The sequence below is a fragment of the Diaphorina citri genome, unplaced genomic scaffold, assembly GCF_000475195.1.
Source record: "Diaphorina citri unplaced genomic scaffold, Diaci psyllid genome assembly version 1.1 scaffold607, whole genome shotgun sequence".
NCBI classification, from domain to species: Eukaryota; Metazoa; Arthropoda; class Insecta; order Hemiptera; family Psyllidae; genus Diaphorina; species Diaphorina citri.
Window position 1 is genome coordinate 110,823 of NW_007378041.1, and position 55,468 is coordinate 166,290.

At 39.8% G+C, this 55,468-nt stretch overlaps 4 protein-coding genes and 2 long non-coding RNA genes across 6 annotated transcripts; 2 read left to right on the top strand and 4 right to left on the bottom strand.

Moving 5' to 3' along the window:
* Nucleotides 1–4,750: 4,750 nt before the first annotated feature.
* Nucleotides 4,751–12,657, top strand: LOC113467977. The gene is made up of 8 exons (XM_026824546.1): nucleotides 4,751–4,999; nucleotides 5,967–6,156; nucleotides 6,531–6,725; nucleotides 9,791–9,910; nucleotides 10,573–10,686; nucleotides 11,239–11,307; nucleotides 11,756–11,845; nucleotides 12,526–12,657. The coding sequence occupies exons 1-8, from the start codon at nucleotides 4,839–4,841 to the stop codon at nucleotides 12,577–12,579; spliced, it is 993 nt and encodes a 330-aa protein (XP_026680347.1). The 5' UTR covers nucleotides 4,751–4,838; the 3' UTR covers nucleotides 12,580–12,657.
* A 182-nt stretch (nucleotides 12,658–12,839) lies between these two features.
* On the bottom strand, nucleotides 12,840–13,295 carry LOC113467978. Its single transcript, XR_003391869.1, has 2 exons — nucleotides 13,212–13,295; nucleotides 12,840–13,025 (listed from the first exon to the last, which is right to left on the bottom strand). It is a non-coding gene; the product is annotated as an uncharacterized LOC113467978 (long non-coding RNA).
* Nucleotides 13,296–16,413: 3,118 nt separating this feature from the next.
* On the bottom strand, nucleotides 16,414–28,378 carry LOC103510513 (eukaryotic translation initiation factor 3 subunit A). Its single transcript, XM_008475188.3, has 13 exons — nucleotides 27,976–28,378; nucleotides 27,053–27,246; nucleotides 26,638–26,789; nucleotides 25,597–25,747; nucleotides 24,691–24,891; nucleotides 24,179–24,328; nucleotides 23,448–23,588; nucleotides 22,168–22,308; nucleotides 19,973–20,208; nucleotides 19,023–19,834; nucleotides 18,782–18,856; nucleotides 17,781–18,015; nucleotides 16,414–16,673 (listed from the first exon to the last, which is right to left on the bottom strand). Exons 1-13 carry the CDS (start codon nucleotides 28,022–28,024, stop codon nucleotides 16,418–16,420), a joined length of 2,793 nt encoding a protein of 930 aa, XP_008473410.1. The 5' UTR covers nucleotides 28,025–28,378; the 3' UTR covers nucleotides 16,414–16,417.
* Nucleotides 28,379–30,379: 2,001 nt separating this feature from the next.
* LOC113465336 (eukaryotic translation initiation factor 3 subunit A-like) lies at nucleotides 30,380–38,021 on the bottom strand. The gene is made up of 5 exons (XM_026824543.1): nucleotides 37,868–38,021; nucleotides 37,349–37,520; nucleotides 31,378–31,566; nucleotides 30,645–30,808; nucleotides 30,380–30,389 (listed from the first exon to the last, which is right to left on the bottom strand). Exons 1-5 carry the CDS (start codon nucleotides 37,975–37,977, stop codon nucleotides 30,380–30,382), a joined length of 645 nt encoding a protein of 214 aa, XP_026680344.1. The 5' UTR covers nucleotides 37,978–38,021.
* LOC113467979 lies at nucleotides 36,282–36,650 on the bottom strand. Its single transcript, XR_003391870.1, has 2 exons — nucleotides 36,395–36,650; nucleotides 36,282–36,343 (listed from the first exon to the last, which is right to left on the bottom strand). It is a non-coding gene; the product is annotated as an uncharacterized LOC113467979 (long non-coding RNA).
* Nucleotides 38,022–38,692: 671 nt separating the features above from the next.
* LOC103510515 (probable oligoribonuclease) lies at nucleotides 38,693–42,467 on the top strand. Its single transcript, XM_026824544.1, has 3 exons — nucleotides 38,693–38,704; nucleotides 39,389–39,544; nucleotides 42,330–42,467. The coding sequence occupies exons 1-3, from the start codon at nucleotides 38,693–38,695 to the stop codon at nucleotides 42,465–42,467; spliced, it is 306 nt and encodes a 101-aa protein (XP_026680345.1).
* Nucleotides 42,468–55,468: the final 13,001 nt, after the last annotated feature.

Here is a 55,468-nt window from a genome sequence, read left to right on the forward strand (position 1 = left end):
TTCTACTCTATTCTATTTACAGGAGGAGGTTCGGCTAAGATTGATTTTGATTCGGATACCTCGTTCTACAAGGTGGTGGTCGTGGATAACAACAGTGAAATCACCCTTTGTCTATTCTATTGTATTCTATTGGTATAGTATATTCTATTCTCTTCTACTCTATTCTATTTACAGGAGGAGGTTCGGCTAAGATTGATTTCGATTCGGATACCTCGTTCTACAAGGTGGTGGTAGTGGATAACAACAGTGAAATCACCCTTTGTCTATTCTATTCTATTGTATATTCTATTCTATTGTATATTCTATTCTATTCTCTTCTACTCTATTCTATTTACAGGAGGAGGTTCGGCTAAGATTGATTTTGATTCGGATACCTCGTTCTACAAGGTGGTGGTAGTGGATAACAACAGTGAAATCACCCTTTGTCTATTCTATTGTATTCTATTGGTATATTCTATTCTATTGTACATTCTATTCTATTCTATTCTATTTACAGGAGGAGGTTTGGCTAAGATTGATTTCGATTCGGATACCTCGTTCTACAAGGTGGTGGTAGTGGATAACAACAGTGAAATCACCCTTTGTCTATTCTATTCTATTCTATCGTATATTCTATTCTATTGTATATTCTATTCTATTCTACTCTATTCTATTTACAGGAGGAGGTTCGGCTAAGATTGATTTTGATTCGGATACCTCGTTCTACAAGGTGGTGGTCGTGGATAACAACAGTGAAATCACCCTGGACACTCTCATCACCGAGGATACCACCTTCCAGGTAATCTACTTACCACGGGGTCCTGGGTTCGATTTCCGGCAGTGTGAACAAAATTAAGTGTCAAAAAGGTCACTGAAAGATACGTACATATGTAATAATATGTTTTTTTTTTTATCGTCCCGAAATCGAAGAGAGAAGGAAGACAGGATAGGAGAAAGCCAGCCGTTCCGAGAACGAACATTATCCCATCAGGATAAAATCCGCCCCGGACGGGAATCGAACCCGCGGCCTAGCGCTTACAAGGCAGACGCGCTACCAACTAAGCTAACTAGGCTGGCTATGTTTTGTTTGAAAACTGTTTCAAGTCTTTTTTTTTTTCTTTCTTTCTTTCTTTCTTGAAGGTCAGAAATTCAATTTAAAATTTCTGGGGGGAGGGGAAGGTTTTTTGTCCGTTTTTTTTTTAGTGACAGGAATTTTAGCCCTCTTGTGTGAGAAAATGTAAAGCAGAATTTCTCTCATTGAAAAAAAGCGATTTTGTGCTGCATTTTCTTGGAATATTGCCGTTTTCTCATAGTTATCATAAGCTCATAATGGTTTTCTTCTATTTCAGACCAAGGGTAAAGCAATTGTATGGCGAGGTACGGATCATAGTTTGGAGCATTCGACACAGCAGGAAATTATGCTAAAGTTTTCCACGGATGAACATGTAGAGACCTTCCTTCAATTTCTACATGAGGTACATACATTTCATTTCATTTATTTTCATTTTAAATACCTACGAGAAAATGTAAAGCAGAATTTCTCTTATTGAAAAAAAAAGCGATTTTGTGCTGTATTTTCTTGAAAAATTGCCGTTTTCTCACTGTTATCATAAGCTCATAATGGTTTTCTTCTATTTCAGACCAAGGGTAAAGCAATTGTATGGCGAGGTACGGATCATAGTTTGGAGCACTCGACACAGCAGGAAATTATGCTAAAGTTCTCCACGGATGAACATGTAGAGACCTTCCTTCAATTTCTACATGAGGTACATACATTTCATTTCATTTATTTTCATTTTAAATACCTACATATTTACCCTAACCCTAAAAAAAAAATAATAATAATAATAAAAAAAAATACATGAGGTAAGAACCGCGACCTAGCGCTTACAAGGCAAGCACAATATCCTTCAACCTAACTCTAGGGTGGTGAAATCACCTTTGTGCATTGGTCAATAGGTAATGTGCTAATGGGTCGTTTATCAACTTGATAAATTTACTTGAAATTCAGTCTGTTTTTTTTTTTTTTTTTTTTTTTTTTTTTTTTTTTTTTTTTGGGAGTGCTTTAATTTTAATAAAATTTTAAGGTCACGTCGCGCGACAAATGTTGCAAGTGAAAATAGGTCACGTCGCGCGACAAATGTCGTGCGATTTTGTCGTGCGACAGAGGTCGCGTTGATGAAAACGCACCTTTAGGTGTTTAACATGGTTGCCAAATTTCATAAAAATCGGACAACTCGCTTGAAGGTTATTGCGAAACAAACAAACTCACAGACCCACATTCCTCGGTGTAGAAGCCAAAGCGCTTTCCTGTAAACAGGAGATTGAGAGTTCAATTCCAGCCGAGCCATGGAATTTCATGCTCAGTTATTTGAGAATTCGACCACATAATAATAGAGCTCTAATGCCATCCCGTCAGCCCGTCTGAACTTTGCGCGGCGGAAAAATCTCAAGACCTATGTAAGTCTCTCAGACGAGACCGTCTGTCAGACCACGGTCCGTCAGACGGTCTGAGGTCCGTCAGACGGTCTGAGGTCCGTCAGACGGTCTGAGGTCCGTCAGACTGTCTGAGGTCCGTCAGACCGTCTGAGCGTGAGTGGCTGGCCTAATGGTTAGGTGGTAATGCCTTCTCCATCAGGGTTTCCCTTTCGATTCAGCCTGTACTGACGTGTCCCACAGAAGTGAAAGGTCTCAAGCAGATTAGATGGAAGAGATAACAGATTCCTCATAATCAAGAAGCTCTAGAAACTTTATAGGTAGATACTCAGAGTATACGAGTCAATAGGAACTTTGTAACTTTAGCCAGAGAATTGACACATCCACCAATACGAGAGTCAATAGGAACATAGGAACTTTGTAACTTTAGCCAATGTAGGTAATTGAAATGAGAGTGTTCCCACTACTCACGACACGATTTTTTTTTCCGAAGACAAGGTCGAAAACGGGAAGCTGTCTCGGTGGCGTAGTGGTTAAAGCGCTCGCCTGGTAAACAAGAGGACGCGGGTTCAATCCCAGCTAAGGCATGGAATTTTGATATGTATAGCATCACACTATGTTTGTACAATTGTACATGCTGATCAATCTGGTGTACCTCAACCCAGGCAAGAAACACGCCAAAAGTAAGTTACCTCGGTGGCGAGCGTAAGAGCTCGCCTGGTAAATAAGAGGTCGCGGGTTCTACCCCAGTGTCCCCAGTCGAGGCATGGAATTTCATTATCCATTTATGAGACTTTGACCTCTTAAAAAATCATTAGACCCGTCTCACATTGGAAAAGTAGACATCTGCAAAACCAAACTTATGTAAATGATAAACTCTTTTTTTTTTAAGAGGTTTGACAGAGGGAACTGTAACTGCTATGGTCTTATCGTCCCGAAATCGAAGAGAGAAGGAAGACAAGATAGGAGAAAGCCAGCCGTTCCGAGGACGAACATTATCCCATCAGGATAAAATCCGCCCCGGGCGGGAATCGAACCCGCGGCCTAGCGCTTACAAGGCAGACGCACTACCAACTAAGCTAACTAGGCTGGCAAATATATTTCTTTAGTCCAAGTCTCAGCGGCATTAAGATAAACTCTATCATTTTCATAGGTCTGGCTTTGCAGGTGACTATGCGCTACTAGAAGTTCCCCCCTCGACAAAATTCGGGATAGTAATAGTGCTTCTTTATTTACTGCTCGCATTGGACTGAAAAGTATTATTAACAAGTTTCCATTTATATTTGATTGACAAAAAACTCATAACATACATTTTTCATATAAATGGTATACCCATCCGTATAAATAATAGTCCAGTAATTTTAGACAAAAAAAGGGAGTAACTTCGGAAAAATTAGTAACAAAGGTTTCTCTTCGCCGAAAGCTTTGTATGTGACCCTGGATCATGGCTCAGAAGTCTCCTAAAGTCCCCTGTACGCTTGACCGTTTTTCCGCCAAAAAGGTTAATGTGAGGAGATGGGTTGCATGTCATTGAATAGAAGGTAAAACCCGCGTCACTTGAAACTTCAACAGGTTAAACCCATAGCAAATAATTAATTATTTATTTCGACAGGACCATCCGATAAAATTCCTCTATAAGTAAAAAAAAAAAAAAAAATCATTTAAAATGAGGTTTTTGTTTTTATTTTATTTTTTTCCTTTTTTTAACTTGGAAAATTGGAAAACCTCTTCCTTTTGCTACATTTCTGTCGCTATCTTTAAATTCCCTCCCTGTTCTCATTCATCCCCGTGATCTCGAGTAGAGTACATATTTGACTTTTTTTGTGATTGTAAAGAAACAAATTGTGAAACATCCTGTTGTTGTTTGTAATTTTCTGGTTTGTAACATATTTTCTTTTTTTATTATTACTGTCATTATATCATTGAAAATAAAAATCATTGGAGGTTTTTTTGTCTCATTAAAACAAACATCTGTTTCTTTTTAGTCCGTCCTTCCTTTATAATTACAATAGTAATAAAAAGGTATAAGGGACGGACTATTGTTTTCGCTTCGGTGTGTCTGTCGGTCGGTCGGTCTGTCCCCATAGAAGGACTTATCCAAACCTGGTCGACCTATAAATCAAAAGGTCTTTTTACCAGGAACACGAAAATGGTGGTGCAAATTTTGTCCAGAAAACCATAAAGCCAGAAAACCAAAAAAACTGGTTTTTATTCATTCATTCTAGCAGTAGGCTTCTACTACTCGTGTTTTGTCTGGCTAGGGGACGTTAAACAGAGAGAAGACTAGCGTCTGGCTGTGGGACTATAAACAGGGAGGAGAACAGCAGAAAATCCTGCACAAGCTCGTCCAGATCGACTCCCACCTTCTCTCCCTCCTTCACATCCCCCCCTCCAACATCTCCCTAACACGCTACGTCCACACCATGACCGCTACCAACCTCATCGTGTATATCTGCCTAGCCGCTTCCACACGCATACTGTTCCCGTACGCGACGCTACAGGTGATCGGGTTCTTCGTACCGCTGATCAATGTGGACGTGATTTTGATCCTGCTTGTAAGCAAAATAAGCACGCTCAAATCCAGGTTAGTTCTATAGTTTTTTAAGCTATAGGTCTGTTGAATTCCATTTGAATTGTATATTGGAATTGAGAAACAATGCTTTATTTTTATTTTTTCAGTAGGAACCTAGCAAGGTTATAGATTTAGCAAGGTTAGCGGCTAAATAAAGAAGGTTAGTGAAACCCACCCCTAGACTGTAAATCAAAACTGGCGAGTCTAGTTAGCTCGGTGAAAGTCAATGTCATATTCTGAAGAAAAGACCAAAAACCAGCATAGTTAGACTTAGCAAGGTTAGCGGCTAAATAAAGAAGGTTAGTGAAACCCACCCCAAGACTGTAAATCAAAACTGGCGAGTCTAGTTAGCTCGGTGAAAGTCAATGTCATATTCTGAAGAAAAGACCAAAAACCAGCATAGTTAGCTTAGTTGGTAGTGCGTCTGCCTTGTAAGCGCTAGGCCGCGGGTTCGATTCCCGCCCGGGGCGGATTTTATCCTGATGGGATAATGTTCGTTCTCGGAAACGGCTGGCTTTCTCCTATCCTGTCTTCCTTCTCTCCTCGATTTCGGGACGATAAGACCATAGCAGTTACAGTTCCCTCTGTCAAACTCTTAAAAAAAAGACCAAAAATTCAACTCGGCCCAAAGTTGTGACTTTACCGAAAAATGAATAGGTAACTATATAGTTCATTCCTAAAGGAAACTTAGCTAACAATAATAATTCTATTCCAGGTTTGAAACGCTCAACACCGTTATCAACCGTGTTGCAACGGCCAACGATCGGAATGGAAACAAAACCGTTAACTCCGTTGAGCGCCACCGCTTTCACCGCTTAGGCAGCGCTGGAGCTAAACTAATAAACGTAATGCGATTAGGAAGAGTCATACCGGAAAAGTTCAACGAGATATCAAACGCTGATGGGGTAATCAGAACTGATACAATTGAACATGTTCATTCCTAAAGGAAACTTAGCTAACAATAATAATTCTATTCCAGGTTTGAAACGCTTAACACCGTTATCAACCGTGTTGCAACGGCCAACGATCGGAATGAAAACAAAACCGTTAACTCCGTTGAGCGCCACCGCTTTCACCGCTTAGGCAGCGCTGGAGCTAAACTAATAAACGTAATGCGATTAGGAAGAGTCATACCGGAAAAGTTCAACGAGATATCAAACGCTGATGGGGTAATCAGAACTGATACAATTGAACATAAAGACCAAGTCACTCCGATCATGAAGAAGTAGTCTCCGTGGCCGAGTGGGTATCACACTAGGCTTGCACTCCGGAGGCCCCGGGTTCGATTCCCGGCGGGGCCGAAGTTTTTTCGGCTGTGCTTGGAGTTCGGGGTGCACTCAGCCTCGTGAGGACAAGCGAGTAGCTACTTTAACTGAGTAGCGACCAGTGGCGACATTATCAGTCAAGAGAAACGAGCGCTGATAAATATGATGATTGAGTAAATGAAAGACTTGTACCTAATACTCTGTGATACCCACAAAGTTGTGAAAAAGCTCTCTGCTTTACCACAAAGATTCATGATTTGATTTGATTTTTCAATAAGAAATCAATAAATGATAATGGGATTGTCAGACCTGATACAACCGTACAGAACGAAGGGTCTCAAGGCAGTGTAGATAAAGCAAATAAGGACGTCAAGGATGTAATGGGAAATGATAACAAGGATGCTCGGCCAAATGATAGGATTATATTGGAAACCCTGGAGAATGTAGTCAAAATACATTTTGACATTTGTGAGGTAAGTAATTGTGAGGTAAGTACACCCTAGTTCACAAAGGGTACAAGTGACATTTTTTGCGAAATGGAGTTATGTGTTCAAATGGGTTAATGAAAGGTTTATAAACACGGAGCACAAACGATACTTCGTAAAAATGATAAATGGAGGATGATACCTAGGTATCATTTTTTAGTCCGTCCTTCCTTTATTATTACAATAGTAATAAAAAGGTATAAGGGACGGACTATTGTATTCGCCTCGGTGTCGGTCGGTGTGTCTGTCTGTCCCCATAGAAGGACTTATCCAAACCTGGTCGACCTATATATCAAATTAAAGGTCTTTTTACCAGAAACACGAAAATGAATTTTGGAAAAAATAGATTGTTTCTTGTCCCTCCTCAAAAAAGAGTGCCGGGAATCGAACCCATAACCTCCAGATCAATGTGTTCGCTAACGTGTTTGCTACTTCATTAGGTAAATTAAAGGCTATTAAAAGTAACTGGGGGGAGGGGTGTCAATAAGTCAGTAAACACTCGAAACTCGTCATTTTTGATATGAATTATTAATTTTGATGGAAAGGAAATCCGATTGATGAAAAGGAATATTTCAAAGAAGTAACAGAAATATGTCAATAGAACAAAAAAAGAGTGCTTCTGACAGTTTCATTCGTGTGAATTCAGTGTTTTTTTTTTAAAGATGTTTGATAGAGGGACCTGTAACTGCTAGGGTCTTATTGTCCCGAAATCGAAGAGAGAAGGAAGACAGGATAGCAGAAAGCCAGCCGTTCCGAGAACGAACCTTATCCGTTCAAGGTAAAGTCCAATCCGCGACCCAGCTGCAAGGCAGACGCTCCGAACTCTAAGCTTGTTAGCTTGGTTGGTAACGCGTCTGCTTTGTAAGCGCTAGGCCCCGGGTTCGATTCCCAGCCGGGGCGGATTTCATCCTGAACGGATAAGGTTCATTCTTGGAACGGCTGGCTTTCTCCTATCCTGTCTTCCTTCTCTCTTCGATTTCGGGACGATAAGACCTTAGCAGTTACAGTTCCCTCTATCAAACATCTTCAAAATTAAATTACTTATCCACGGAGTTAGTTTTCTGATCGCCAATATGAATCGTTTTGACTCGCCCCCTACCGAAGCCATTTCGGAAGGGACGATTCGGTCCGACATTCTGAACATATTCAAACCATGCCTGATTTACATGAAAGTGTTCGGATTGGTTCCCTATACTTTAAACATGGAGATGACGCCCTTCAGTGTAAGTATCACCTTTCTACTTTCTAACGGTAGAAGCACATTATCATGTCACGTGCACATTATCATAAACATGGAGATGACGCCCTTCAGTGTAAGTACCATAAAGTCAAAAATCCAAAAAAACTGGTTTTTGGGGGATTTTTTTCACATTTTCTCACACAAATGAGCTCTGATTACCTTTCTACTTTCTAACGGTAGAAGCACATTATCATGTCACGTGCACATTATCATAAACATGGAGATGACGCCCTTCAGTGTAAGTATTTACCTTTCTTCTTTCTAACGGTAGAAGCACATTATCATGTCACGTGCACATTATCATAAACATGGAGATGACGCCCTTCAGTGTAAGTATTTCCTTTCTACTTTCTAACGGTAGAAGCACATTATCATGTCACGTGCACATTATCATAAACATGGAGATGACGCCCTTCAGTGTAAGTATTACCTTTCTACTTTCTAACGGTAGAAGCACATTATCATAAACATGGAGATGACGCCCTTCAGTGTAAGTATTTACCTTTCTACTTTCTAACGGTAGAAGCACATTATCATGTCACGTGAACTCATGGGGAGTCTGAAAGATGTGGTTCAAAGTTCTCCCTTAATGTAGTTTCTCGTCCTACCTTTTTCATCTTCTCATCCAAATTTTCCTCAGCTTTTTCATCTTCTTGCCTATTTTTTCAAGTTCCCCTCCTTATTTTTTCCATCTTTTTGCCTTTTTTTTTCCTAGGAGGGGACCTTATTTTTCCAGCTTCTCGTCCTACTTTTTTCATCTCCTTTTCATTTTTTTTTCATCTGCTCATTCAAATTTGCATCAGCTTCTCCATTATATTTCTTTATTTTTTAGTTTTTTTTTTTTCATAATCTCATTCCAGTTTTTCATCTTCTCTTCAATTGTTTCAGCTTCTCATCAACTTGCTATTCTCATCCGCCACATTCCTGTACATATTTCGTCACTATGTTCTGGACACGAGGTTCCTCAGTGTTAAATCTTACGATCTGATCCCGGTTATCATTCTCTATTTCTACAGTATGACGCTATGCATGTACATGCTGATCAATCTGGTGCAGAACCTTAGAAAACATGCTAAAAGTGAGTCTTCCCACTACACACGATACGATTTTTTTTCCGAACGACACAAAATGTTCTTGTAGGCAATGTAGGTAATTTTCTCCGTATCATTTTTACGAAGTACCTCTCGTTTGTACTCCGTGTTTATAAACCTTTCATTGACCCCTTTTAACACATAACTCCATTTGTCACTTGTACCCTTTGTGAACAAGGGTGTACAATTGAATCTCTAATAGTAGCGCTGTCAACCTTTCTGGACTTGGCGGGCGGAGCCCCTTAATCGGGAGTATTGGGACTTAATCATTTTTGATACAGACAAATATTTTGCCAGCTTGGAGACAGGTCGCGGGTTCGACTCCCGCCCGGGGCGGATTTTACCCTGAACAGATAAGGTTCGTTCTCGGAACGGCTGACTTTGTCTCATCCTGTCTTCCTTCTCTCTTCGATTTCGGGACGATAAGACCTTAGCAGTTACAACTCCCTTCATCAAACAAAACTCTTGAAAAGCCAGCCTAGTTAGCTTAGTTGGTAGCGCGTCTGCCTTGTAAGCGCTAGGCCGCGGGTTCGATTCCCGCCCGGGGCGGATTTTATGAGGTTAACGTGAAAAGGCATCTGCTTTATCGTACGAAAAATCCATCGGCCAGACACTCACTATCAGGTAGACCTGACAGGCGGACCTGATCAGGTGTACCTGATAGTAGTGATAGTGAGTGGCTGGCCATACACAACCAAAAAATCGACTGTTCTCCATTCTAGCTGTGCACAGATGTGAACAATCGCTACTCCTACCAAATCTTGGCTACCCTCTGCATCCACTTTCTCTCCCTATGTTCTGCTATCTATTCCTGTATTGCCCTGGGCATTACAGCGTCCAAGGTAGGTACAGCCCGATAGTTATTTGTGGTAAAGCAAGTTTTTTTTTTTACAAAATTTGTCGATATCACAGCATTACTAAAAGTGTTTCCTTTGCAACCAATTTCTGTAGGTATTTCAATAATCTTTTACATGGGTAATTCTGCCACTGGTCGCTACTCGATTAAAGTAGCTCCTAGCCAGCCTAGGTAGCTTAGTTGGTAGTGCGTCTGCCTTGTAAGCGCTAGGCCGCGGGTTCGATTCCCGCCCGGCGCGGATTTTATCCTGATGGGATAATGTTCGTTCTCGGAACGGCTGGCTTTCTCCTATCCTGTCTTCTTTCTCTCTTCGATTTCGGAACGATAAGACCATAACAGTTACAGTTCCCTTTGTCAAACCTCTTAAAAAAAAAAAAAAAGTAGCTCCTCATTTGTCCTCACGAGGCACCCCGAACTCCGAGCCGAAAAAACTTCGACCCCTCCGGAAATCGAACGCGGAACTCCTGGCAAAATATTACGTACTAGACTGTACTAGCAGGTTACCCGTATTTTGCCACAGAAATTGAACAGTGGAATATATGCTCCTCCCCCCCCTTCCGCAAAATTTCGCCCGGGGCCTTGGGTCAAGAGACTAACTAGGCTGGCACTGGCCAGTTTTGTTTTATAGTCTTGGCATTTGATTTCTAGGTAGGTCTTGGATTAGTGGAGCTACAGAAGATCATCTACTACACCAGCTGGTTGGTGGCTACTTTCTTCTGGATCTCACTCATTACGAAAACCTCACATGACACCATGGCTCAGGTAAGGGAAGGACGGGGTTCGAATCCCGCCATGGTTAAATTTTTCAAACATTTAAATCTTTTTTATCTGCCTAGATAGAGTGATTGCAGCGGTAGTTGACCTAAACGAGTTAGACACTTTGAAGTAATCCGCTTTCTCATGTTTTACTTAAAGTGCGTGACTTCAGTCCCATCAAGATCTGAGGGATAAAATTTTGACAACATGATTCGACAAAAACAAATAAATCATAGTTTAGTTTTTCTTTTTGAAGATTTTTTTTCTACTACTGGGGAAAAGATAGTCCCTTTTCTCTTCAAACAGTAAAAATAAGCACCTGCCTCGGTGGTGTAGTGGTCAAGGCGCCCGCCTGGTAAACAGGAGGGCGTGGGTTCAATCCCAGCCGAGGTATGGAATTTTATCCTCAGTATAATTTGAGAATTTGACCACAATAATGGTAGTAACCTACTGCTGGAGTAAAGGGACTTTTCAGTCCTATGCGAGCAGTATAAATAAGCACTATTATTATTATTAATAAAGCAGTATGAATAAGAACTATTATTGTTATTCTTTCAGTCCAAAGAGGCGAAACGGCTTATCCACAATTACGTCATCCAGGATACCTTTCCCGATATAGAGCAAGAGGTAATACTAGAATCGAACCTACGAACTAGGGCTTACAAGGTAGGTGTCCTACCTTCCACGCTAACTAGGCTGAGAACGAACCAAATCTGTTTGGGATAAATTTCGCCACGGAGTGGGAATCGATCCAGCGACCTAATGTTTACAAGACAGGCGGACTACCCTCACTAGGCTGGCTGAGAATAGACCAAATCTACTTGAGTTAAAATTCGCGCCGGGCGGGAATCGAACCCAGGACCTAGGGTCCTAGGGCTTCCAGTGTCTCACCAAAGTATGGAAAAGCATTTACAATTCCATATTTCGATCTAATTCGTCCAAATTCAAAATTCTGCTTTTCAATTGGCTATTACACACTTGTAAGATACTTTTCCATACTTTGGTGATATGAGGCACAGGCCACAGGGCAGACTCGCTACCCTCCAAGCTAGCCAGACCACTTTACTAATTTCAGTTGGATCTATTGGTTCGTCATCTAGAGAAACATACAGTTCAGTTTACAGCGCACGGGTTTTTCCTGGTGGACTACAAGATTTTCTGTATGGTGAGTCGTATGGTGGATTTCACCAACTATGCATATATTTTTATGTGATTCATCTTTCTTCCACAAAGAAAAGAAGTCGTAGCTTGTGTACAAGCCTTTACATTAATTTCGGGTTTCACCTCTGACTTAATGAGAGATTTCACTAATGGGAGAATTTTTAATGATCCAAAAAGGAGTTTTTAATGGTCCAAACAGGAGTTTTCAAAAACTCCTCCTTTTTGGATCATTAAAAATTCTTCCATTAGTGAAATCTATCATTAAGTCAGAGGTGAAACCCGAAATTAATGTAAAGGCTTGTACACAAGCTACGATTTCTTTTCTTTGTGGGAAAAAAGTTGAATCACATAAAATATGCATAGTAAAGGGGCCGCCGGCCGCGACGCCTTCACACACTGAGAAAAAGTAGAGTGCCGGCAGCCCAATCGGGTGACTGGGTTCCGGCACTCTAATATTGAACTCTATATCAGGAAGCTGGGCACTATAATATAGCATTCCAACAGCCTAAATCAGGGGAAGTAAACCAATAATAGAGTTCTTCCATCCTAAACTTGTGGCACCCTGTCAACATTTTTTTTCTCAGTGCAATTGAAAAAGGGAGCCGCTTAGAAAAAAAAAAAAGTTTGGGAACCGCTACCCTAAAATGTATTCTTTATAAACACCCTGTATACATTGTGTTTCAGATGATCGGAACCGCAGCAACATACTGGATGGTGTTGGTTCAATTGGAAGTTTAATAAATTTAATATATAAAAAACTTCGACTCTTCTGGGAATCGAACCCGGGACCTCCGGAGTGCAAGCCTAAGGTAATACCCACTTGGAAGCTACCTTTGGAACTTAAATAAATTCCATTAAAAAAAAAAAAAAAAAAAAAAAAAAAAATACTGATCAACATATTCAAACTTTATTTCAGTGCATGTCAGGAAGACCTGGTAGTAAGTTGGAAGTGATTTTCATAATTTTATTTACCCCTAAATTAAGAGAGTGAAAAAGTTCTTGCTGGACTTTGTCAGAAACTTTGTGCAATGGTTGAGAAGACTGAAGAATCATGTCCCACTCAGAGGAAATATGTGTAGTTTTCTCAAATTCTAGCATTGACTTGGTGGGACAAGGTGTTTTCAATTTCGATTCCAACTCGTCCCATGGGCCTGACATTCTGCAGTTAAAACACATGTAATGTCCTGGAAATAAAAGGAGAAATCACTGTGATAAATTTAGGTACCCACTTTGATTGAGAGTGATGACCCTGGACATTGTAAGACTAGAAATCAGACTTAGAGGATCCATGGCCCAAAGCACCTTTTTTGTTAGGTATTAAGTTTTCTAACAACCCATCTACAAGCATCTGTGCACTGATGTAACCTCACCTGTTTTTTTATTGACAAAAATATTATTCTGACTAGAAGCTTGGCACTGTGTTGCTATGCAAGTATACCCATCATGAAACATCAAGGTTGGAGTAAGGTAGGAGGTTTCGCAAGGTTGCTTTAGGAGGTTTCGTAGAAGCTTAGCCCATCCTTTAGGGCTGCCCCTACACCTAAGTCTCGCAGTGGACTTTTTGTGTATATTAGGAGTGTTGATGGAGGGAACTTTAACTACTGAGGTCTCATCGTCCCAAGTCGAAGAGAGAGGGAGGGTAGGATAAGAGAGCCAGCCGTTCCGAGAACGAACCTTCTCTGTTGACTATAAAGTCCACTCCGTGCGGTAATCGAACCCGCAACCTAGCGCTTACAAGGCAGACGCCCTACCCAAGCTAACTAGACTGGCCGAACGGATTTTCACTTTTTGATCAATTATGTACAAGATTCCAAAATGTAAAAGAAAGTAAAAATCGAACATTTACTGTGAGTTTCACCAACTTACTTTGTATTCCCTAATAACCTGACAGCTTAACACTCTTAACAGCCCTGTTAAATGTTAAGCCTATACAAAGCCTGTTAGCTTAACAAACAAGAAAGCAATTCATATGGCTAATCACTGGAGATTCCAAATCTAAAGTTGGTGACATTTGCGGACACAGAAAGTATGTAAGTAAGCTTAACAGGCCTTCAAAGGGCTGAAAAAATGGTGAAATCCAACCTTACTCTTCTCTAGCATTGACATTGGGTCACTTTTTAGGTCAATTTTGCAAGGAATATTTTGAACAAAATAGGTACAGTAATTCTCTACCATTGCACATGTGACATGTTTGGCAACAATGCCCATTTTTTTTTCCCTGTCACATTGATCTGGACACACTATAGGCTGGCACTGGCCAGTTTTGTTTTATAGTCTTGGCCTTTGGTTTCTAGGTAGGTCTTGGATTAGTGGAGCTACAGAAGATCATCTACTATACCAGTTGGTTGGTGGCTACTTTCTTCTGGATCTCACTCATTACGAAAACCTCACATGACACCATGGCTCAGGTAAGGGAAGGACGGGGTTTGAATCCCGCCATGGTTAAATTTTTCAAACATTTAAATCTTTTTTATCTGCCTAGATACATAGGGTGATTGCAGCGGTAGTTGACCTGATCGAGTAAGACACTTTGAAGTAATCCGATTTCTCAGGTTTTATTTACTTAAAGTAGTGGTCAAGACACTCGCTTGGTAATCAGGAGTGCGTGGCTTCAGTCCTATCCAGAGCTGAGGGATAAAATTTTGACAACATGATTCGACAAAAACAAATAAATCATAGTTTAGTTTTTTCTTTTTGAAGACGATTTTTTTCTACAGGCGAAAAGAATAGTCCCTTTTCTCTTCAAACAGTAAAAATAAGCACACAAAAATAAGCACCTGCCTCGGTGGTGTAGTGGTCAAGGCGCTCGCCTGGTAAACAGGAGGGCGTGGGTTCAATCCCAGCCGAGGTATGGAATCCTCAATATAATTTGAGAATTTGACCACAATAATAGTAGTAGCCTACTGCTGGAGTAAAGGGACTTTTCAGTCCTATTTAGTGGTCAAGGCGCTCGCCTGGTAAACAGGAGGGCGTGGGTTCAATCCCAGCCGAGGTATGGAATTTTATCCTCAATCCTAATTTGAGAATTTGACCACAATAATAGTAGTAGCCTACTGCTGGAGTAAAGGGACTTTTCAGTCCTATGCGAGAATATCCTCAATATAATTTGAGAATTTGACCACAATAATGGTAGTAGCCTACTGCTGGAATAAAGGGACTTTTGACTTTTCAGTCCTATGCGAGCAGTATAAATAAGCACTATAGTTAAGAAGGTAACTTATTTTGTAAAATACCTACACATCGATTATATTGTAACCAATATTGTTAAAATCTTATCTTAGAAGTTTATATTAAGCTTAGGATAAGAAATTCTTTGTAAAAAAAAAAATGATACCAAATAAAACATACCTATACCTATACCTATACCTATTATTAATAATAAAGCAGTATGAATAAGAACTATTATTGTTATTCTTTCAGTCCAAAGAGGCGAAACGGCTTATCCACAATTACGTCATCCAGGATACCTTTCCCGATATAGAGCAAGAGGTAACATTAGAATCGAACCTACGACCTAGGGGTTACAAGGTAGGTGTCCTACCTTCCAAACTAACCAGGCTGAGAACGAACCAAATCTGTTTGGGATAAATTTCGCCACGGAGTGGGAATCAAGCCAGCGACCTAATGTTTACAAGACAGGCGGACTACCCTCACTAGGCTGTCTGAGAATAGACCAAATCTACTTGAGTTGAAATTCGCGCCGGGTGGGAATCGAACCCAGGACCTAGGGTCTTAGGGCTTCCAGTGTCTCACCAAAGTATGGAAAAGCATTTGCAATTCCATATTTCGATCTAATTCGTCCAAATTCAAAATTCTGCTTTTCCATTGGCTATTACACTTGTAAAATACTTTTCCATACTTTGGTGATATGAGGCACAGGCCAGACTAACCAGACCACTTTACTAATTTCAGTTGGATCTATTGGTTCGTCATCTAGAGAAACATACAGTTCAATTTACAGCGCACGGGTTTTTCCTGGTGGACTACAAGATTTTCTGTATGGTGAGTTTTATGGTGGATTTCACCAATGACTTAATGATAGATTTCACTAATGGGAGAATTTTCAATAATCCAAAAAAGAGTTTTTAATGGTTCAAACAGGAGTTTTCAAAAACTCCTCCTTTTTGGATCAGGTAGTAACCTACTGCTGGAGTAAAGGGACTTTTCAGTCCTATGCGAGCAGTATAAATAAGCACTATTATTATTATTAATAAAGCAGTATGAATAAGAACTATTATTGTTATTCTTTCAGTCCAAAGAGGCGAAACGGCTTATCCACAATTACGTCATCCAGGATAAGTACAAGTCCTCATGATGGTTGACTGCGGTTCAGGACGAGCGAGCCAATTTAACATGGCTAGAGCTAGAGACCGTCACCCCGGTGTATAGCAGATACAAAAAGACATCTTTTCTTTCTTTTCTTTATTCTGCTATCGCCATTCGGCGAAAGCTAAAGCCGCTACAACAACAACAACAACAACAACAACAACAAATAATATATATACCCTTCTTCCTCCTCCTCCTCCTCTCCTTCCCCACGTCCCATTTCGTGTCCCAAATCAAATCCTTCCCCTTCTCACCTTCGTTTCGTCTCCTCGTCCCGTCTCTTCCTCTCCTCCTCTTCCTCCCGTTTACGCTCTTCCGCCTCCTTCGCCTCCAGCCACGCCTGACGCCGCTCCCGTTTACGCTCCACTTTACGCTTGGCCAGTCGCTTCTTACGCTCCTCGGCCAGCCGCTTTTCGAACGCCTCCAACTTGTCCTCGTACGTGGACAGACGCTCCTTGAGGAGCTTGTTCATGAAGTACTCCTTGTCCTCTTTCATACGCTTGAGACTGTAAGGATAACGATTAAGGAGGATTTAGAGAGAAATAATAGAAAGATAGACTAGTTTGTCCTCGCCTGTGGACAGATACTCCTTAGTTTGTCCTCGTACGTGGACAGACGCTCCTTAAGGAGTTTGTTCATGAAGTACTCCTTGTCGTCCTTCATACGCTCGAGTCTGTGGGATAAGGTAGGTTAGACAGATGTTAAGGAAGATATCACGTGAGTTTCATCCGAGGTATAATAAACATCCGAGGTTTCATCCGCAGGTATAATAAGTATAATAAGTCCACAATAAAAAAAGTCCAGTTTCGCAGGTATAATATATGGTGCAAATTTCGTGAGATTACATTGAAAATTGACGGAGTTATGATAGGGGTAAAAACGCGTCGAAATGTTTCGTGTAATATACACACTGGCTAATAATAGAAATACAGACTAGTTTGTCTTCGCATGTGGACAAATACCCCTTAGTTTGTCCTCGTACGTGGTATAGACGCTCCTTAAGGAGTTTGTTCATGAAGTACTCCTTGTCGTCCTTCACACGCTCGAGTCTGTGGGATAAGGTAGGTTAGACAGATGTTAAGGAAGATATCACGTGAGTTTCATCCGATTTTTTCTCGAATGTTTTCGCAGGTATAATAAGGAAGTATAGGTTAACATATGGTCCAAATTTCGTGAGATTACATTGAAAATTGACGGAGTTATGATAGGGGTAAAAACGCGTCGAAATGTTTCGTGTAATATACACACTGGCGTGCTCAGGCTGGAACTTGGCCTGGCGCACTGCCGTGCGCCTAGATGAGTGTTCCCACTTACACACGACACGATTTTTTTATAGCCTTAACATAGTGTGGCAAATGAGTAATGAATGACCAGAAAAAGTCCAGTTTACTCTTAGAACCGTTTCTACACTTACCGTTCTCGATGCGCTACAGCCAGGTTGCGGTCCTCGATCGTTTGCTCTATGCGCTTCGCTTCGCGCTCCTCCCACAGTTTCCGATCGCGCACCTTTCCCACTTACACGCGATACGTTTTTTTTATAGCCTTAACATAGTGTGGCAGATGAGTAATGAACTTTTTCGCCTGTCTATGAACCGTTTCTATACTTAACTTACCGTTCCCGATGCGCTACAGCCAGGTTGCGGTCCTCGATCGTTTGCTCTATGCGCTTCGCTTCGCGCTCCTCCCACAGTTTCCGATCGCGCACCTTCTTCTCCTCGTACGCCTTCTCTATCAGCGGGATCTCTTCTAGGCGCTTAGCGCGCTCAAAGTAGTCCATCTTCTTCTCCTGGGATTTCAGCTTCTGCTGCTGTTCGCGCCGTTCCTTTTGCAGTTCTTCCAACTCGCGAGCTGTAGTGAGGAATCGAATATTTAATTTGATAAAACTTTTCTTGAATTTTTAAAAATATAGGTAAAGACTCCAAAAAAGTTACTACAAAAATCCTGGTGATTCCAATGACATTTGTTACTTTATAATAAGACCAAAATAACACTTGGTAAAACTTTCAATAACTTAAGAAATAAAAAAACTCTTGACTTTTAGTTTTACAAATTTGTAGTTTTACAAAGTCAAGAGTTTTTTATTTATTAGGACGTTACATTTCTCACGCCTAACACAGAGATAAATGGGAATTATTGTGTCTCTTCTCGCCCATCTGATGAGAGGCATACTACGGGATGGGCATGCTACGACACAGACCACAAGCGTCTAATGTAGCAGTTGTTTCATTGCTACGAAATAAAAACGGCGGTGGAACACTCATCTTTTAAGTTAAAAAAAAGATTAGAATTTTCATTCTGAAGATTTTAGACGACATTGGTGACTCATCCCGAATCTGCTGTATGGGATTGCGGCTCCCGAAGGCAAGATTAGTGACCACTCCTGGTATATTTAACAATAGAAATTACCTGTAATCTGGTCGGCATCCATATTCTTAATATCCGCCTCATCCAGTTTGCCCAGAATCTTCCGGTAAGTAAAAAAAAAAAAGATTAGAATTTTCATTCTGAAGATTTTAGACGACATTGGTGACTCATCCCGAATCTGCTTTATGGGATTGCCGGCTCCCGAAGGCAAGATTAGTGACCACTGCTGGTATTTAACAATAGAAATTACCTGTAATCTGGTCGGCATCCATATTCTTAATATCCGCCTCATCCAGTTTGCCCAGAATCTTCCGTCCATGATTATTTCAATTCCAAAATCCATTTTTTTTCTATCTTTCAAAGGATATCCTATCTTATCAGAGGAAAAGATCATAGAAAGTGATCATTCAGCTACCCCCGGTCCTAATTAGTTAAAATAATCGGGGTTCTACTGTGGGTATGTTTCGCCATCTAGTTTCTACGGAACGAACCTCCCGCACCTCCATCTTTTCTCGGCTCCTCCCCTCGTCTCCAATTATCAGCACCTCCAGCACCACCACCACCACCGCCAGCTCTCCAATTATCCGCCTTTCCATCTCTGTCACCACCACGGGTATCTCTATCACCTCCACGGGTATCGCGATCACCTCCACGACCGAAATCCCTCTCCCTGTCTCCTCCACGGGCAAAGTCTCTACCACTTCCGCCATCCCTGGATCCAAAATCTCTATCCCGTCTTCCAAAGTCCCGCTCTCCACGTCCAAAATCTCTGTCTCTTCCACCGTCCCGGCCATAGTCCCGTCCGCTATCCCGTCCTCCGTACCGCTCCGGTCCGTCCCGGCTTGGCGGAGCGCCACTTCGCACGGGCGGCACATATTTTCCGCCACTCTCCCCGGAAGGCGGTGCACCGCTTCTCGCGACCGGCGGAACATACTTACCGGAACCTTCAGCGCGGGCCACGGGCGGTTGGTACTTGTCTGATTTTTCTTCAGTTTCAGCGGCAGCGAGCGCGGCCCGCGGGACATACTTCCCAGCTGGCTTCTCGGTAGGAGGTTCCTCGAACCGCACCGAAGGCCCGGCCCCGCCAGCAGCGGCAGCGGCACGGGGAACATACTTCCCAGGGGCCGGGGCGGGTCTGTCGCCCGCGGACTCGACAGGGCCGCTAGCCGGGGCAGGAGGTTCTCGCGCACGGGGAGGCTCGTAGCGCGTGGTGGCTGGGGCTGGCGGGGTTTGGGAGACCTTGGGCCGGTAGATGTCCGGCTTGGCTTCGGTCAGCCTCCGTTGGCTCTCCTCACGCTCCAATCTGAAAAGAAATGACAGGGGGTACAAAATATACAAAAAATACATTTCCCTTCCTTCAAAGAATAAAAGAAATTAGGTAGGTAAGTACATAGGTACGATCGAATAAACTACGGTCTAAAAAATTCCCGGAGGGACGGGCCCAGCTGGTTTGCCCTGGATTTCACTCACCTGTCGTCTTGCCTCTTCTTCTTCCCGCTGAGTGTTCATCTTCTCCAGATGTTCCTTTCTATCTTCGATGATCTTGTGTCGGGCCAGGATTCGCATATGTTCGGATGCCTTCGTGTTGTGATAGATTCGGATGAGGTTGGCGTGCAGAGCGCTACGCTCCTTGGTGTCGTGATGCGGGTTGATGATTTGCAGGGATTTGGTGAGAACCTGACGGGGAGGGAGAGACACGAGCTTTATTAATATGTAGACCTTATAGAATAGAATATACCCCGTTTATCCTGCCAGAATGAGACTGAAAAGTCCCTTTACTCCCGCAGTCTAAACAAGGTCTTATATATTTCATAGGTATAGTTTAAACGGAAGTCTGCGATATTTGTTGAACCTGACAAGAAAAACATAGACATTAGACACAGATAGTTGACAACTCAAGCGAGTTAGGCGCTTTAAAGTAATCCTTAAGATGTCTACCGCCAACCTAGTTAGATTGGTTGCTAGCGCATCTGCCTTGTAAGCGCTAGGCCGCGGGTTCGATTCCGACCCTGGGTGGATTTTATCTTAAACAGATAAGGTTCGCTCTCGGAACGGCTGGCTTTCTCCTATCCTGTCTTCCTTCTCCGTTCGCTTTCGGGACGATAAGACTTCGACTGTTACAGTTAATCAAACCAAACCAATTGGAAAAAATCATGTAGGTATGTATGTTGCAAATGTCAGGATCTTTGACCATTAGACCATTTTCCCTCTCGTATTCCAATATTTTCCTATATAAATATATATATATATATTTTTTAAATGGCTTTATTTAATGTGGCAGAAGTCTCCAAAAGGAGCTCTTCCACTCAACCACAGTTCTGTCGAGGATCTCAATGCTTGTTATTGCTGGCTTCCAAGGCAGAAAAAAAAAACAACAAACAAAAGCAAACAACCAAACAAGCCATATAACTAGATCTTTATTTATTTATTTATATTATTTTGTTTCGATCTTACCTTCTCCTTAAGGTTTCTCTCCTTCATGAGAGCCAGTTCACTTTCAATGCGTTTTCTTTCTCTCTCCCGTCGCTCGAACTCCAGCCTCTCCTGTTCGGCTACCATCTGAGCTCGCAGCGCTTCCTCCTGAAACACGGAAAATATGGGGGAACACCAAACATTGACACTTTATGTCACAATTGAGTAGCTACTTTAATCGAGTAGCGACCAGTGGCGGCGTTACCAGTGTAAAAAGATTGTTGAAATATGGAAATTGATTGCAAAGGAGGCGGCTCTTAGTAATGTTGTGATATCCACAAAAGTTGTGAAAAAGCTCTGCTGTACCACAAAGAATTTGAGAGAGAGAGGGAGTAACAAGCTGAGGTGTGTTTTCCATTCGGAAACTAAGACGAACTTCCCTCTTCTGTAGCACATTATTTTTACAGTAGGAAAGTGGAGGGAAAACAAGGAAATAGCACTATAGGAAAACACTAACTAACCCACAAGACAAGGGATGAGACTGTAAGGATAACGATTAAGGAGGATTTAGAGAGAAATAATAGAAAGATAGACTAGTTTGTCCTCGCATGGGGACAGATACTCCTTAGTTTGTCCTCGTATGTGGACAGACGCTCCTTAAAGAGTTTGTTAGTGAAGTACTCTCCTTGTCGTCCTTCATACGCTTCAGACCGTAAGGATAACGATTAAGGAGGATTTAGAGAGAACATAAGTAAAAGAAAAGAATATATATGTACTAGCTTGTCCTCGTACGTGGACAGACGCTCCTTAAGGAGTTTGTTAATGAAGTACTCCTTGTCCTCTTTCATACGCTTGAGACTGTAAGGATAAACACATGTTAAGGAGGATGTAGAGAGAAATAATAGAAAGATAGACTAGTTTGTCCTCGCATGTGGACAGACGCTCCTTAAGGAGCTTGTTCATGAAGTACTCCTTGTCCTCTTTCAAACGCTTGAGACTGTAAGGATAAACACATGTTAAGGAGGATTTAGAGAGAAATAATAGAAAGATAGACTAGTTTGTCCTCGCATGTGGAAACATGAGCTTTATTAATATGTAGACCTTATAGAATAGAATATACCCTGTTTATCCTGCCAGAATGAGACTGAAAAGTCCCTTTACTCCCGCAGTCTTTTTTTTCGAATCAGGCCTGGGATTTGAACCCACAATCTGCAGTATACTTACCGAGGACATATTGATGAGTTGGTTTCTAATCTGTTCACTCGGCATGGGCTGAAGGAGAGGACCTTCCTGTTTATCCTCACGTTGAGACTCCGACAGATCGGTCCCGAAATGAATACAGCCGGCTCCGTGGTCAATACGAATCTGTGGACAAGGGTATCGAAAGGGTTAAAACTAAATACAGAAAAATTGCTTGAACAGGACTGAAAAGTCTTCAAACAATTTTAAAATTGCTTGAACAGGACTGAAAAGTCTTGAAACAATTTTATAGTTGCTTGAACAGGACTGAGAAGTCTTGAAACAATTTTAAAATTGCTTGAATAGGACTGAGAAGTCTTGAAACAATTTCATAGTTGCTTGAACAAGACTGAGAAGTCTTGAAACAATTTTAAAATTTCTTGAACAGGACTGAAAAGTCTTGAAACAATTTCATAGTTGCTTGAACAGGACTGAGAAGTCCTGAAACAATTTTAAAATTGCTTGAACAGGACTGAAAAGTCTTGAAACAATTTTAAAATTGCTTGAACAGGACTGAGAAGTCTTGAAACAATTTCATAGTTGCTTGAACAAGACTGAGAAGTCTTGAAACAATTTTAAAGTTGCTTGAACAAGACTGAGGGGTGTCACCTTATGTGCTTAATTAGGCGAGATTTTAAAATCAAAGAGCAGAAACTCGATGTTTGCTTGTTTGTTTTTTCTTTTTAGTTTGTCTGATTTATTTGGTGCAAGATAACTCTAGAATGGTTTATCCAATTTTGATGCCAATCTAACACAAAGGAAATCTTCTCATTCAATTTTGGGCTTGAAAATCTGAGTGAGGTCAACTCTTTGCTGATCTCATCATAGAAAATGACCATTTTCGGCATGAAATCGGACCTTGATTATTTTCAAGTAAGTAGGTAAGTAAGCGGTCATCTGATGTGAGGAGTCTTCTGGAATATGTTTTTAGCTTTAAAATAAAACGGACAAACAATGAATTACCAGGGTCGATGCAAAATAGAACCACTTCTTCTTAGTGTGCCATGTCCATTACTGGACGTTGGCGATCAAATTGGCTAAATCATTATTATCCACCACTTTAGCAAACAGCGTTGAATTAGATTCCTGGAACCATTCTCTAAGAATAGAACCACAGTTCGAAAAAAAGGACAATCCGAAGGGCTGTAATGATTTTGAGCGGGAGTTATGTAACAAGTAGGTAGGTACCTATTGTTATTATTTTTAAGGATTATTTTTTTCGAATCAGGCATGGGATTCGAACCCACAATCTGCAGTATACTTACCGAGGACATATTGATGAGTTGGTTTCTAATCTGTTCACTCGGCATAGGTTGGAGGAGAGGACCTTCCTGTTTATCCTCACGTTGAGATTCCGACAGATCAGTCCCGAAATGAATACAGCCTGCTCCGTGGTCAATACGAATCTGTGGACAAGGGTGTGGAAAGGGTTAAAACTAAATACACAAAATTGCTTGAACAGGACTGAAATGAAAAGTCTTGAAACAATTTTATAATTGCTTGAACAAGACTGAAAAGTCTTGAAACAATTTTAAAATGGCACATAAAATTGAATTGAATTGAACAAGACTGAAAAGTCTTGAAACAATTTTAAAGTTGCTTGAACAAGACTGAAGAAAAGTCTTGAAACAATTTTAAAGTTGCTTGAACAGGACTGAAAAGTCTTGAAACAATTTTATAATATTGCTTGAACAAGACTGAGAAGTCTTGAAACAATTTTAAAGTTGCTTGAACAAGACTGAAAAGTCTTGAAACAATTTTAAAGTTGCTTGAACAAGACTGAGAAGTCTTGAAACAATTTTATAGTTGCTTGAACAAGACTGAAAAGTCTTGAAACAATTTTAAAGTTGCTTGAACAAGACTGAGAAGTCTTGAAACAAAGACTGAGAAGTCTTGAAACAATTTTATAGTTGCTTGAACAAGACTGAGAAGTCTTGAAACAATTTTAAAATTGCTTGAACAAGACTGAGAAGTCTCGAAACAATTTTAAAATTGCTTGAACAAGACTGAGAAGTCTTGAAACAATTTCATAGTTGCTTGAACAAGACTGAGAAGTCTCGAAACAATTGGCCATGGTCTTCGGCACCGATGACTTCTTGGAGAGGGTCATCAGGTTGTGGATGTCCTCGGTCGCTTTGTACGCTTCCTGGAAGGGAAAGAAATGGGATGTGAAAATATCAGCAAAAAATCTGGTGTGAACATCACACGACTTTCTTTATCCTATTGGATAATGCCAAAAAACACCAAAAGTATTAAAAAAATCCCCGTTTCATCTCAATCCCAAGTTGTTAAACCCCAGCATAAAAGTCAAGCATCTACGATTCCAATGAGATAGGCCTAGATGTAGAAAACACACAACAATCACGTCACGTCACATGAGCTCATGGGGAGTTAGAAAGATGTAGTTCAAAGTTTTCCCATATAATAGTAGGTAACCTCGTTCAGGACAGCCACACTACTATCACGTCACGTGAGTTTGATGGGAGTATTTCTATCCTAATAGTTTACCTGCCACAGTTCCATCTGTATGGCGGAGTCAAGCTGCACCAGGCGAGTTTCCAGATTGTACTGCTGCGTCTCCGGCTTACTCAGGGAGACGTTGACAGTCTGCGGGGGCAGCTTACCAATGTCCTCGAGATGCTTACGAAGCTTGTCACACAGCTTACGGAACTCAGTCTTCCGGTTGTACTTGAGACAGAAGTTAAATGCCTGTGTGACAGAAACATCAAGAAGAGAAAAATTAGCAGGAAACTATAATGAACTGGAGAAAAGGTGTGTTTGCCAGCCTGTTAGCTTGGTTGGTAGTGTGTCTGCTTTGTAAGTGCTAAGCTGTGGGTTTGATTCCCGCCTGGGGCAGATTTTATCCTGAACGAATAATGTTCATTCTATGGCTGGCTTTCTCCTATCCTGTCTTCCTTCTCTCTTCCATCATTTTCGGGATGATAAGACCTTAGCAGTTACAGTTCCCTCTATGCTTTTTTTATATGATATTATAGTTCTTTTTTTCAATATAATAGGATAGAATGCCTCATTCTGTGCAAATTCAAATAAAATTCCTTCCTAAAAATCCCATACTTAACAATGTCATGGTACAACCTGAAAGTATGTACAACCTGCTTAGATCTAGAATAAAATGCCTCATTCTACACATATTCTAATTATCTAATACAATTGAAATTCCTTTATAAAATAAAAATCCCATACTCACCATCTTAGCGATGTCGTGGTACAAGGTTTCCACGTGAGCATTGGTTCTCAGCAGTTCCAAACACTGGCAGTATGACTCCCACAGGAATTTAACCCATGGTGTCAGGATGGTGCGGTCTGAACGATCCTGGGCATCCTCACCACTCACAGCACTGGAGGGGAAATTGAAATTCCTTTATAAAATAATAAAAAAAATCCTATACTCACCATCTTAGCAATGTCGTGGTACAAGGTTTCCACGTGAGCATTGGTTCTCAGCAGTTCCAAACACTGGCAGTACGACTCCCACAGAAATTTAACCCATGGTGTCAGGATGGTGCGGTCTGAACGATCCTGGGCATCCTCACCACTCACAGCACTGGAGGGGAAAAAGGTAGACATGAAAAATTTAGAATAACATGTAGAGAAAAGAGGAAGAATGAATTAAAATACTTGGCATTAGAAAATACCTAGTTGCTTTACATGGTCCCTAGCCGGCCAAACTTAGAATTAAACATTGTGACCTTGTCTTACCTGACAACTTACTACTACTTTCTGTTGCCACCTATATACAAATATCTAAGTATAGTGAGAGAAACATTCCAGCCACCTAAATTTTTGACCTGCACTAAGGTCCAGCAACAACATCATGGAAGAATATTGGGATGCATGAATGGAGAATGACCTATTGGCAAAGTTCCCAACATTAGAAATAACAACATTGATACTCACCTCAACAGAATGGACTCGGGAGTTGTCAAATTGTCCAAATCATCAATGTCAATCACAGCTTGTTGAGACTGTTCCCGAGCGGACTCAGTTCTCTCTTCAGCCGATCTCAAATAACCTCGGATCACATTCTCCAGGGACCCGACATTGACAGACTGGAAACAAGAAGAGGACATTAAACTTTACTGAGAAGCCTGTTGGTCCAAATACTAATTGGAAAATGTAGTAAGGATTTTGATTTTTTTTCTCTTGGAAGAAATACTTGGCATTAGAAAATACCTAGTTGCTTTACATGGTCTCTAGCCGGCCAAACTTAGAATTAAACATTGTGACCTTGTCTTACCTGACAACTTACTACTACTTTCTGTTGCCACCTATATACAAATATCTAAGTATAGTGAGAGAAACATTCCAGCCACCTAAATTTTTGACCTGCACTAAGGTCCAGCAACAACATCATGGAAGAATATTGGGATGCATGAATGGAGAATGACCTATTGGCAAAGTTCCAACATTTGAAATAACGACATTAATGCTCACCTCAACAGAATGGACTCGGGAGTCGTCAAATTGTCCAAATCATCAATGTCAATCACAGCTTGTTGAGACTGTTCTCGAGCGGACTCAGTTCTCTCTTCAGCCGATCTCAAATAACCTCGGATCACATTCTCCAGGGACCCGACATTGACTGACTGGAAACAAGAAGAGAACATTAAACTTTACTGCGAAGCCTGTTGGTCCAAAAACTTATTGGAAAATGTAGTAAGGATTTTGATTTTTTTTTTCTCTTGCTCCTGCTCCTACCTAATCTCTACTTTTTCTCCTCCCACTCCTAATCTTTACTTAGAAGATCTTGTTGCAGTGAGTGTTTGGCCCTTGTTGCTCCATTTCTCACAACTCCATCTAACTGAAACTTTTTTTTTTTTTTAAGGAAATATTAAAAAAAGTTACTCACTTGAAACATGTTTCGATACTGAAAGAGTCCTTCCTTGGCAATGTGCGACTTCTTGAGTTCCACACAGAGCTCCAAGTATTTGAACATGATTGGTTCCAGAACACTTTCGCTCCAATTGTAGGCCCATTTCTTATTCTTGAAGACCTCGTACAAGGTGTCCAAAGCCCGGGCAGGTTTTCCCACTTCAATGAACTCTGTAAAGGAAGATCGTAAAGTTATACAACTAAGTAATACTCAAATGACTCTAGAAAAATATATGTATTAATACCCATTTGGGCATGGGGTTTGCTTTTTTTAACTAACAGGTTGAGAGAAAAAAAATCACCAGGCAATCAATAACCAACAAGACAGGGAAACTTTGCACAAAAAATGAGAGTGCACTTGGGAATGGGGCCTGATTAACCATCTATTTATTATGCTTTGAACCATTTTCCTACCCTGAGCTCCACAACAACTTGCCTTATTCCTTCTTTGTCATTTCCCTTATGCCCTAACGAGCATTGGGTCCCCTTCCAACCAATGGCAGAAATCATTCCTCTGCTGGGACAAAATTCTGGCCTCAGAATAAGTCTTCCCTCGTGATGTGACTAAGTCGGTCATTGTTCTTGCCTTATTGCATTGACATTAAATAATGTACCCAGCTATTGAAGTACATTTTAATGAGAACATCATGCAATATTGCACTATATTTGAACTTCACTTAAACCTAAGCTTCTCTTGTACTTCTTTTCCCTACCTTTTCTTTCTCAGTAAAGTACACCTTCTAGTGTTGCAACCTATTCCATTCGCTGCAAGAAATCCCACTACCAACATAACTTTGAAAACTTGCACATCCTACGATTTTCGACCTGTTTTAAGTTCCATCATTCAAAAATCTTATCAGGCCCATGTAATACAACAGAAAGTAGAGCTATGCCACTCACCATTTGCCCTCTTAAGGGCGTTCTCCGGCCGCTGTCCATATCTCGCCATGATTGTAAAAGTTTCTTATTTATTCACTATATCAAATACTATGGTCACTGTCAAAAGATACACTCGAAATACAATGGTTCATTCCCTAAAAGAATAAAACTTGGGGGAAAAAAATATTGTACAAAACGTGGCTCGGTCCTTCGAAAGAGAAAAGGTGAGGTAAAATGGTGGAAGCTGGAAGCCTAGATTGTTACGAGATAAATTTGCCGCTATTCGAGTTAAATAAAGGGGTTATAATGAAAATGAAGGTGTAAATAGATATCCACGAATATTTAGGATAAATTTGACGAAAAATCAAAGCCTTTCCACAGGGAAAATTTGCGAAAATTGCCGAAAAATGGCCTCGAAAAAATATTTTTTGCAAAAAAATCAGAATTTATTTCAAAAATTGCCGCGTTTCCCCGACATTTTGTCAACAACAATCAACGAGCACAAAAGAACCTGAAAAATCAAAGCCTTTCCACAGGGAAAACTTGCGAAAATTGCCGAAAAATGGCCTCGAAAAAATATTTTTTTGCAAAAAAATCAGAATTTATTTCAAAAATTGCCGCGTTTCCCCGACATTTTGTCAACAACAATCAACGAGCACAAAAGAACCGTTTACACGTTCTCGTTTGGTGCAAGTAAATTAACCCTGTGATGCACCGCATTGATACATGTATCATGTGTCAGGATTTTTTTTTTTTAGGTTTGAAATTGAAAAAGTTAATTAGGAAAAATGGTTCCGTACCGCCGTTTGAAATGAGAAGGAGAAAGAGAGAGATCGTTTGGTGCGAGTAAATTAACCCTGTGATGCACCGCGTTGATACATGTATCATGTGTCAGGATTTTTTTTTTTTTAGGTTTGAAATTGAAAAAGTTAATTAGGAAAAATGGTTCCGTACCGCCGTTTGAAATGAGAAGGAGAAAGAGAGAGAGAGAGAGAAAAAAAAAAAACATTCCGAGAACGATTTAGAGGTATGATGGGGAGAACGTAAACTATATACATATTAACGGAGATCTAATCGCCCCAGACGGAAATCGAACCTAATAATTATGAACTAACGTTTACAAAGGGTAGGTGTGCTGCGCTTCAAGCTAACTAGTATATAAAATCGGCTAATATTTATCTCAAAAATCAAACTCCTAATAGTCATAGATGACTATTAGGAGTTTGATTTTTGAGATAAATATTGTATGTAGATTGTAGAGGATTGAAATTGAAAATAATGGTCTTGTGAATTTTTATAAGTAATATACGTAACTAGGTACGAACTGCGATCTACATGCAAAATCATCGAGTTAAAACTTGCAACTTACTTCGTTCATTCACTAATCGCACGAAAGAGAAGACTTGTAAACGGTTCTTTTTAGTTGAGGTTTTTCGCCGCTAGAGAGCGAGCAAAGAAATCTGTTTACCCGCGAATTTTTCAAATGCTTTGTTTTTGCCGACAGCTGAGTGTGACGTCATCGTCATTTTCACTTGTGTGGCTGGCTTGGCTGGCTGGTGGCTGGTGTGGTCCGTCGCATCGGATGCGAACTCCGTCCTCCGTCCGTCGTCCACGGTCCGTGTCCATCTGCCGTCTCCGTTTTTCGTTTTTCTTTTTCCCGGTTTTTCGCTTTCGCTTTTCTCGCAAACAGTTTACAGTAAAAACCCGTTTCGTTTTTTTCCCCTCGTGGCGTGGCTTTCGTCTTCGTTTTTCACGACAAAAAGTTATGTAGGAAAAACCATTTTGCTTGAAACTTTTGGAATAAATCACATCTAAACGGAGGAAAATCATAAAAAGCAGCACCGCCATTCTAGCATTTCCAGCTAGCCAGTAAAATAGAAGTTCAGGAACTCAACTTCTTCCTAACCTAACTAAATCTGCAAGTTCTTTTCGGTGTACAACTTGAATAATTTTAACACAATCCTGCTCCTTTTGTAGAAAATTAGATGGGATTTCTACTCAAGTAATGTAAGTCACATGGTAATTTCAGTAATACTAATGATTGGGTGTGGAATTTAGTAGCTTTAAGCCTGATTCACACTATAGTGCCAGTCAAGGTCCAGTCACGGTCCGGTAACGGTCCGATCAAAAGATTGAGTATTCACACTACTTTGGCTGAAATCATAGAGACCTCTGATACTGGAATCACATGACATAGGTCTCTTGGAGGAGTCGAGTGAGAGGCCTCTCATTATAGGTTTGGATTTTTAAGTTGTGCCGTTAGACTGTGCTTAAAAATCCAGAAAGGGGAGAAAGAGAGTGCATGTGAGAGACTAATAAATAAATAACTTGACTTTTAGTTTTACAAATATTTATTAAGACGTTACATTTCTCACGCCTAACACAGAGATTTTCAATGTTGTAAAGTCACCTATTTGTCTACGACCTACGACACCCTGAATATAAAAAGAATTTTAATTGTGTTAAGCATATCTGCTTGTTACCAATGTCGTTACCCGCTTCATACACTACGCTAATTTTTTTTACTTTCCTTGGAATCGAACCACCAGCCTCCAAATTCAAAGCCCAGTTGAAAAATTTCTCATCCGGAGTTGAAGATACGGGCACGGTTGGTCCAGTGGTAAAGCGCTTGCTTGCCATGCAGAAGGTCCCGGGTTCGAATCCCACCATCGACAAAAATTTGTACTCGCGAAACAATTTTTAAGTTGCTTGAACAAGACTGAGAAGTCTTGTGTAATTTTACCTGCATATCATTATGACGGACACATTCCACCAGTAGTCGTTCCATGTGGAATGGAGTAGCAAAATCACTGGTCAGCTCCATCAGGCGAGTGAACTGGATGGTTTGGTAAACCTGCGAAACACAAGAATAGAAAATAACCTTGATTATCCTGAAAAACAAGGGTCTATGCAAAAATTTGAGGGGGAAACAGGACCAAAGGGCGGGGGAGAAAGAAAATAAGAGGTAAAAAAAAGGAAAAAAAAATGTGGTGTGAACATCACACGAATTTGCATTACCTACATTACAGAGGGGACCCGGGGATCGGACTTGGAATAATTTCCACCTGAAATATTTTACAATTGTAAGTAACCTCCGTGGCCGAGTGGGTATCACACTCGGCTTTCATGCCGCAGGTTCCGGGGTCGATTTCCGGCGGGGCCGAAGTTTTTTCTGCACGCCGGAGGTTCCTGGTTTGATTTCCGGCTACTTTGATTGAGTAGCCACTAGCCACCAGTGGCGGCATTACCAGTATAAAAAGACTGATGATAAATGAGAACCAATAGTAAAGAAGGCACTTAATAATGTTGTGATAGAAACTAAAACTGTGAAGCTCTCTGCTTTACCAAAAAGAATTCATCATTTGACTCTGTAAATCCAGGTATTATTAACTCTCGTGAAATATGAACCCATTTCGTGCTCACCTGACACAATTGCAGCATGAGTTTGACGAGCGTGACGTCACGCAGGGGCGCGGCATACTGCTCGTCCTCCAGGTTGGGTAGCAGGGAGGCCACACGCGAAGTCAGCTCCAAAGGGTTAAACTCAACCTCGAGCCACGAGTAGAGATTCTGATAGGGAGGGGCCGCCAGGGAGATGATGTTCAGACGGACCTGCGAGACAGTAAGGGGTTAATTGAACGAACGAAGTGAATTCTAAGTTTAACCTGGCCAACCTAGCTAGTTTACTTACTTACTTTCCATTTTCGGAACCACCTTTAAATCTTGAACATAGTTAGCTTGGAGGGTAGCGCGCCTGCCTTGTAAGCGCTAGGTCACGGGCGAGATTCCCGTCCCAGGCTTCTAAAGTCTAAACAGATATGGTTCGTTCTCGGAACGGCTGGCTTTTCTCTATTCTGTTCTCCTTCTCTCTTCAATTTCGGTACGATAAGACCTCAGTTTCCTCTATCCTTTATCAATCCTCTCATCAAAAATTTAGAATTTAGTTTGTAAGGCCAGCCACTAACTATCAGGCGGACCTGATCAGGTATACCTGTATACCGTCAGGTCTACCTGATAGTGAGTAAATATATTTGTTCCACAGTAACTCTTGAAGTTCTTGAACGGGTAACCCGAATTCTTGAAGGTACAAAAATAAACTTGCACCAGCTTTATGAAAACGCTCAATTGCCAAAATCACCTATCAAGCATCATGAGGAAGAAAAATAAATTAAATTGCTCACTCTGTGGAGTGGTAAACAATAAATGCCAGCCAGACCACAGATTTCTTCAAATAATGTTCAAGATTTAAATTAACGGGACACTCATTTTGGTTTCAAAAACTTTGTTTTTAGTACATATTTCCTTTCGTTCACATCAGACAACAATGGAAGCATGGTTATTCCAGTGGTAATGATCTTGCTTCCCTGGCAGAAGGTTCTGTTTTCCCACCATTGGCATCTGCCACTGTAAAAAGTAAAAAAAAGAGGAAATTAAATGACAATATTAAAAACTTAAATTGTTGACTAAAAATGCTGACTCCACTTGAGTGGGAAAAGGTAAAGAAGAAAAAGAAGAAGAATGAAAACTTAAAACTGTACCCCAGAGTCCCTAACCTAAACTATAAAAATATCCAATTAAATGTAAAAAAAAGGTGATTTAAATAAATGGTCTGTCTCTTTTCTCTTTCAGTTCACAAACATTTATCATCTTCACCTCTCTTGTCCAAACCGGTCACATCATGGTCCAAATGCAGAGTCACCCACAATTTGACCACTCCTGAAACAACTTTCTCAAATCTAGTCACTCACCAAAGTTTTTCCACCCACAAAAACATTCGCCAATTTCCCAATCAGAAGATACGTCACACAGGTAATGGTAATAAAATTACCTACTTTTTATTTTACAAAATTAAAACATGAAAATAAATAACAATTATTGAGAAATTAAATAAATATAGAAAATATACAATAAATAAACAGAATTTTTGCTGATCAATTGTTTGTTTTTTATAAGGTAAGAATTACAATGAACCTTTTTTTTTTAGGTTCTGATCAGAAAACATTCGCCAATTTCCCAATCAGAAGATACATACAGGTAATGGTAATAAAATTACCTGCTTTTTATTTTACAAAATTAAAATATAAAAATAAATAACAATTATTGAGAAACTAAATAAACAGAGAAAATATACAATAAATAAACAGAATTTTTGCTAATCAATTGTTTGTTTTTTTATAAGGTAAGAATTACAATGAACCTTTTTTTTAGGTTCTGATCAAATCAAAAACCGGCTCCACAGCCTTACAAGGGCCGGGAAGTTGCAAGGTGCCCCAATGAGTACTCAAGTCCCCCCTGCATCACGTGTGGACGCACCTTCGCATATGGTATGGGTGGACTGTGAAATGACGGGATTGGAGCCCCCAGGTGATGTAATTCTAGAGGTGGCTTGTTTGATTACGGACGCTGACTTGAAGGTTGTGGACCAGACGGAGATTGTTGTGCATCGCAGTGAGGTGAGTAATGTGTTTCTGATCAAATCAAAAACCGGCTCCACAGCCTTACCAGGGCTGGGAAGTTGCAAGGTGCCCCAATGAGTACTCAAGTCCTCCCTGCATCGCGTGTGGACGCACCTTCGCATATGGTATGGGTGGACTGTGAAATGACGGGATTGGAGCCCCCAGGCGATGTAATTCTGGAGGTGGCTTGTTTGATTACGGACGCTGACTTGAAGGTTGTGGACCAGACGGAGATTGTTGTGCATCGCAGTGAGGTGAGTAATGTGTTAGACTGGAGGAGGCCATGAGGCAGTTGGGCCACTTTTTTTCGTTCTACTGCTTTCGCATTCTTCTACCCTAGGCTGACAGTCTAGTTAGCTTGGTTGGTAGCGCGTCTGCCTCGTATTAAGCGCTAGGCCGCGGGTTCGCTTGCAGTTCCCTCTATCAAATGTCACCGGAGCTACCCAGTAACTTGCAAAACAATAGATCGACACAATATTGATGTCAGCAGTCCTGGGAGCTCTTGGATGTGACAGACCCATTATTTGTGGCAGTCGAAGTGTGTGTGAGTTGTAGAGTGTTTATGTGTGCTGAAATCCTCTGGTGAGTCCTCCCTTATTTTAACTCCTATCAATATTATAACTCTAAGGAAGCAATGACGATCATTTTCAACTCTTGTCCATCATTTAAATATAAACAATAAATAAATATACTTGGGCTGCTGGAATGGTTATACCTGTCCTTCCTCTTTTCAATTTTGGGACAATCAGACCTAAATTGTTACAGTTCCCTTATTAACCCAGTAAAAATAATAATGAAAACTTTATAGTTATAATCTACCAACCTGATATTTGATTTCATACAAATTCCCATCTGTTCCTCCCATGAATATGCGTCCCATGCTAGATCCTTTGATAACCGACATGGTCACTCCATCGGTAGGAATTGAGTAGAGGACTTTCTTCACGAGCTGAATCTCTTCTTGGCCTTCACCAGTGGACTCTGGAAGATCAAGAAACGATATTTTAGGAAGAAAGGAACAAGAAATGATATGTCAAAGCCCAGAAGAAATATCTTGGATCCTTCAAACATGAGAAAAGGAAAGTAAAAAGTAGGGTTTATTTTTCCATCTTTCTAGTGTTGCAGTTTGAACTATAAAACACTTGTGTAGTCTCGTGGAGAAATACAAGTAGTCTCGTGGAGAAATACAAGAGGTTTCATTGAAAAAAACTTTTTTCTTTAGGTTTCTCAAAATTTTGGGTTCTGTTCTAGTGGTCTTGATTTATGGTAGGACAATAAGATAAACCATATACCATTTGATGAGTTAAATCTTAGAATTCATTCACACAAACATTCAATCCAATAACCTTACCTGGCTCGTGTTCAGGCACCATCATACCCAGGATGACAACTTCCATGATTGTTGACAACACCAGTAAATATTTGACATTACTCTTGACCTCTAAGGAGCTCCTTAAGGACAGGTTAGAGTCAAGATATCTAATGAGAATATGTCCTTTTTGTGGCAAATTTCATCAAAATTGGTCAAAACCGTTGGAGAGCATAGTTTACTGAGTGATAATGGGCTTGCTGGCCATTCAGTAGGTACCGGGTTTGGTCCCTACCAGTGACAAAAATTTCACTCGTTTGATAGGAAATATTTCAAGTGATTACTTTCTGGTGTTCTCGTGGTAACCTAGAATGTAAATGCTAAATGTGAAGTATTGAGTCTCTTATCGCCCATTTGATGAGGGACATATTACGAGATGGGCATTGGGCATTCTAGAGGACAGACCACACGAGTCTAAAAATTTGAAAATTTTATATACCATTCGGCAACGAACTGCCCTCCTCCTTATCCTAACTTCACCCAGTCGGCACCCAATCCGAGATGAATCGAGTTTGCTGTTTGCATTGGTCAGCTACGAACCACCAGCCTCCTGAGTTGAAGTCACTGTAGATTTCATTTGTGTTCCAGGCAATTCCGTATACATGGATCGATTGTTCATCATGAGGGAACTGCCCCTGTTCAATAATCATCTTCACTGATTTCATTTGTGTTCCAGGCAATTCCGTATACATGGATCGATTGTTCATCATGAGGGAACTGCCCCTGTTCAATAATCATCTTCACTATCGAATTATCGACGTGTCTTCGTTGAAAGAACTCTGCAAGATGTACAATCCAGAGCTCTATAAGAAGGTAAGCCTTGTTTTGTGAAGAAGGGGCGGACACCTGTCCAGATACTAACACCGATTTTCTTATTTGGTAGTCAGCTCCCATGGCGTAGTGGTCACTGCGCTCGCCTTGCACGCGGGAGACCCGGGTTCGATTCCGGGCGGGGTCAAGAAATTTGTATTTCACTGCGCTCGCCTTACACGCGGGAGACCCGGGTTCGATTCCGGGCGGGGTCAAGAAATTTGTATCATGCAAATGATTGATTCCGTGACTGGCTGTTGCGGGGCAGAGGAAATTAAATGACAATATTAAAAATTTAAATTGTTGACTAAAAATGCTGACTCCACTTGAGTGGGAAAAGGTAAAGAAGAAAAAGAAGAAGAAGAATAAAAACTTAAAACTGTACCCCAGAGTCCCTAACCTAAACTATAAAAATATCCAATTAAATGTAAAAAAAAAGGTGATTTAAATAAATGGTCTGTCTCTTTTCTCTTTCAGTTCACAAACATTTATCATCTTCACCTCTCTTGTCCAAACCGTTTTGGCTGAAATCATAGAGACCTCTGATACTGGAATCACATGACATAGGTCTCCTGGAGGAGTCGAGTGAGAGGTCTCTCATTATAGGTTTGGATTTTTAAGTTGTGCCGTTAGACTGTGCTTAAAAATCCAGAAAGGGGAGAAAGAGAGTGCATGTGAGAGACTTTTTTTTTCCAAGTTTTGCCTACTTATTTTATACACTTTTTTCAGCATTTTTTCTAGTTCTGCTTAGTACCTAATTCCTTCTCTTAGTAGGTTCAGCATTTTTTCTAGTTCTGCTTAGTACCTAATTCCTTCTCTTAGTAGGTATTTCCCCTATTGGTTTAGTAACTCTTTTTGTTCTTTATAGTTGTGGCATCTCAACATCTGTCTTGCAAATCTCTGGTTTTTATAATTTTATTGGTGATTTTTTTCATTTATAATAAGTTTAGTATATTTAATCAAAGCTTGAAACATAACACTCCTTGTCTAAAGCTCACTCTGAATTTGACCATTAATATTTCATAAATAAAAGATAAATTTAAAATTTAACGTATTCAAGAAACAATTAAAACTAAAAGATAATGATATCTTGTAAGGCCCTGCAATTCAATTTTCTGGCCAAGAAAGTGAACTGTCTGTTTTTACTCAATCAAATGTTACACATGAATCAAGCCATGGTCAACACTAGACTTCAGAGCAGTGGTCAAACTTTGGCACGTAAGTTTGTGCAGTATGGAACTAAACTTACAGTCATATTTATTAAACCAAGTTTGTTTTTTTTTTTTTTTTTTTTTTTTTTTTTTTTAATATACAAGATGGAAGTGGAAGAAGGGAGAGAAGGTGAAGTAAAAGCTGAAGAGGTAGAAAAGAAGAGCCAGAGTAGGTATTGAGGGTTACTAAAACTAGGAAAGAAACAAGATGCTTGAAAGTACAACAAAAAATCCCCCAAAAAACAGTTTTTTTTTTTTTGTTTTTTGGCTTTATGGTTTTCTGGACAAAATTTGCACCACCATTTTCGTGTTCCTGGTAAAAAGACCTTTAATTTGATATATAGGTCGACCAGGTTTGGATAAGTCCTTCTATGGGGACAGACAGACAGACAGACAGACCGAGCGAACGAGCGAGTGACAGACACCGAAGCGAATACAATAGTCCGTCCCTTATACCTTTTTATTACTATTGTAATAATAAAGGAAGGACGGACTAAAAAGGAGAAAAAATACTGTTCATATTGAAAGCTAGCTGCTCTTCTACTTACGATATCCTTCAGCAAGGACTGGCGGGTGGGAGGCTGCTGGAGTCCCAGCAGGATGGACAGCTTCTGTGCTTTCTCCAGAGGGGACTTATCCGTCTCGATGAAGCGGTCAAACTCCGGATGAGCAGAGGGGAGTGGCACGGACAGGGTTGCCAGCAGCACAAGACTCGCCATTCTGTGGAGGGGAAGAGAAAATATATTTTTATCAAAGTCTTAATTATTTATTAAATCCCATTTTTTACTTCAAGTAACATCCAAGAGTAATCTGTTTTATATAAGGCCACCATACACGTTCAAGCATGAATGTCTGACTAGGGTTAAACAACAAGAACATTTACCTCTGCCAAGAATAATCTGTTTTATATAAGGCCACCATACACGTTCAAGCATGAATGTCTGACTAGGGTTAAACAACAAGAACATTTACCTCTGTAACTCGCAAGAGTAATCTGTTTTATATAAGGCCACCATACACGTTCAAGCATGAATGTCTGACTAGGGTTAAACAACAAGAACATTTACCTCTGTAACTCTTCCTGTGTAATATTCTTCTTCATCTCCTTGTTCAGCGTGAAGAGTTTGAACAGAGCCGCAGCATGGAACAAATAGTAGCCAGCTTTCCAGGACACCATTGCAAGCTTCTGGTAGTAGTTAGATACTCACCTCTGTAACGCTTCCTGCGTACCTAATATTCTTCTTCATCTCCTTGTTCAGCGTGAACAGTTTGAACAGAGCCGCAGCATAGAACAAATAGTAGCCAGCTTTCCAGAACACCATTGCAAGCTTCTGGTAGTAGTTAGGTACTCACCAACTGCTTTCGCATTCTTCTACCCTAGGCTGACAGTCTAGTTAGCTTGGTTGGTAGCACGTCTGCCTCGTAAGCGCTAGGCCGCGGGTTCGCTTGCAGTTCCCTCTATCAAATGTCACCAGAGCTACCCAGTAACTTGCAAAACAATAGATCGACACAATATTGATGTCAGCAGTCCTGGGAGCTCTTGGATGTGACAGACCCATTATTTGTGGCAGTCGAAGTGTGTAAGTTGTAGAGTGTTTATGTATGCTGAAATCCTCTGGTGGGTCCTCCCTTATTACTACTCCTATCAATATTATACTCCAAGGAAGCAACAACGATCATTTAACTTTTGTCCATTATTTGAATAAACAAGTAAAAACATAACACAATTATTTTATTATCACTCGTCAATTCGCCACTTCTCCATTTCGTCCAGGTCGAGGGTTCAAATCCCTTCTAGGAGCCGTATTTATATTTATAGAAACGTATCTGTAGAAAGGTTTCAACTGGCCTTCGATCTTGGAAGTATCATTCCCCGGACTCGGGCTGCCGGAATGGTTATACCCGTATGATCAGCCTCTTCAGGACTTTTGAGGAGCTGGTTGTAATACCAGTGAAAAACGTGTCATAAAGCCTGATATGATCTTGGCCTTTGAAAACTTCACTTCCCAAATGTCTTTCTTCAAATAAAAGCTCCTTTAAAGCGGTGCTATTAAAATGTTCTCTTTTTCAGATAATTTTTCAGTTCAAAATTCATATGTCTTTCTATCCATTAAGCTCATAAAACTTGGTGACAAAGGTTCTTCACCTTGGTAGTTTTCAATTTAGACAAACACTCTTTATTTGGTAACAGAACATTTACAGTAGGATACAATGAAAAGGAGGTATAACAACATTGGACAACATAAGGGGCTAACATTTAGGCTGTGTCCACACATACTTGACCGCGATGGTGGATCGACCTTTTATTAATAACTTTTACCCAAATGCAACTGCTCCATTGAATTCTCTTTTACTTCCCCGTTTTTAATTTTCAATTTAGACAAACACTCTTTATTTGGTAACAGAACATATACAGTAGGATACAATGAAAAGGAGGTATAACAACATTGGACAACATAAGGGGCTAACATTTAGGCTGTGTCCATACATTCTTGACCGCGATGGTGGATCGACCTTTTATTAATAACTTTTACCCAAATGCAACTGCTCCATTGAATTCTCTTTTACTTCCCCGTTTTCAATCGCAGGAAGTTCTGCAGAATATGAACGAGTGGTGCGTGGAACATCACAATGCTTCCGGACTCACGGATAGAGTGCGCGCTAGTTCGGTGAGCATTGAGGAAGCAGATAGACGCCTGCACCAGTTTGTGGCCAAATATGTCAAGCCCAAGACTGCCCCTATGGTAGGTGAGTATCAGATCTCTAAGGAGCTCCTTAAGGACAGGTTAGAGTCAAAATATCTAATGAGAATATGTCCTTTTTGTGGCAAATTTCATCAAAAATTGGTCAAAACCGTTGGAGAGCATAGTTTACTGAGTGATAACGGGCTTGCTGGCCATTCAGTAGGTACCGGGTTTGGTCCCTACCAGTGACAAAAATTTCACTCGTTTTGTGATAGAAAATATTTCAAGTGATCACTTTCTGGTGTTCTCGTGGTAACCTAGAATGTAAATGCTAAATGTGAAGTATTGAGTCTCTTATTGCCCATCTGATGAGGAACATATTACGAGATGGGCATTCTAGAGGACAGACCACACGAGTCTAAAAATTTGAAAATTTTATATACCAGTCGGCAACGACCTTTTTTTTTTCAAAATGATAATTAACTTTATTTTCCAATAAGACAGAACAAACATATAACAAACAATAATAGGTAGTAGAGACAAAAAAAAAAAAAAAAAAAAAAAAAAAAAAAAAAAACAAAAAAAAATGTAAAAAGGAAGCACTTTCTTTTTTTTCCACTTTTTAGAAGCAATTTCCTTTTTTCCACTTTCTTATTTTAACTTTAATAAAATAAAATGTCCTGTCTATTTTTGTTAGGATGTACCCCCATTCATAGAATACATACAAAAATATGTATTCTGTGCTAAATGGGGGCAAACTACCCTCCTCCCTATCTTAACTTCACCCAGTCGGCACCCAATCCGAGATGAATCGAGTTTGGTGTTTGCATTGGTCAGCTACGAACCACCAGCCTCCTGAGTTGAAGTCACTGTAGATTTCATTTGTCGGCCGGTCAGAAGAAATTTGAATCTAAACGCGGTAATAGACACTCTTCCATCTTTAGTCTATGCTACTGAACAGCTGATTCAAGATCACAAATGTGAGAGATTAGAGAGGTATTTGTAAGTTCTTTGGCTTGATTCGATTATATCTTATATATTTGGTTGTATATTTGGTAAGTAATCAATTACTTTTACCAGTTCTTGAAAATACCAAGTACTACCCATCTCTACCATTGACCCATGCTGAGACCAGTGACCCCTGACCCCAACACCAGGGCCTAGAAGTCCTACAACCTCCTGTTTTTTTTACACTTGAAACTTTACTCTTTGAGGTTAGAATGCTATCAAAAATTATACAAAACCATTGACTATCAAAAAAAATCTCCACCAAATTTGTTCATTTTCAGCCAGGTTCAGAGCTATGATCAATACTCGATTGGGGCCACTTGTGTTCATTAGCTTGGTTTTGTTTATTTTCTCTTGTGAAATATTTATAGCAAGTATTTTTCAAGGCTAGCTCTCTTGTTACATTACTGGGGGTTGATTTACACTTGAAACTTTACTCTTTGAGGTCAGAATGCTATCAAAAATTACACAAAACCATTGACTATCAAAAAAAATCTCCACCAAATTTGTTCATTTTCAGCCAGGTTCAGAGCTGTGATCAATACTCGATTGGGGCCACTTATGTTCATTAGCTGGGTTTTGTGTTTTGTTTATTTTCTCTTGTGAAATATTTATAGCAAGTAGTTTTTTTTCAAGGCTAGCTCTCTTGTTACATTACTGGGGGTTGATTGCATGGTAATCTTGAAATTATTTGGAAAAAAAAAATCAGATGAGAAAAAAAAAAAAAAAAAAAAAAAAAAAAAATGTTTTGGCTATGACATATAAATGCGCATAGCGACCGGTGCCAGCATGGAAGGTAAACATTGGATTTTAGGATTATGAGATATTGGGAAAATCCTACAATGCTGCAGTGAGCACCAATGTTGTGACATAATAACACAAAGAAACTGCATTTACATTTTTTTTATATATATTTTTTTATTTGGTAGGCATATTTATTTGTAAAATTTCAAAAATTCCATTTTTATTTATTTTGCCAATCTAGGTCGGAGGGTAAGCGCTAACTCACGGGTTCGATTCCCGCCGGAGGACAACTTTATCCTAAACGGATAAGGTTCTTTCCTGGAATGGCCGACTTTCTCCTGTCCTTCTTAATGTCTGTTCGATTTCGGAATGAAATGACCTCTTGGCAGTTACATTTCTCTCTATCAAAACTCTTTAAGAAAAAAAATCATCTCACTCACCCTCAGGCTAAAAAAATCATCTCACTCACCCTCAGGCTAAAAAAAAATCATCTCACTCACCCTCAGGCTAAGCTTTCGATCTTGCTTTCTTCTCCTGTTCCAGAGAAGACCTTGGCACTCTTGGCTGTTACAGTTCCTTTTATCAAACCATGGGGAAAATCGACAATTTTATTTTTCTATGTTCTCATTCTTTTAAATTTCCAAGTCTATTTTTTTTTTTTAATTCATTATTTATTTTTTTTACACTTTCTGTTCCCTTTATCAAACCATGAGAGAAAAATCGACAATTTTATTTTTCCATGTTTTAAATCTTTTGGTCAAAATTTTCCAAGTCTGATTGTTTTTTTTTTACTACCTAATCCTTATTTATACCTACATTCTGATGGAGGACTCTGTAACTTTGTGAATTTCTATTTATATTTTTGAAATGAAGGGAAGTAGGTACCTAACTGATATCAACCTTGTGAATTGTATCAGTATACTTCCCTCTGTTCTTATACCTATAAAATACACGAGACCTTGTTTAGACCGCTGGGGTAAAGGGACTTTTTAGTCTTATTCGAGCAGGATAAACAAGTATATTCACTTCTATTCAGTATTCTATTCTATTCGTTACAAACATAATCATTATTTATTTACTAATTTGTTCGCAGTTACCGCCAAAACGACTGAAACATCGCGGTCTCGAAGACATACAGGACACCCTGGAAGAGTTCAAATTCTACAAGCGGCATTTCCTACACACGGCCGCTAGTCTAGTTGAATTCCCCAGCGCCGTTCCATACTGTTAATCCCTGCTGCTGCTAGTCAAGTAGAATTCCTGACGTGGGGGTGATTGATTGACTCATTTCAGGTATATTATTGTTTTTTTAATCAAATCCTTTATACATAATAATAGATTCTTGAGTGGAATTTAACCACCAGGCGATGTTGATGCCGGAGGCGTTCTCTACCACCTAACCCTTAGAGCTCCAATATTTTGTGGTCAAATTCTCACATAAACGAGGATAAAATTTCATGCCTCGGCTGGGATCGAACCCACACCCTCCCGTTTACCAGGCGAGCGTCTTGACCACTACGCCACCGAGGCAAGTTTATAGCTCGAGTCCCTCTCTCCTTTCAATTAGTCAGGGTCGTAGGTCGTAGACTAAAAGCCCTCTCTGAAGTTTAAATGTAGGGGAAAACAGCCCTGAAATTCAGGTTTTATACGAATCTACGAAGTTGGGGTTAAAATTTGCCAGCACAGCTAGGTAAACAGGAGGGCGCAAGTTCAATCACAACCGAGATATGGAATTTCATCAGAATTTTTTGACTTGGTACAGTCCACTTCAACTGGGAAGTCCGATGACCTTTGGGTGCGCACTCGTCAAAAAATAGCTCGTTGATTAACAAGTAAGCATGTGAATAGTTGATGTGATCCCATGGGATTTTTCACGCCGAATCGAATGGTGAAACTTTTAGAACTGTCCGACTTACAGTTGAGAAGTTGCGGTTCCCCTCCATGCGCTTCCATCGGACTAGCCGAATCGAATGGTGAAACTTTTAGAACTGTCCGACTTACAGTTGAGAAGTTGCGGTTCCCCTCCATGCGCTTCCATCGGATTTCCCAGTTGACGTGGACTGTAGTTGGCTGGTTGTGGGTTGGCGATGGAGTGAACGGAAAATTACCCAAAGGAGTTTTTTTTCCATTGATTTTATTTTTAGATAAAACCACTTTCATAGAACCTCATGAGACAATAGCCGTCATAAAACGATAATCCCATGTCTATTCCAAGGTAGCGACTGATATTTTGTCACTTTCCCATGGTTAAAAATCCGCGTTATTTTTAGAGGCGACATTTCTTTGATGGCACTTGAAAGGTATTATTAGAGGGGACATTTGCCTCTTGAATTAAGGATTCTCATGTAAAAGATAATGACTCCCCGATAATTTAATCATAGAGATTAGAAAAAATTAACCGTACCGTTTTTTTTTTTTTTTTTTAAATCCGTTGAGTAGTTTCTGAAATATACGAGTGCAAAGTCCCCTTTTTTCAAGGGAGCCTCCGGTGATTTTTTTTTTAGTGCGCAGTTTGGCAACACTGTTCTTGCGGATTTTGTAGCTATGGTGACGTGATAGCTACAAAAAGAATACCCAAGCCAAGCCGACATCAGAGTTCAAGGTTCAAGTTTATTCCATTTTGTTTTCCAGAAGTGTTTGTTTCGTTGTTTTTTGGAATTTAATTTTGAAGTCATCTTTTGTTCCCAAATATTACAAGTGATTTAAGTTAGTAGCATAAAGTACATTTTATTATTTAAAACTTTGAAAACGCTGTTAAATTGAAATGGAGCCGGGTTTAGTGGAATGCCTTGATGCTTTTCTTAGAATCAGTAACTTGATTAACTTGAATCACAGGTGGTAGCTCATTGAGCGTATAATCATGATCCATCAGATCCATGTTTAAAGGAAAAATAACACTTTTATCACAAATTTGAAAGCTCCCGCCAGTGTGTTAGTAGTACCTTGTAGCTACGGTGACGTCAGATCGGAAAAAAATATTTCATTTTTTTCAGGGCTCAAAAAATCGAAAACTACTTGTCAAAATTAAAAAATAATTTCGCTATATTTTTTTATATTTTATTATCTTTGTGTTAAATAAAAAATTGAAAATCATGAGAATTGTTAATTAAAGATTAAAGAAACAGCTAGGTAGTTATTTAATAGTAAAACTAGTAGGTAAGAGTAAAAAGGTTTTCAAAAAACGTCCTTTCAAGCAGAAAGCTGCCATCTGCCATCAACAAATTTGTAATATTACAATTACAAAATATTTGAATTTTCGCGCCCATGACCATTTTGAAAATCTGTAGGCCGCGTTTACACTCACAGACCTCATTCGTTCTATGCGCATGCGCTCTTTTGATTTTCATCATCACGCGCCGCTATCACAGCGGCCATGTTTGTTTCCCTCCATTCAAAATAATCAGTTCAAGGTCAAGCGTACTATAAATTTTACTATGGGAGGTGGCGTGTGTTGTGATCAGCAAACAAGTGAATGCCAAGGTCGTTCATTGACCCCACGAGATCTGTGCTACAGCGTGGGATTTTTCCCTCATAAAACGGAAATGAAATGTTGAAATTTACCACGTCGAGGGATATTTTAACTGCTGTGGGATTTTTCAATTATTCAATGTGAGTTTAATTGCGTTTTGGAGTAGATAGTAATGGAATTATTATTTTCAACCGATTACCCCATATTACCTACCTATCTACAGTGACCACACTGATCACGTTTCAATGTTAATTTTCTCTCCAATTATGTCGTCTTGAAATTTCTCAAGCACCTTGTAGTTTATGTGCTAATTTCAACCAACAAATTATAATAGTCTATCGTAAATAGCTGCTTGACTGTCGCACTTTTTTTCGGGAAGCTCCGAGTTGAGTCCTGAGGGACAAATCCTAGGTATTTGCGTCCTTCTGACTTTTTATTTTATTTTTTATTTATTTTTTTATTTTTATTTTAAAAAGATGAGTGTTTCACCGCCGTTTTTATATTTCGTAGCAATGAAACAACTGCTACATTAGACGCATGTGGTCTGTGTCGTAGCATGCCCATCCCGTAGTATGCCTCTCATCAGATGGGCGAGAAGAGACACAATACTTCCGATTTAGGTGCTGGGTCAACACGAGAACACCAGAATGTAACCCGTTGAAATATTTGCAATCGAAAACCGAGTACAATTTTTTGTCGATGGTGGGATTCGAACCCGGGACCTTCTGCATGGCAAGCAAGCGCGTTACCACTGGACCCCCCGTGGACTTGGACCAAGTGTGGACTTAGTTAACAGAAAAGAATATACCCTTGTTTATTCTGCCAGAATAAGACTGAAAAGTCCCTTTACTTCCGCAGTCTAGAAGCTCGTTCCCACTTGTGTGTAGTGGGAAAACTCTCAATTAAATTACATTATACCTTCAGGGAAATTTTAGGGGGAAAAATCGGATGAAACTCACGACAAGTAGGAACGCCCTTAAATAAGGTCTAAGGAGTTAGGTTTACAATAGTAGTCTGTTGAACTTTGTTCAAATTATAAAAAAGGAAGAAAAAAATTATGGTTTCTCATATTGTTAGTGTAGCCATTTCTCATTTAACTCAACGAATCAAATCTTTCGTAATAAATTTAATAGCGCTTAATATCCCCAGACCTTCACATTTACTCCTTGCTCGCAGGTATGGGACGGAACTGGGTACTTACCGCGAACGCAAGTCGGACGATCTTTGTCCCCTTCATTTTTGGGACTGAAATGGAATGGTTTTGGATTCTTGGACGAAAATGGTGTGCTTCTCTAATTCTACCTTTTCACTTTCCCCAAACCCGAAATCTACCTGCTTTAACATGATTATTCTTTCACTTTTGGGTTTATTTTTATCATTCCAAGGATTTTTGTCTTCAAGGTTTTTTTGCAAACGGGTATCTAGACTGGTTTATTGGTGACGATTCGATTCCAAGAAGGGATTCAATTTAAAAGGGTCACAGAACATGGTTGGTTGTGTTACTTGTGTTTTGTATTTTCAGTTTAGAGTACTTTTGAGTTTCATTTGATTCGGGTCATTTTGTAAGTAACATCCCTGGAGCTTGGTGTTGAAATATTATGTTATCTTTTGATTTTATTTAATGCGAGTGTTGTGGCTTTAGATTTAGAACCTTTAGGTACTTGTGTTAAAGGATTTTTTACTTTTTAGCCATTTATTTTTATTTTTAAGTGCTTGATTTAAATAATTTCATATCGTGTTTTGCATTTGTTGTTTTTTGAAACGTGAAAAAATAGGTGTGTAAATTGCAATCGGGTATCTAGACTGGTTTATTGGTGACGATTCGATTCCAAGAAGGGATTCATTTTAAAAGGGTCACAGAACGTGGTTGGTTGTGTTACTTGTGTTTTGTATTTTCAGTTTAGAGTACTTTTGAGTTTCATACTTTCATTTGATTCGGGTCATTTTGTGAGTAACATCCCTGGAGCTTGGTGTTGAAATACCTATTATGTTACCTTTTGATTTTATTTAATGCGAGTGTTGTGGCTTTAGAACCTTTAGGTACTTGTGTTAAAGGATTTTTTACTTTTTAGCCATTTATTTTTAAGTGCTTGATTTAAATAATTTCATATCGTGTTTTGCATTTGTTGTTTTTTGAAACGTGAAAAAATAGGTGTGTAAATTTGTGATTTCTTGGAAAAAAAAACTTGATCAAGTGTTCAGTTCAATTTACTTTTGAATAATTCATCAGATTGTTGAAATTCATCAGTTGACCTAATAGTGTTGAAATTCATCAGTTGACCTAATAGACCTAATAGTCAATCCGCCAACATCTTCAATAACAATCACATTTCTTTTTCTTCGCGCGTTTTTACGTGTTTTTATATTGTGTGACTTTTGATAAGCATCATTAATAAATAAATCAAAGCAATACTTTTATCTTAATTAAATAAGTTAACTCAAGAACAAGAAAGTAGCTTAATTGTTTGTGGCGTATTGAGTGATGATATATTTCGCTATCGAAAAAAATATAAGTAATACTTAAGGTAGCTTCACACCTACCGATTTTTGACGACGCGCAAGTTATTCAGAAACTTTTAACGAAGTGTCCCAAAGTCTTCACAGCTTTCACCAACAGCTCGTCCTTTCTGATTTATATTTAAGTCCAAACAAAAAATTAACACAAATACCCTAATTCCTACCGGTTTGTGAAAATTGCCGAAAAAAAATATTATAACTAGAACGAAGTGGGTCGAAGACGGCCGAAGTCTTCACAAATTTTACCGAAGGCTCGTCTTTTCCGAATTTTATTCAAGACAAAAGTGCACACAGTTAAAATTTACCCTAATTCCCACCGGTTTTTGAAAATTGTCGCGCATATTTTTCGCGACGTTAATTACACAACTTTCAAGTCATAAAGTAAACACGAATAATTATACCCATATTCCGGATTCTGAGGGGAAAAAAACACCAACTTTCACGAATTACGATTTTTTCTCTCTGAAACGTGAACGAATAACGACGAAATCCTAATAAATCTTCAAGTAAACACGATTATTTATACCCTAATAATAACTGCCGCTTTCTAGAAAGAAAAAGAAACCCTGACTATTGAAAAAATAACTTTTCTTTTACTTTCTATTTTTTCCTGAAATTTTTACGAATAAAGTTTTTTTCTGAAACATAAACTCAACGATTTTTCTTTTTGACACGTGAATAAATTGCACCGAAATCCTGGCCCTTCCGATCTACACCCAGGTGACGATCTTTCCCGAACTTCACCGAAAGTTCGCGAACTCGCCGCCCGCCATGCAAAAGCTGATCAACTTCGTGTCCGTCATTTCTTTCCTGATCGTCATTCTGATCGTGCTGCCTCTACTGGATGCCGTAACGCTTTCTCTGACTCAGTCAGCACGGCTTTTGTTTCCTCAAGAGACAAGAAGAGGGAGAGATGTGCTGATCGTGGGCCGACGAAGCAGTGTGTATTTTCGACGCAGACCGGGCTGATTGAGAGGGAGTGTTGTGAGGTGAGTCAGCATGGGTTTCTTCTGTGTTGTGAGGAGCATTGTGTTCAGTCAGCACGACTTTTGTTCCCTCAAGAGGCGAGAAGACGGAGAGCTGTGTTGACTGTGGGCCGACGCAGCAGTGTGTTTTTCCGACGCAGACCGGGCTGATTGAGAGTGAGTATTGTGAGGTGAGACAGCGTGTGTTTCCTCTGAATTATGAGGAGAGTTGCGCTCACTCATCATGTGGACTCCATCATGGAGTTATAGACGACGTGTATTTGTGTAAAAATGAAAGGTCAATTCCTACGTTAATCCCCTAGTTCATCATTTTTCAGCTATCAGTGTAATAACTTCATGAGGTCTATTGAGGTTAAGTGTTTTTAATTGGAAATAAAACAGTGAATTTTATTTCTGTTTGTTTCAGGTGTGATGTCCCGTGTGAAACCCCATGACCTTGGACCCGGAATATTTGGCTATCTTCGGAGATGGTTATCGACTGGTAAGTTGTTTAAATTGACCTTTTGAATTCAATCGACCCAAATTGGATATACAGGGTGGTTCGTGATTTGCGAACCACGCTTATATCTCAGAAACGGCTGGGAATTAAGGAATGAAATAAACGGCATCCGTGTGAAACCCCATGACCTTGGACCTGGAATATTTGGCTATCTTTGGAGATGGTTATCGACTGGTAAGTTGTTTAAATTGACCTTTTGAATTCAATCGACCCAAGTTGGATATGTATAATTTGACACCAATAACTTTTTGCTACGATGTACCGTTGCCAAGTTGCGCTTTCGCGTAAAACGGTAATTTTTCCGCCAAAATTAAAAAATTGGGAAAAATCATTTCAACTGCTTCTTTCTCATAGAAACGTTGAATTTAGGAACTTTTGACCTGGAAAATATTGAAGGAAATTTAATTTTACATCAGAAACGTTCATTATTTTTGTCCAATAATTGTTTTTTGTTGCTTGAAAAAATTGATTTCTGGGGAAACTACCCCATATTTCTCCCATTATCTTACGCGAAAGCGCGTAACATGGCAACGGTACATCGTAGCAAAAAGTTATTGGTGTCAAACTGTCAAATTGTAGGAAATTATGTTTCCTAAAAATCTCATTTTATGACTTTTTCGTTTTAGGCACTCGTTTAGAAAATAAATGCAAAATTCGTTCAGAAAACGAGATTTTCCGCCAATTTCCGCCGTTTTTCCGCAATTGCGGCCAATTGTGATGCGGGATTTTTTTGAGACTTTTTATAAAATAATACTGGGAGGGTACTGAACAGTTTGGCATAGGTTAATGTTCGCCCTGTGGGTATTCATCAAGAAACGCCCTGTGGGTACTTATCGACAAACAGCCTGTACTTCTCGACAAATGACCTGCACCCGAGGGTATCCGGATGGTGTCAATCACCGTAGACCTAGGAGATGATGGAGTGGCCGACATGACAGGATGGCTGCTGAATAGAAGACGGATGGAATTCTGCCGAGAGCTAGGCAGCTCTGGAGGTATTTTTACTTTTAGGGTAAACCATTACATTACATCATCCCAGAAGGAATAGAATATACCTTGTTTATGTTGCTGGCATTGGACGAAAAAGTCCCTTCACCCCCATAGTTGAACCAAGGTCTTATATATTTGGACATTATGATTGAATTTACTACACAAGGAATGTGTGATGCAAATCTAGGGTGATGTAAAAGTAGTGGTTTACCAAGATTAGTTTTAATTTTTAATTGAAGCTGCTGAAGTCTGGTCACTTTTAACTATTTAATTTGGCTGAGACTGGTCAATCCCTCTCTACCTTGTGTAGAAGTGAGCTGGCTTTAGTAGTCATTAGTAGTTTTTGGTAAGCGAAGTGCTTATTTTGTTGTCTGTTTTATTAATGTTCTTGAGGTTGTTTGAAGGTACAAAGCTTGGTATTTTTACTAATCTAAGCTCTTTTTTATTTCTTTTATTGTTTTCGAGGTTGTTTTGAAGGTACAAAGCTTAGTATTTTTACTGATCTAAGCTCTTTTTTATTTTTTCTTTTATTGTTTTCGAGGATGTTTTGAAGGTACAAAGCTTAGTATTTTTACTAATCTAAGCTCTTTTTCATTTCTTTTATTTTCGAGGTTTTTTTGAAGGTACAAAGCTATAGACTAGGTACTGAGCCGAGTTGATTTTTCGTGTCTGTGAGATAACCCTGTAGATGCCAGCCAGGAGTGCTAAGTCCGCTAAGTCCTATATCCACCCAGATCATCTATATATCTTATATTATAAGAACAAGATCCATTCACAGTTCACATTTCATAGGTCACACACTGATCGCTCTATCTCGAGAACCACAACACCTAGAAAGCTGAAATTTTGTAGGAATATTCCTTTTATGGTCTAGGTGTGCAATAAGAAAGGATTTTGCGAAAATCTAAACCGATCCTGAGATATGATCAATTTTTGATCGCTAAAATCACCATAAGAAATACACAGAGTGCAGAGACTGCGGGAGAGAAAACTTTTCCTCGCTCGCCTAATATTGAGTTTCGTTTATGTTTTTAGTTTGATAAAAATACAAGTTCGGCCATGCCTTTTCCACAAGCTTGGCCATGCCTCGGGATGAACTAGCGGGATTCCGGAGCGAAGCGACGGAATTCAGCTAGTAAAATATATGTTTTTATATTGTGTGACTTTTGATAAGCATCATTAATAAATAAATCAAAGCAATACTTTTATCTTAATTAAATAAGTTAACTCAAGAACAAGAAAGTAGCTTAATTGTTTGTGGTGTATTGAGTGATGATATATTTCGCTATCAAAAAAATATAAGTAGTACTCAAGGTAGCTTCACACCTACCGGTTTTTGACGACGCGCAAGTTATTCAGAAACTTTTAACAAAGTGTCCCAAAGTCTTTACAGCTTTCACCAACCGCTCGTCCTTTCTGATTTATATTTAAGTCCAAACAATAAATGAACACAAATACCCTAATTCCTACCGGTTTGTGAAAATTGCCGAAAAAAAAATATTTTAACTAGAACGAAGTGGGTCGAAGACGGCCGAAGTCTTCACGAATTTTACCGAAGGTTCGTCTTTTCCTAATTTTATTCAAGACAAAAGTGCACACAGTTAAAATTTACCCTATTGCCCACCGGTTTTTGAAAATTGTCGCGCATATTTTTCTTTTCGCGACGTTAATTAATTACACAACTTTCAAGTCATAAAGTAAACACGAATAATTATACCCATATTCCGGATTCTGAGGGGAAAGAACACCAACTTTCACGAATTACGATTTTTTCTCTCTGAAACGTGAACGAATAACGACGAATTCCTAATAAATCTTCAAGTAAACACGATTATTTATACCCTAATAATAACTGCCGCTTTCTGGAAAGAAAAAGAAACCCTGAATATTGAAAAAATAACTTTTCTTTTACTTTCTATTTTTTCCTGAAATTTTTACGAATAAAGTTTTTTTCTGAAACATGAACTCAACGATTTTTCTTTTTGACACGTGAATAAATTGCACTGAAATCCTGGCCCTTCCGATCTACACCCAGGTGACGATCTTTCCCGAACTTCACCGAAAGTTCGCGAACTCGCCGCCCGCCATGCAAAAGCTGATCAACTTTGTGTCCGTCGTTTCTTTCCTGATCGTCATTCTGATCGTGCTGCCTCTACTAGATGCCGTAACGCTTTCTCTGACTCAGTCAGCACGGCTTTTGTTTCCTCAAGAGACGAGAAGAGGGAGAGATGTGCTGATCGTGGGCCGAGATGGAAGTACTTTGTAAGCTATTTGAGTCAATCCTTCTTCCTTGTGAATGATTTGAATAACAATGGACAGTTGCACATCTCTCAGAGTGGCGCGTCTGTCAATATTCTTGACAATCTCTGCGATTTCATCACAGAGGTCCGCGTGTTCAGTTCTATGCTGTTGTATACTGGTAGATATTCTTTGTTAGCACTCTTGAGTAGTAAGACACCGACTCATGGGTCTAAATACAAATGATTCTGATATGCAACAAATATAATTAGTGATAGGACTAGCCATAATTTCCTATCTGGTCCAGAACTCAAAATGTCGTCTCTTGTTTAGTCAAAACCAGTTAAAACAATGTCAGTTAGAACAATGTGCTCAATGCTCATATGGTGATTTTCCTTCTTGTGATTCTATTTGATCATTGATGCTAGTCATCAACTCCGGTATGTTGACCACATCCAAAGAGAGATTGGTAGCGGCAAATGGAGTCCATTTCTTCGTCATGTTGACTGACCCCGCTCCAAAAAGGTGCTTCTATGGTGATTTTCCTTCTTGTGATTCTATTTGATCATTGATGCTAGTCATCAACTCCGGTTGACCACATCCAAAGAGAGATTGGTAGCGGCAAATGGAGTCCATTTCTTCGTCATGTTGACTGACCCCGCTCCAAAAAGGTGCTTCTTTGGCTTTGTACTCTCTATTTGCATAGGTCACAATTATGAATAGCTTTCGGGTTGTCATCTTCTTCCCCAACACATTTGCAGTGCGCCCAGTTTTGGCAATTACCACACTGAATCCATCCCTCTACGAATTCTGAGTATAGGTGGATTTCATCACAGAGGTCCGCTTGTTCAGTTCTATGCTGTTCCGCTTGTTCAGTTCTATGCTGTTCTATACTGGTCAAAACCAAAATTGACATATCCAACATGTTTATTTCCATCCCATTTGACATCAATTGACATACTGTCACCCACCACCCAACAGTAAGTTATAGCTGGGAACCTGCCTAACATAGAAGTCTATTGGGTAAAAAAATTGGCAAAGCTCACCTTTCTCTTTTCCTGACATTCCTGACCCATTGAGCTGGAAAACTAAGTTTTTTACGTCCTTTTCCCCTTGGCACTGGGACCACAATATCTTGTTGAACAATATCTGCCATTCTAATGTTAAATAATGGACTTGAACCACCGACTTCCAAGTTACGAGACACTACGTAATGAGAAATTAAGTACATACATATAATAAATTGTTACATAACACATTTGCCAAGAATACTGAGAAAATTAAATTTGTTTACTACCTATGTACAATTTGGCAATGTTAACAGTCTAAGTACTAACCGTCTTCGGATGGCTGATTGAGAGTGAGTGTTGTGAGGTGAGTCAGCATGTGTTTCCTCTGCATTATGAGGAGAGTTGCGCTCACTCATCATTTGTGGACTCCATCATGGATTTATAGACGACGTGTATTTGTGTAAAAATGAAAGGTCAATTCCTACGTTAATCCCCCTGGTTCATCATTTTTCAGCTATCAGTGTAATAACTTCATGAGGTCTATTGAGGTTAAGTGTTTTTAATTGGAAATAAAACAGTGAATTTTATCGTGGGCCGACGAAGCAGTGTGTATTTTCGGCGCAGACCGGGCTGATTGAGAGGGAGTGTTGTGAGGTGAGTCAGCATGTGTTTCTTCTGTGTTGTGAGGAGCATTGTGTTCAGTCAGCACGACTTTGGTTTCCTCAAGAGGCGAGAAGAGGGAGAGATGTGTTGACTGTGGGCCGACGCAGCAGTGTGTTTTTCCGACGCAGACCGGGCTGATTGAGAGGGAGTGATGTGAGGTGAGTCAGCATGTGTTTCCTCTGAATTATGAGGAGAGTTGTGCTCACTCATCATGTGGACTCCATCATGGATTTATAGACGACGTGTATTTCTGTAAAAATGAAAGGTCAATTCCTACGTTAATCCCCTAGTTCATCATTTTTCAGCTATCAGTGTAATAACTTCATGAGGTCTATTGAGGTTAAGTGTTTTTAATTGGAAATAAAACAGTGAATTTTATTTCTGTTTGTTTCAGGTGTGATGTCCCGTGTGAAACCCCATGACCTTGGACCCGGAATATTTGGCTATCTTTGGAGATGGTTATCGACTGGTAAGTTGTTTAAATTGACCTTTTGAATTCAATCGACCCAAATTGGATATATATAATTTGACACCAATAACTTTTTGCTACGATGTACCGTTGCCAAGTTACGCGCTTTCGCTCGGATGCGAATAGCCGATGTGGGGTCAATTGAGTGTCCCCGCCACCAGTTGTGTTTGTAGTTGAACTGGTTGATGACTTCTTCTTTGCCAGTTGGACAACTCCTATCCTGCTCTGATTCTTCCTTTTTACTTGAAACCTCTCGTACAGTAAACCCTTTGCATTTAGTTTCTTGTCCTTTACTTTTCAAAGGGCTCGAAATATACGCCAGCATCTTCACCTTTGAAGATAGATGCAATTTGTGCGGCTAAGCATTGGGTACTCATGAGTTGAATGTTTTTTTCTCTGGATTTACGTTTGTAACCTCCTCTACAATTATACGGAGCAGAGTTTTTCTCTCCTGGGTTGTGAGGGCGTTATTGTTGACTGCTGCGGCTTGAAGAAGTTTTTGGCCAACTGGAGTGGAACTCAAGGCATCACGAACAAAATTGTCTCCAATGATTGGTAGAATTTGGATGCACCCATAATTGTATCAACTAAACTTCCACAAATGGTGGAACAGTTGGCAGCTTCACACAGTTTTGAAGCTGTAATACGCCCAAATCTCAGGGCATGCCACAATGGAGAGGCTGACTGGCTCTTCGACTTCATGGCCAAGTCCATCAAAGGCAAACCTTTCAGTCTCTCTGTTAGATATGTGAGAAACTCATCTGGAGTTTTCATACCTAATGATTTAAAATCATCCATAGCATGGAAAACAGAATATAATTTCTTCGAAACTTCCACATGTTTCATGACAAGGGACTCAGGGGACAGGAAATTTGATGCTGCCTGAAAAAACATTGCCTTGTCAGCTTGAGAAATTGTATCTTCTGTTTGAGGAGTGATGTCTCTAGCTCACAATACAACTTGATGGCATTGAGAGCTTCAGTACAAAAGTCTGGCTCAGCATCTACCGATTTATACCATGATGCTAATGTTGTAGTACTTGGCAGACATGTATCAAACTCTTTTCGTATATAAAGCCTTGTTCCCACGGCGCGTGGCTTACCGAGTCTATCCGGTACAGGCTTGCCTTGACTTGTCAATTTGACGCGCCTTGTTGTTCCCACGGCGCGGATAGGCTCGTTGGTTGGCAAACCACAGACGTTCGGATGGCTTGTTTCCTATTGCTCTAGATTTGTTCAGGTGTTTGTAGATAGTATGCAAAAACGATGCCATTTTCTCGTATGCGAACCAATCTGGCTTGAAAACGTCTTTAGTTCCAGTCCCAGTTCCCTTACTTTCCTTCACCTTTGACGCCAGCTTCCTGTAAGTTGCCATCAAGTGGTCTTTCTTCT

What these genes read in the sequence shown, in the direction of transcription:
- LOC103510513 (XM_008475188.3), bottom strand. Translation starts at nt 28,024, where the DNA reads ATGGCGAGATATGGACAGCGGCCGGAGAACGCCCTTAAGAGGGCAAAT. An exon ending in AGTATCGAAACATGTTTCAA is followed by an intron (nt 26,790 to 27,052) that starts GTGAGTAACTTT and finishes TCTTGTTTCCAG; the next exon opens with TCAGTCAATGTCGGGTCCCT. An exon ending in ATCCAGGGCAAACCAGCTGG is followed by an intron (nt 19,835 to 19,972) that starts GCCCGTCCCTCC and finishes ATTTCTTTTCAG; the next exon opens with ATTGGAGCGTGAGGAGAGCC.
- LOC113465336 (XM_026824543.1), bottom strand. Translation starts at nt 37,977, where the DNA reads ATGGTGTCCTGGAAAGCTGGCTACTATTTGTTCCATGCTGCGGCTCTG. An exon ending in ACACAGGAAGAGTTACAGAG is followed by an intron (nt 37,521 to 37,867) that starts GTAAATGTTCTT and finishes TCCCCTCCACAG; the next exon opens with AATGGCGAGTCTTGTGCTGC. An exon ending in TCATGCTGCAATTGTGTCAG is followed by an intron (nt 30,809 to 31,377) that starts GTGAGCACGAAA and finishes TGTGTTTCGCAG; the next exon opens with GTTTACCAAACCATCCAGTT.
- LOC103510515 (XM_026824544.1), top strand. An exon ending in AGCCCAAGACTGCCCCTATG is followed by an intron (nt 39,545 to 42,329) that starts GTAGGTGAGTAT and finishes ATTTGTTCGCAG; the next exon opens with TTACCGCCAAAACGACTGAA.
- LOC113467977 (XM_026824546.1), top strand. Translation starts at nt 4,839, where the DNA reads ATGACCGCTACCAACCTCATCGTGTATATCTGCCTAGCCGCTTCCACA. An exon ending in CACATGACACCATGGCTCAG is followed by an intron (nt 10,687 to 11,238) that starts GTAAGGGAAGGA and finishes TTATTCTTTCAG; the next exon opens with TCCAAAGAGGCGAAACGGCT. An exon ending in ACTACAAGATTTTCTGTATG is followed by an intron (nt 11,846 to 12,525) that starts GTGAGTCGTATG and finishes ATTGTGTTTCAG; the next exon opens with ATGATCGGAACCGCAGCAAC.